The sequence below is a fragment of the Aegilops tauschii genome, chromosome 4 (genome assembly GCF_002575655.3).
Source record: "Aegilops tauschii subsp. strangulata cultivar AL8/78 chromosome 4, Aet v6.0, whole genome shotgun sequence".
Taxonomy (NCBI): Eukaryota; Viridiplantae; Streptophyta; class Magnoliopsida; order Poales; family Poaceae; genus Aegilops; species Aegilops tauschii.
The window spans coordinates 467,860,075-467,932,163 of record NC_053038.3 but is presented as its reverse complement, the minus strand read 5'-3'; the positions used below and the strand labels follow the sequence as shown (position 1 = coordinate 467,932,163).

At 51.1% G+C, this 72,089-nt stretch overlaps 1 protein-coding gene across 2 annotated transcripts; it reads right to left on the bottom strand.

The window, feature by feature from the left end:
* Positions 1–16,511: 16,511 nt before the first annotated feature.
* On the bottom strand, positions 16,512–19,078 carry LOC109762786 (F-box/kelch-repeat protein At1g74510). Of its 2 annotated transcripts, none has more exons than XM_020321658.4 (2): positions 18,549–19,078; positions 16,512–18,201 (listed from the first exon to the last, which is right to left on the bottom strand). In XM_020321658.4, exon 2 carries the CDS (start codon positions 18,102–18,104, stop codon positions 16,806–16,808), a length of 1,299 nt encoding a protein of 432 aa, XP_020177247.1. In that variant the 5' UTR covers positions 18,105–18,201; positions 18,549–19,078; the 3' UTR covers positions 16,512–16,805. The 2 variants fall into 2 exon arrangements, with proteins under 2 accessions (XP_020177247.1, XP_020177248.1); XM_020321659.4 differs by having other exon boundaries at positions 18,761–19,026.
* Positions 19,079–72,089: the final 53,011 nt, after the last annotated feature.

Genomic DNA, 72,089 nt, shown 5'->3' with positions numbered 1-72,089 from the left:
GGAGAAGTCTCTGGAATACGGCACTGCTTGACATAGAACAAATCATCTCTTATTACAAGAATAATAATACAGGGGTCTGATGTTACAAAGAAGCACATCAGCACGGCGACACTATGCTTGCGATACTACACTTGCTCTATGCTAGCAGCAGAACAACTCGTAGCAGCGGAATACTTCTAGAAGCGAAACAACGACGAAGGTGGTGAACTCCACTCCGCAGGGACTCTGGCTGGAACGCTTATCCTAGCTCACACACGCGAAAACCTCGACAAGCAATCAAGCAATCACGGCATCACCTGCAATATGGCATGACATGCCAGGTCAGTACATTGAATGTACTTGTAAGCTCACAACAACCAAAAGCATCAAGGCAAAAGAACAACATAGCAATAGCAGATTAATTAAATTAACAGCTACCATGATACGAAAGCAACCACTCAACATGATATGAAACTTCTAAGATACTGATAAACCAACATCTTAATCTCAATGAACCATCTCACGCTTGGCGATCCGGCCAAGTAATATACCATCTCGATCACCTCGTGATCACATCACAAATTGAATGATCATCCTCGAGATTATCCCAACATCATCATCTGCATCTTGCCAAACTGTTACAGCTCACAATATCAACATATAAATCACCTATAAGTCATTCTGTCATGTGAGTGTTGATCGAACGATGTGACCTAGTACGAACTTGTGCCCATGACCGAGGACGCGGCTATCGATAGATTAAACACACACACACACACACACACACACACACACACACACACTGTAGAGGTAGCGCACTTTACCCACACCACGGAATCCATCGCCTCGCACTCCCATTCGGGTGGACCAACGGCATTCCAACAAAATCGATCTACTGCCATGACGCTCTCTCGGCCACTCTGACCAACACCCCTTTTGGGTTCAGTCCTGGGTGGCCCCGTGCCTACCAAAGGCACCAACGGCCACCATCGTGGCAAAACAAAAATGGTCCCGAACGGGGACAAAAAGGGCCCTATCCAACTACGGGCAACAAGGCTTATGTCTGCCTACCTAATCAAGGTAACGCGCGCCCATAACCTTCCCTCGTTGGAGGCACCAGCGAGAGGCACGACAATAGCATCGCATTAGGGCCTCCCAAAAAAGGCAAATGTGATTGCACTGGAAAAGTCCATTTCGGTGGCACCTGACCAACTTAATGACGGAATTTATCCCCAAAATATAATAGTGATAAATGATACTCCGATCTCAACTATCAACCTGTAATCCAAGTCATAGCAATATCCAACAAATAATCTACAACATAACCTAGTTATATCAAACTACTCCGAGGATAGCATGACACTACTAGGATAATGAATCCAAGAACGATGCTACTACTACTCAAATATCCAGAACAAGCTATCTAGCTAAGATCCACATGCAAGCATCATCTAGTAAATCATACTCCAAACATAACATCAACTAGCATCATGATGAAAATAACACTAGCCACTAATAATCCAATGGCACCGTGATATCCAAAGTAATACTCCAAAGCATAATACCATCACGAAAATAATCATAATAGCCACTAAGAATCCAAAGGCAACATGTCATCCACATAAGTTGCAAAATGTTAGTCCTAGAAATCCAAACAATATCATGGCAATAACAAGATCAAAATAATACTCCAAGAAATGCCATGAACAAATCACAAGAGGCTAACAATATTTTAAACAAGTTCAAATAATTTAAACCATGTCACTGCATTGCAATCATGCAAATGGAGGGTGTGGCTTGCCTGGGGTGGAGGGATTCATCGGGAAGGAGTGCGAGAAGCTCGCGGAAAGAATTGCCGGAAACTGTTCTCTCTCGGAGGGGGCTGATTTAGTGCAACGGAAAAATGGTCATTTCCAGAATGTCAAAACATGGTGAAAATTATACCAACAGAACGGGCTCGACGAGACAAAGAAGTGGGCTTTGGAATCACCTCATTTGGAGTTATGGTTGAAAAGTCGTGATAGTTTTTCTGCCGTCGTCCTGAACCACTGGCACACGTCGGAGAGGACGGGGTCGGGCAGGGTTCGCGAGGTGGCGGACGGCGGCTCCGGCCGGAAGTGGGTGCGTGGTCAGAGGCCACCGGAGGAGGGGCAGAGTTGCTGGGGAGGACCGCCGGGGACTAGGTGGTGTTCTGGTGGTGGTAGGGTGGAGGGAGAGGGTCGGCATTGCCCAAATTTAGGAGAGGGTCGGCGACGGGCACGGCGGCCATGGGAGGGAGTGAGAGCTCCTCGAGCTCGAATAAGAGGATAGGGAGGGGTCTAGGAGTGAGGCAAGGGCGATGGGGTGCTCGGGAGGTCTCGGGGAGGTGTTTAAATAGGCGGGCGAAGAAGGCCGTGGCCGAGTGCCGCCGCTCGAGCTCGGCCAAAGCTCTGGCTAGCTCAGCAAGCACGGGCGGGCACGAGAAGACGGGTGAGCATGGAGTGTCAAATTGAGCTGAGATTTGGCAAGGCATTATGATTTGGACATATAGAGATTCTGTAAAGATTTCATACCAATTGGATTCACCAAAATGGTACTTCCTTCACAGCTATTCTCTCTGTCCAGAAACTTGCAAAAATTCTAGAGAAATATTGGCTTGGTGAATTGATCCCAAATTTGGTGGAGATAGGTTTTAGGGTCATGAGAATGCTCTCGTAAATTTTCAGCCAAAATGAAGCAATATAAAATGCACTTGCTTCACTGACTGAAAATATTGACAGAAGCAAAGATTTGGTCCTATGCTCACATAGATGATTGGATGGGGCTGAAATTTGGAGGAGTGTGCTAATATGGGCACAAGAAGGAGTGTGAAAAATTGCAACTCATTTGGAAACTCCTAGCTTGTACTTCCTTCACAATGCCTTCTGTCTGACAGGAAGTTTGAAAAATTGCTGAGGAAGATTGGCTAGGCAAATAAAGTTGAATTTTTGCATGAGGCAATGATTTGGATGAAATAGCATTCCCAAAAAATTTGGGAGCAATCAAGAAAGGATAGGTGGCACTTCCTTCACATAAAGCCACACTGGACAGAAACGAAGAATAATTATTGGGGAATTATTCTTGGGCTAGGACAGGAAAGTTTGGCCATATTTGATCAACATATGACCCAGAGAAATTATGAGAATTATTTGGGAATTTTGGGAGTGACAGAAATATAGGTTGCTTCACAACCTAGGGCAATTGAGGTTATTCCTTTAATGGAAAAAGGAATTTTCCCTAGAAAAGGATTTTAGGATTTGGGCTAGAATGGAAATGGCATGATCATGGGCAAGTTTTGAGGATGATGAGCCACTGGGGAGAGGAAATGAAGATGATTTCCCAGGTGACAAGGCCACAGAACCACTCCAAACAGAAAAAACAGAGCAAAAACCAAATAAATCAAAGGAAAAAGAAAAGGGCCAAAAACCAGGCTGTTACACTGGAACAGGGCCCCGATTGGTTTTGGTGACTACAGAGGCTTGCAGCGGCGGAACTCCCGATCTAGGTTATGTTCTGGAAGTTTGGGTATATATAAGAGGTGTTGGCGTCGGGAACAAGTCAGGGGGGTCCCGAGGCGGCCACGAGGTAGGGTGGCGCGCCCAGGGGGTAGGGCGCGCCCCCATCCTCGTGGGTGCCTCGGAACTCTTTTGGCCTATCTCCGATGCTCCGTGGGCTTCTTCTGGTCCAAAAATAATCTCCATGAAATTTCAGGTCAATTGGACTCCGTTTGGTTTTCCTTTTCTGCGATACTCAAAAACAAGGAAAAACAGAAACTGGCACTGGGCTCTAGGTTAATATGTTAGTCCCAAAAATCATATAAAATAGCATATAAATGCATATAAAACATCCTAGATGGATAATATAATAGCATGGAACAATCAAAAATTATAGATACGTTGGAGACGTATCACCTCCCGCCTTCGGGTCGCGATGGCGGAGCGGGTGATGGCCACGGTGGCCGGCAATGGGGTGGCGGCCACGACGGCCACCTCCTGCCTTCGGGCCACGGCGGCGGAGCGGGCGATGGCCCTGGCTTTGGACGGTGGTGTGGTGGCAACGGCAGCCGGCAACAGCTGCCGACGGGCACCGCAGAGGAGCGTGTGGTGGGTGTTCCGTGCACACCCAACAGGGACGCCACGCGCACTACACTACGCCAGGGACTGCGCCGCCGCCGCGGTGTAGCCTCCCAGCTGGAGCTGTCCTCTGATGACGGCGAACTGGCTGAGCGACGACGACGGACCGGTGCCATTAGCGATTGTGGGAGAAGCAGACGAGATAAGCTACAGGGAGGGAGGGGAAAATGCGACGCAGGACTCGCCGGCCGTGAGGGTTTTTATAGCAGGCCGATAGGCATTAGGATTTTGGGGGATTTCACCGAGTCAGGCGGGAAGCTTGCGCGGGAACCTGCGAGGTTGCGCGGGAACGGGCTTACCGACGATTCATTGGCGCCACCGTTTGGCCAAAAGAATGCCCCCGCGTGCTGCGCAAGCTTGTGATGTAAGCCGTCTGCGGCAGCGGGGTGACAAGACGTGCGAGAGGAGGACGAAAGGCCACGTACACACACGGTTAATAAAGAAATGTTTGCGATTTAATTACCTACTATACCCCCGTCCTGGTTTATAAGTATGATTTAACTAATAAAATACAAATGCATGTTACCAAAGATTATATAGTTGGATTCGTATTCGAACATAGTTTCCAATTATATAATTTTTATAACATGCATTAACATTTCGTGGATTAAATTTGAGGGCAAAGTATGGCACAGAATATAAAGGGGACTATAGACTAGACGGAGGTGGTACCACACGGCCGCTCCCTACGCAACGACGCAACTGTCGGTCGGCTTGTAGGCGACCATTTCATGCATGTTCAACTGCTCTATGTGTGTGGTTGTTTGCGGTTCAGGCGGCCGCGGCGCGCTCTGCTCGCGGCCCGCCGCGCGCGCTCTGCTCTCGCGTCCCTCCGGGTGCTCTGCCCTCGTCCCTCCACGCACGCTGCCGGTGTTTGGGGCCGGCGCACGATCACGCACGTTCGTGTGCATGCGGTTGCGTCGGGCGCGGCACGACGATGCAGTTACCCGCTGTAAAAACTGCCATGCGGACGCGCAGAGAATCCAGGCCGCCTGACCCCCATTTATTCCTGCGGCCATTTACCTTATATCTCTCGCGTCACACGACACAATAAGCACACCCACGACAACACATACAGAGAGGACATCCAGCGGTTCCAATGGTGCTCCCTGCGACCGACGACGACAACGGCGGGCAGTTCACCACGCATCACGTAGTGGACACCTACGTGAGGGGGAAGGCCCTCTCGGTGGTGTACATGAACGATCCGGTCTCGGTGGAGAGCTCCATCCAAACTATGGAGTAGTTCCTTGCCGAGGACAAGTACCGAGTGGTCGGCTTCGACCTCGAGTACACCATCGGTCGTGCCGGGCACGATCAGAAGGTTGTCGTCGCCCAGTTGTGCGTGCAACATGACGTCCTTGTCTACCACTAGCACCTTGCCACAAGGCCTTGCGAGCGTTTCTCTAGGTTTATCAACAGCTCCGACTATAGTTTTTCTACGGTGGACACCACCAATGATCTAAAAGCGCTCAAGGTTTCGGACTTGAAATGCCCAAATCTTATCAACATCCAGCACCACTACAAGGTCTGGGGCAGCGGCAAAAACAAACTGAACTCCCTGGTTGACCTTGCCTCGGCCATCATCGACCCCTACTACATGAAGATGAAGAATGAGAGCAATAAGGACAAGAACGCCTGGCACAGTGTGTGGCATGAGAGACTGGATGAACAACATGTCAAGTACGCGGCCATGGACGTGTACAAAAGCTACGAGATGTACAGGTGGATCGTTGACATGAGGAAGTGTCTTCTTCCTGCCCTAGACAAGGGATCGAGCCATAGAGCAGTGGAGGGAGCGTCACAAGAAGCAGATGACTAGACAATCGTTTCTCCTACTTTAGAATGCATGCAATTGTTTATTGAGGTGTGTGCAAATGATCTATATAGTCACTTATGTAATTGGATGTTTCTTTATATATATATATATATATATATATATATATATATATATATATATATATATATATATACATGTTATTCTACTATAGACAGAGAAAATCACACGGCTTATTAGCAGCAATCGTCTCTGTTATTATTGGTCTTTGCACACATTTCTGATTACGGACCTGTTTGCCGCATATGATACACATCTTGTTCAGTTGACCGTTTCCATTGTGTTGCGTAATCACACACAGTTCATCCTAGTGAACCGTATGCTGTATATCGCACACGCCTTCATCTGGCTGCCCATTTCTTTTGTTCCTCCTCATCACAAACAGTTAATTGAACTGAACTGTATGCCCTGCATCGCACATGCAACTAAAATCTGAACTGTGTTTGATGCATCCGTCATCGCAAACTTTTGCACCTTTCTTGACGGGTTTTTTAGACCATCGTTTGTGATTATGGCATCGCACACAGTTTCGTCGAAGGGTCTCTGATCGTAGTGTCGCGTTTGGACCATCCTGCAGTAGTGCATTGTAAAACATATGAAGAATTAACCACTCCCCCATTCCATGATTGGGGCAATTTCTCATTGCTTCTTTCATTCTATCCCACGCAAGCGCTAGTGGCTCACATTCCTCCCGCTTGAAACCTGTAATATGAGAACGTAATTGCATAATTTTTGCATGTGGGCAGAACCTAGATAAAAAATTGTTGCAACAAGCATCCTAAGAAGTAATACTACCTTTAGGCAAAGCTAAAATCCATTCTTTAGCCTTTCCTCTCAAAGAGAAAGGAAATGAGCATATTTTTAGAGCATCTGGATCATAATCCTTTATGCGTGTCATGTTGCACAATTCAGTAAAATTATGTAAATGCATACATGCATCTTCAAAAGCAGAGCCTCCATATTGGTCCTGTTGAACCATGGAAACTAAGTTCAGTTTGATCTCACATTCTGCAGCTGCAACATCAGGTTGTGCTATAGGTTCACACATTAAATTGTTGCTAAGAGTAGCAAAACTCACAAGATTACGAGCCATAGTAACTTTCTGGAATTTTTTAACTGACAAGACTTGCAACAAAATAAAACTAAAACTAAAACTGAAAAAGTGAAGACAAAAACTGAAAAATAACTTTAACAAAAACTCTAGATAAAAAGACTAGGAATACTGAACTCCTCCCCGGCAACGACGCCAGAAAAAGGGCTTGCTATCTCCTTTTTGTTGACCGGTATTGGAACTAAAAAGAGTATCCCGCACCTATTTCCCCAGAGGTGACCCTGGGTTATCGAACCCACGAGAGGAAGATTCCCTTGAAGCGATTGTCTCTAGCAAGCTTTTGCTAAAGTGTCGAATCCAGCTTTTGACCGGATCAACAAGCAAATAGTGATTCAAACACTTATAATACAAATAAGGTATGGGGATGAGTTTGTGCTTGGGAAGCCACCCATCAAGAGGTGCTTGCTTCGTTTGGGATGGCGGATGTGTACAAATAACATCCTGAGTGGCGTGAGTCCTGCATCAAGAATCAGTTGTCCTACCGAAGGCCCTATCCATCTCGCGGAGTTGCCCCGATAATTAAGATAATAATACTAGACAAAATCTTTGGGCGTTCAATGACTACACCTCATGTATCCCCAAGGATATGATCCACGTTACCCTACTAAACCTTAATGTCACCGGTGTTCGGTATAACACTTCATGGTCCCCTTGCTCCTAGCCTCACCAGTGCCCGATCTCCATGATCATGGGTACTTGCAGGGATGAAGATCGCAGAGAAGAGAAGAGAAACTTCATGATGCAATTTTATTTTACACATACAAGACGTTGTGTCAAAGGATTCCATTGATCCCTTCACCAAATACCAGGGGTTGCAAGGCTCATGCCTCACCCCATACCTTACCGGACTACTCACACATCGAGATCAGATCGCGAGAAGAAATCATTGAAGAACACATCTTGAGTTTGATTGATTGCAATATGCATTAAAGTAGATGCCTTGTGCGATGCACAATTACAAGTATGAACTAGATGAGAGAGGGCTATGGTGGTGGCGATGGCTATGGTGGTGAAAATGGTGGCAGCTAGGGTTTGTGGATAAAGATGAAGATGAATGGGTTGTGGTTGTGCTTAACGCTCCTCCTCTGCTTTGTCCCATTAATAAAGGTTGTTCAGGTGGATGGGCTGCCTCGGTTTCCATGCCAAACGACCGCTCATACGGACACTCGCGGTCGCACGGAACGCCATCTTTTGTTCTGGAGTCCCTTTGACGCCTCCTGATAATTTGTTTCTTCTCCATTTCCTTTCTCCCACATGATATCTTCCCTTATTAGCCCATTTCCTATGAAAAATATTAAAAAGAGGATTTGTGGAATCCTTTGCATTCATTAGTGATTAGTGGCAATATCGGAATGAATATCTCTCTTTTAGTGAAGTGTCTCAGTTTAAACAAGGTTGAAATGAGTGTAAAAATATCACTCATCAGCACCATCATTCTTGAGGTCGCTGCCTATCAAGAGACTTTGGCATTCATATTTTGGGATGCCTGATTCTTGCAACGACATCAATGTGCTTGATCGGTCACCTCTTTTTGCCAAGTTAACAAATGGAGAAGCTCCACCAGTGACCTTCGAAGCAAGTGGTTGCACCTACAACTATGGGTACTACCTAGCAGATGAGATCTATACGAAGTGGAGTACTTTTGTGAAGCCAATCCAAAGCTCCCAAAGTAACAAATGACTCTATTTTCACAAGCTTAAGCGGCGGATAGGAAATACTTTGAGAGGGAATTTGAGATTTTTCAATCCAATTTGCTATTATGAGAGGACCGTCTCGATCCTGGGATTAGAAAAAACTTTGATACATCATGACTGCTTGCATGATCATTGAGAATGAGCGTGGGCGGGATTTGGATTACACCTTCTATGCTCTCATGGATGTACGTGTTATGCTGATTAGAAAAGAGGAATGAATCAGACATTCCATGAGGGTACACCATGAAAGTAGAGATGCCGTTACTGACAACGAACTCCAGAAAGATTTGTGGAGTAGTACTGAAAATGGCATGATGAAAAAACCTACTAGTTTCATTCTTTGTTTGTTGTATTTTGCAAGAACTCTATTGTATTTGTGTTGCATTTGATGTTATGAATTTGATGAATTATGTAATAATTAGATATTGTCGACAGATTGAAGTTTATGTTTTAATTTGGGATGTTTTTTTATTTCCAATAATGCGGCTGTTCTGCGGCTATGGAGTGCGGCTAACTGCATAAAAATTTCAAAATTTCACACTGCGCGGATGTGAGAAAGTCAAATGTACTATACAATGTCACCAGTTAGAGCAACTCCAACGCACCGATTCATTTCGTCCGCGCATCCGTTTGGGTCAAAACGAACACAAAAGTCGGCCCAATGCGCCGACCCAAACACACGCTCATCCGCTTTTGTCCACTGGAGGCCCAAATTTGGGCCTCGTTTGCGTCGGCGCGGACACAAGGCAAACGCACGTGACGCCCGCATACTTCTCCCATGTCCTGTTAGTCGGTGGCACATAGGCCATTCTCTTCCTCCCATCGACAGCCAGCACACCCGGCCGTCCCACCCCGTCGCCGCCGCCGCCCAGTTCCGGTGCCCAGGCCAGCCGTCCGCATCCGCATACCTCCTCGCCCATAGCACGCCACCTTCCAACGTCGTTGCCACCACCTCCTCGCCGCACCGCCGCCGCAGCTTCCCTGGCGTCGCCGCCAACATCACCTCGCCCCCGCACCCCGGCCCTGCCTGAAGTGGACAAAAGCGCGGCGACCTCGCTCGTATGACGCCGCCACTCACATTCAGCTACAAAATGATTTGGTTGAGCACATGTGGGCTCACGTTGGCAACCAATAGATGTATCTTTTTAAAAATGTATTTGAGACGATTTAATTTTTTTTGGCTTGCAAACTATGATATATTTGTTTGGTTTGTGAAACTATATAAGACGTTTGTATTTTGTTTGAATTGTGTAAACTAGGGTCAAATTTCCATATGTTTAATAAAAACACGGTCGGCCGGCCGTGAGGACGAAAATGCGTCCTTGCGTTAGTTGCATGGCCGACCCAAACGCAAAAAGTGCGGACGACCGACCCAAACAGACGAAAAAGGATAAAAATATGTGTCCATTTGGGTTCGGCGCTGCTCTTACGCCAACTCCAACGCAGGCCCCCAAATGGTCCGACTGCGTCCGTTTGGGCCCAAATGGACATACGAGCCAGCCTAACGCACAACCCCATCCTCAAATCGCGTCTGTTTTTCGTCCGGCTCGACCCATTACTGGTGCATAGTTGAGCGAGCTTTGCGACCGCGAGGACAACGAACGCACGGGAATGCGGCGTCTCGGCATCCGCCTCGGGCCCGCGTGTTGGCCTTCCAACTACCTCCCACCGACCTTAGTCAATGTGCACGACTGGTCGGGCCCGCAAGTCAGCCACCCAGATGGCCCTCGGCAACGTCCTTTTTTATAGCGAAGCCATGGACTTCCACTGCCACTTCCACTTACCCGTCTTCGTCCACTTCCCACCATTGCCCCCCTCCATCAGAGACAACAAACCCCAGCCGTCGTCCACCTCGCTCCCCGCCGGCCATGGGGTTCTGGAAGTGGCACCCTGGCAAGAAGTGCAAACAGGACTGCGAGGCGGGGTCATCGTCCGCCTCGCCCGGAAGCACGGCTAGCCACTTCACCTCGCCGTCCTCCTTCTCCATCTCCCCGCCGGCGGCCGGGCCACGCTTCCGACCCTACGCCAAGGTCAAAGTGTGCCGCCGGTACTGGGAGACCGGCGCACCGCTGCCGCAGTCAGATGCGCACCTCCCCAGTGGGTGGCGTCTGAGCCCGGATCGGGTGCCCATTCCCCCCATCCCGGTGACTGGTCGTGCCCGCCTCCAGGAGATCGCCCTCTTTCGCGCCCGGATTCCGTGTGAGCTCCTCTTCGGCTGCAGGTATGCCGTCGACTCGCCCCTCTCAGACACATGCTTCCAGGACAGCACGACATGTGTTGGCAAACCTTTTTTGTCGGCCGTGGTCGTAGCCCGCCCCATGTGTCCCAGAGTGCGGCCCGTGCCACTCGTGCGCGCACACCGAGCCCGCCAAGAGTCCGCGGCCGCAAGCGGGTGCGCGGCCTGACGCCGACACCGTCTCCCACCCCGTTGCCGCCACCCCAGCAGCCTCCCGCCATGACGGCCGAGGGGGAGGAGCGGCTCTTGCAGGCCGTCATGGATGACTTCGAGCGGGAGTAAAGGTGCTAACAGGAGGAGTGGGAGGGTCTGAAGGAGATGCTCGAGCTGTCGGCCTTCGGCGACGTGTATGTGCCAGAGTTGGGCGTCAAGCAGGATGTCAAGGAGGAGCCCAGGTAGGAGCGTGTATGGGCTTCGTGGTCACCACCAGCCGCACCGCCGCCCCCTCCGCTTGCACAGCCCGCGCTCGGCCCATACTGGGGCATGCCGCCCCACTTCTGGACCACCCCACCGTACATCGACCTGATGAGCGACGATGACGATGGTGGCGCCTGAAGACGGCGGCTGCGACGGCAAAGGCTTCTACGGCGCGCGGGGCGGCCGCATTATCTTTCTTAAGTTTTTTTAATTTCATCTTAAGGGCCTGTTCTGATCTCCTCTGGCTTTTGAAAACTTCACATATCCAGCTTCTTCTCCTCGCTTCTAACTCCACCTAGCGATCGCAGGAGCGTCCGGGAGCATCGGCAACTTCTCCCAGCGCTGCAGCCCAGCTGGGAGCTTGCTGGGCCAGTTTGGGCCGGTTGGAGGCAGCCCAGCTTGGGCTATCGATCGAGAGAAGGAGCCCCGTACCGATTCGATCGAGGGAGTGAGGAGCGATCTGTTCCAGCGAGCGTACCGGTTTGATGTGAAGTAACTTGGCGGTGGCAGTTGGATGTAAAAAGGGCGAACTCCAGATTCCAAGTTTTGGTGGAGCTGGGCCGCCGTCACTCCTCGTTTTTGCACTGGCCTCGGCCTTAGCTTCCGGAAGCCAGCTTCTCACTGATATATCGTTCGGCTCGGCTCCCGCTTCAGGAATTTGTGGAGTGTGGAGTGGGAGGAGATCCGAACACGCCCTAAGTACCGTACATGGGTCGACGGCGGACTATTTAATTGTGTTTTTTTATGTTTTAAACTATTCTACAATGCTTTTTTCATTATTTTTTCATGCATTTTTGTTGGCATTTTTTATGACCCACGCAGACAAGTTGGAGCCGCGGCCAGGCGTTGGATGTCTCAACACGAGGCCAGCCGAAACCGGACATGGGCGTTCGTTCTTCCATCCCAAACGGACCAAATCCGGATCAAACGGATCCATATGTTTGGAGTGGAGCGTTGGAGTTGGCCTTAAGCGGCGAGTGGGATGAGTCCTTCATTTCCTCCCTTTGACAGAGAGGGTACTCCCCTTACAACATTGTCAGTACTTGCCCTGACAAGGCCACATGCACCGGCCTACTCGCCGTGCGGCCGCTGCAGAGTGCCGAAAGGCGACGGGACATGCAGACGCACCGCCGATCCGCCTGGCCGAGCGGAGACCGGGCGAGCTCGTCACCTGTGGATGATTGCGGCATGATGCCCCGCTGATTGTGCGGCGGCACCCGCGGATTCCCCGCCGGCAGGCCACCGTGACGCACGCGCGTGGCCTGATACTACTACCGCGAGGCGCAGCGAATCTCCGAGGCGAGGCGATCTACTACTGCGTGCGTACGTCGAGACAAAGCGAGAAGCCTGTGCCCTTGCCAACACGTGAACTGACGCGACAGAGCCTGAATCCACACGTTTTTTACAGGCCATGACAGGAGATCAGGAGGAGGTGAAACCGTGAAAGCAGGGGCTGGCGACAAAAGCGAACGGCCACCGGCGAAGGAATGGATGGATGGACGAGGGGTGGGTGAAAGTACTCCAGTAGGAGTACTATCTAGCGGCTAGCTTGGGCCTTGGGGCTTCACTGAATTTCCTCTGCTCTGCTGCGCTCACACACATGTGCAGATCGCTACTGCTACTCGCTCACTTTGGTCCTGTTGCTCTGCTGCTGCCTCGCTGCTGTTGCTGCCGGCCCGGCCTCCTGGGGAATTCAAGACGGAGCCCCAGCAAAGGACGATCAGACCTCGGCCTAGCTAGCCTGCCCTCTGTGCGTGGTAGCTGCAGCCTGTCCATCTGCCTGCCTGGATCTTTCTCGAGGTCTCAACTGTGCGAGAGACAGAGAGAAACAAACCAACAGACCTGGGCCTCTTTTCCAAAGAGAGAGGCCACGTAGACCTGGATAAAGGCCTAATTAGAGGCCTTGTCTGACATTCGAGAAGCCCAGTCGTTAATCAGCAGGCCCAAACCACCCGCAAAAAAAATCAGCAGGCCGAAACCGGGGCACACTTCACTTCCGGCCCAACAAGCAAACAGACGGGGAAAAAGAAGGGGGACGGGTCAAATGCAAGCTTTGCGTGCGTTTTACCAGAGCCGTAAAGCTTGACCCGGAGACGCCGTCAATGGTCTGACGGCACGAGGCGCAAACCCAAGAGCCCGTCGCCGGCGCCGCAGACGGCTACCGCCCGTCGCTCTCGTCGCCACATGGGAACGGCCAAGCCGCGACGGCGACGGGACGGCGAAGACCGGCCGGTAGGAAGATCTGATGTGCATTGTTCCGATCGGAGAAGGAAAGAGACGGAACGGAAAGGCTAGCATCTCCCCACTTGCGTGGACGCGTCACCACCATTCTTCACCTCACCGTTCACGCGGGATGATTCTCCTGCATGCACGAGAGAAAGGGAGGAAAATGACAGTACGTACGCTCGCTCTGGCGTGCCGATCACTCTTGGGACAAATAAACAGCGGAGGCCATTTGGTGAAAAAATTCGGGGCGCCTAACGCAGCGCATTAAATCGCCGGCGCGGGAATAAATAAAGTGGGAGATGAGGTGAGGTGAGGGGGGCATGGTTTCATATGCTCGATGGAGACGAGAGATGGGTAGATAGATAGATAGATGGACAGATAGATGTACATATTCTCCACCCAAAAATGTTCTCCAATCCCGTCCCGGACCGCGAATGACACCTGCGAGCGTGTAAACCGGACGAAATTGCGGTGATTATTCGGTGATGAGGGGGGAAGATAAAGGTTCCTCCATCCATCCAGATTCCAGAAGGACGCCAGCGGATAATTATTAACTCGCCTAATTTTCTGGTTGGTCGATCACACAAGGAGGAGAGCAACACAAGAACAAATCGGGCACATAGATGCATACACGAAAATTTGCAAGATGTGCAGGCAGGGGTCAATCAGAGGCGTAATGGGGGCGGCGGATTTGGAAGCTGTGCCTGGCACCCAGAGAGAGAGAGAGGGGGGGGGGGGGGGGGGGGGGGCGGCCAAACGGGGCGGGACAGGGGACTAAAGACAGTGGTTGGGCGCAGCAGAGGCAGATGAGATTATCTCTCTGGAGCGCTCGGGCGCATGTGCGTGCGTGCGTGCGTGCGAGCTGTCGATGGATCGGCCTCGCACGTAGACGCAGGTGCCGGTTGCAGCGGCGCGCACGACAGAACTGGATGCCCGGAATGGCACAACAGCGACGGCCACGGCTGAAATTATTGTAGACCCCGCCCCGCCCGCCGGAGGAGAAGAACGAAGGAAGGAAAGAAAAGGTGGTTCCGCCGCAACGCAACGCAACGCGAGCGGCCGCGCTGTAAAGGAGGCACGAGGCGTACGCTTCCACCCCCACGCTCGAGGGGAATCCATCCATCCATCCATCCTTCCTTCGATGGGTATGGTAGGCTGCTACGAGTAGTACTATCCTGGCTAGCCTACTAGCCGTCCAGGGTCAGAAGAAGGAAGCTTCACGCAACGCAACACAGCACGGCTGATGATGATTTCTTCCAGGTAGCAAAGCGTCCTCGTGCGTGCTCTGCCTGTGGCGGCTCTGGAGGAACGTTTCTCCCTGTGTTTTCCCCTTTTTCCAGGGACGGACGAAATGGTCAGCGAGTCTCGGCGGCAGAGTTGTGTCGGGCCGGGTCACCTGCCAAGTTGCCCCGGGAACAAAACGGTACGCGCAGTGTAGCATCGGGTCGCACTGCTGCTACCGGACCGGACCGGACCGAACGGAGCGAAAGGCTTCTCTGCACCGATCGGCACGTGTGGTTCTACCTCTACTACTTCTACTTCTCTGCCTTGCAAGGGTGTGTGTTCCTTTCACGGCCGGAAGCAAAGCACAGGAGCAAGTGCCTGCCAATTCACTCCTCAAAGCGAATGCAGCCCCACTCAAAAATCAGCTTGCTTTGTTTCAACGAAAATCTGGGATTGCAGTACAAACACAAACACGATGACGCGAACGAGACCCGTGGCGATTTTAAACGAAAGAAGCTCGCACGAGGACTATATTGCTACAACCAGAGTTTACTATCGTGCACAATGCTATTTGTCACTCGTGTAAGAAGATGAACAAAAGGTTGCCACACTATGCAAGATGACATGTAAAAAAGTGCAGCAGTGCTCTGATCGGCTCACAACCATTTTCTTGCTCCAAATGGCAAGAACTACAAGGTTTCTTTTTACCACATATATATGTCTGCAAGTCGACATCGACAGATTACACAGGCTCCTTTCATATAGCAAGCGCCGCCATCTGCACTCAGCGCGCCACCAATCAATTCGGCTCTCATTCCAGAAATCCAGGGGCAATGTAGGATGGATGCTGCCACACAGGAAGAAGCATGTATGCAAATCTAAATGCCCAAAACAGAAGAATGTGTGTGCCCTATGGATCACAAATACGGTTCAAACAAATGGTCGGTCAGACAGATAACTCACTCAAAAAGACTAATAAACACCAGTTGCAGATGGATCACTTCCTTTTAACCTTACTAATGATATATATGTTCCCTTATTGCAACATTGCTAATAGAGGATGACATCAATTTGCTGAAATAGCTATAACAGAACACGCAGAATCAATCAGCTAGAGAGCTTTTTGCCCTTTCGCTCTCAGGGATAATTCAATGATCCAGTAAAACCATGAGGAGGCTTACTTCTAGGCTAGCAACAACTAAAGGCAGAAGGGTCGACAACTCCCAGGAAACTTGTCACTAAATGGCCAGTAAAATGATCTAGTTTTGAAAACTCTGCTGCTTTGACACTCCATCAGAAACAGAACATCTCAAACTCGATTCAGTTGACTAACTAAAACATCAGTACATGGAAATATGAACTAAAACACCTGAGTCAAACAAACCCACAAGCAAACCATCACAACTAAAACTAGAACAATACCAGCATCTAATAGCACATACAAATTCACAACCAGCAAAACAACATATCATTACCAACTTACAAGCTGATAACACAATTCAGAAAAGCATATCATGAAGCAAGCTGGATGAATAAGAAACATAGCAGTGAATTGATAAACATGCTCTAGTTGCAGCCAAAGATAAATCAAGCATTGCTTAACAGGTTGTTCATCATCAACAGTGAAAGGCGAGCATTCTGGAAGTTGTTTCTAGATTATTAATATAACACTGTTTTTGCATAGTCTCGTATCTTTGAAATCACGAGCTGTTGATCCAAATTGCAAATGTAGAAATGGATTAGCAAGGAAAACAGAAGTATTAGAACTCAAGGGTTACATGAGTGCTGCCGCTCAGCAGATGTCCAGTTAACTGGGCAGAAGGCATAAATCCCTACGAAGAATCAGGGCTGGAGCAATTGAACAGGCTGCCTTTGTGCATACTATCATCCTTCATAAATATCCACTGCATCCAATCTTTATTCAGTGGACTCAGCAACCCATCACGGCGCAGTTATACACGAAGTTCCCGGATTGCCGTGTGGCAACCAAATTCCACACAGGCGGTTGCTCATCGGGAACCCAGGAATTAAGCTCAATGATGCCACCAATAGAAGTCCTTGGGCCTCCGATGACAATCAGCCGGTCACCACAGGCTCGGAAAGCAAGGCCCCAGCCATTCATCGACACAGACCGTTCAGGCAATTTCCCAAGAGCGATCCACTTATTATTCAGCTTGTCATACTTCTTCACATCCTTCTCACTGTAATCAGCTGCATAGAGCTGATTGTTGACAACTGCAATGAGTGGAGGAGCACCTGTCACTCCATTGAGGCCCTCAGACATGTTCTCAATGACCCTCCATGACCCCCGATTCAAGTCATATTCCTCACCACATGTCAGTACCTGGTTGTTGTTGGTAACACCACCAATCACATAGAACTTGCCATCCAAGAACACACCAGAACACATCTTCCTAGCTCTATTCATGCTGGGAAGGGGTGTCCAAGTGTGTGTCACAGAATCATACATCTCGGCAGAGCTCAGTATCTTTCCAGAAGCATCGGTGCCTCCAGCGACATACGCCTTTTCACCGACGCTTGTTGATCCAAACAAGCACCGGGGAGAGTTCATGGGATCAGCCCTTGTCCATGAATTGGTCAGGATGCTATATCTGAACACAATGTGTGCCATCCCAAACACAAGCAGCTCGGTGCCCACAGCCAGGGACTCCTTGTCAGAGCACATGAAGCATTCATCCGGTGGCATCTTGGGCACCTGGATCCAGCGCTCCCTGTAGGGGTCATAGGCGTCCCACTCCAGGACATTGCAGGAGAAGTAGACCCAATGCTCGGCGATGCCATTCTGCCGCCGCAGGCGGTAGATCTCCCCGTTGCGCACCAGGGAGTTGAAGTCCCTGTTGAGGGAGGCGACGGAGCCATAGTCCGACCTGGAGAGCCGGAGGAGGCAGTTGATGGAGAGGTCGCGGCCAATCTCGCCAATGAGATTGGCCCCAGAGCCTTGCTGCTCCCCTCCGCCGCTGCCGGAGGAGGCATGGCGGCTGGAGCCGTGGCTCTCGGTGATGTCCGGCGTGTGCGGCTGCGGGGAAGGCGACTTGCTGCGCTTCCCGCTGCTGCTGCCGCCGGCGTCTACCTCCTCCATGTCTTCCGCGCGGAAGTCTTCCGGCGCGGGCCGCTTGCTGCCGCTGAGGAGGAACGCCCAGTCGGAGTCCGGGTCGCAGTAGCTGGGCAGGGAGCGCGAGACGAGGCAGGATTTGCCCTCCAGCATCATGGCTTCTCCCCCTCCCGCTCGGCTTATTATCTTGTCGGATGAGACTGATCCGGAAAGGGAGAAATCTGGGCGTGCTCGCTGATCTCCTAGCCGCGATCTGCAATAATAATGGAATTAACAGGGGAGGGAGGAAAGTAAGCGCGGACGAAATCGGCGAGAAGAAACGGATCAGGAACAGGGGCATTTGAGATCTGAGAGGGGCGCGTGAAGAAAACAAGGCGTAAAAATCGAATCTTCCGGCGAGAACCCAACCGATCTGCCGCCCTCCCACCCCCAAATCGCTCCCCCGAGAACCAAACCAAATCTTTCCCCCGCCCTCCGCGGCGGCCCCGCCGGGCGACGCGAATCCAGGCGGAGAAGCAGGGGGCGGCTCCATCCAATCCAATCCAATCCAATCCAACAGAGAAAGGAAGAACATGCGCAGGAGGGGCAAGAAAGAATCACCTAACAGCAACAAATCGAACCCATGGCAAGATCACGCGCGGGCCCGCCCAAGGAAATCTGGACTGAGAGATCGCGGCCGGCGGCCCAATCAGCGCGCCCCCATCGCCGCGGCGCCCGAGAAATCCCCACCACCAACTCCTTCTGCCCCCTCCGTCCTACCAGATGCGCGAGCGAGCGAGCAAGCAAGCAAGCGAGCAAGGAAGGATTTATACCTGTAGAGAGAGATAGATAGATGGCTCTATCTACTGCTGCCACTTGGTTACAACTGCCCCTTCTAATGCTTCTGCCCCTGCTGCAGCCCTCTGCCGCTGCCCCTCGCCCCCCGCCTCTCTCTCCTCTCTTGTAGTCCTCCTCCCCTCCCCTCCCCTGCCCTGGTGTGTGCGCGCTGCCCTCCTCCCTCGCCCCCTCTCGTGCGTGCGTACTACTTGGGGAATTGGGATTCGCCTCTCGCTTTATTTCTTTCCCTTTTTATTCCCCCTTTTTTTTTCTCTCTCTCCCCCCACCCCTTTCCCGTCCGTCTGTTTTGGCTCGTCGGAATTGGAAACCGGGCAGGCCGCAGAAATAGAAAAATGCCCCAGCGGCCACCGGCCAGCTCACCTGAAGCTGAGGTGGACTCACTCTCTCTCCCCCCACTCCCTCTGCCTGTACGCCCGCACGTCTCCCGCGTATCTATCCATCCCTCGCTCGCTCGCCGCCCCCTGCCTGCCTCGTCTGATTGGCAGCGTTGGCGGTAGCAGTATAAAATTATCCCTTCTCCTCGTGAAACAATTTTCTTTCTTTCTTTGTTCCCGTCCTTGTCCCGGCCTGAGGGGCTATTTGCTCGTCGTTTGCACGGGCCGTTTGCGCCAGGCTCGCTCGGGGTCGCTTTGGTTATCTGCTATGACAAGTGTGCTTATTGTAATGGTATATGCGTTTGTCTTGTGATGCTGGGGTTATCTAGACTTCTTTTGAAACTGCTGCACAAACCATACATCAGCTCTTCTGATCCCCTCGAAGTAAAAAGAATGCGCCAGCTCTGGTGAGCCTGGAGGACCGTGTAGTATGGTGTGGGATGACAACTTTAGTTGTCAAGCATGGTAACTTTTTTTCGGATGACAAGTTTCAGTTCTTTTTCTTTAGCTTTGTTTTTTCTGTTCGGATGGCAATTTTAGTTGTAAAAACGTCAGGGCGGGGTTGCTTCGTGTCACACGTGTGGAACTTATCATTTGGGTAAATTTTAGGAGGCACCCAAACTAACTGCTCGAGCTCACACGTAAACCAAGTCGCTTTACCGCCGTTTTGGCATGACGGTTCTTATTTTGTAACAGGTCCAACATTTTCATGAGTGACATGTGAGCTAGAGTGCTCGACCTGGGTGGCATTTGAGTGAAATGTAGAAAATGTCATGCAATATTTTTAAAGAAAAAAACCAGGTGGTTAATTACTGCCAAAGAAACCGTTGAAAAATCAAAAGGGATGGCCTCGCTTATAAAGATAATTAAGAGCGAATCCGGTGAAAAGCCCTACATGCTTGTTAGCTCGTGCAAATATGGACCACAATGAATGTAATGAATGTGGGCATTTTCGAAAACGTTTCCTCAATGTCCTCTGTCATCGTCGCCCGAGATAAATGGGGAAGCTTCCGGATGGGTTTTTGACTGGCGTAAAGCACTTGAAGTCCATCATACCACGAGAGGAGCCTTTTTCCCCGTATTCCCATCATCGGATATGTCATGTAAAAATAATTAATGAGAAAAGACAAAGCTTTTGCGCATGTTTAAAATAAAAATTGTAAGTTAGGAGCACGTAGTGTTCTCGAGGGATTACCTTGTTGTCATAAAACGCATGAGCTGGTGCATGTGTGGTGTGGAATCTTATACCATGATGACTATTACACAAAACTACAAACAAACATATGTACAATTGATTTATGTACCTTGAACAAAAAGGGATCACTTGTACCAGAAAAAAAGAATAGGATTCACCCAAACTATAGCTTGAGCTCGTAAGCCAAAATGCTTTCCCTTTTTGACCCTACTGAGTGATTGGCAATGCTATTACCTTGTCTTGGCCTGAGAGGCTATTTGTCCGTCATTTTGCACAGCCGTATGTGCCAGCTCGAGGTCGGTTTAGCCAACTTGGTTATTTGCTATGACAAGTGTACTTATTATACTGGTATTCGTTTTGTCTTCTCATGTTGAGTTTGTGCTGTACTCCCTCCGGTCTAAATGCTCTTATATTTCTTAGAGGGAGTACGTATCTAGATTTTTTTTGAAAACTGCACAAAACTATACAACAACTCTTCTAATTACCTGAAAAATCATCAGCTCTTGTGAGCTAGGAGGATCTTGCGGTGTGGGAGCTTATATCACCGTGGATTTCTCAAAACTACAAGAAAATAAACTTAAGAGCAAACCTAATTGGTTTGTGTACCTTGTGGGGGAAATAGTTGCACAACATGTATAATAAATTTTAGGATGCATCCAAACTAACAACTCGAGCTCACACACAAGCCAAATTGCCCCTAATGAGACTCCCATTCTTTCTTCAACAGATGAGATTCAAATTGGATCCGAAAGATGACGCAACCAAACAAGCATGTGTTGGAAATATGCCCTAGAGGCAATAATTTTGTATTATTATATTTTCGTTATTCATAACTAAGAGTTTATGTTTCATGTTGCTAACTGCTATGATCCTGGAATATGCGATTCAGTGGAAAACTCATATGCACGTGTGGAATGATAAACGACAAAACAATAGGTTCCCGGTCCCGCCTCTAGGACTGGCTCAAGTGTTGTTGGTGATCAGGTTTCCGGATCTTGGGTTATTGTTAAGCGTAACGATAGTCCTGAAATAAACATTGAGGATATGACATTAGAAGAACGATCATATTGAATCGACTCAAACATGTATGTTATACTTTGTGATTACATCGTGTGAAATCATCTGTTATAACACGAAGTGTTAGCATGTGTTTTAGTTCCTCAGACCATGAGAGTGTATCGGTCACTTCCTACCAAACGGTGGGCTTTGGGGTTGCTCAAACGTCACCTGTAACAAGGTGATCATAACGACAACTTTCAGGCTCACCGGAAAGTTTGCCAAGTGACCGAACAGCTCGAGAGTGGGATTTGCTCCTCCGACGATGGAGAGATGTTCTTAGGGCCCTCTCGGTGTGACGGCATCCAGCATCGTCTGGCCAGACACAGGTGACTACGTCACGGGGATGCCGGAACAAGTTAACAAGAAATAAGAACAGAACCGGTGACGGGAGCAACGGTATAGTGGGCATGGTGATGACTCAGGAGGATACCAATGCACACCGGGTTTTGTAAAGTATCGCGAAGCAAAGGGAACATAACACGATAACCAAAGGTTCACTTGAATATCATTCATGTAATCATAGGGACCGATATGGATGTCCACGGTTCCGCTATCGGTCATTGAACAAAGGGGTTTCGTTCATGTCTATGATTTACTGAACCTACGGGGTCACAAGCTTAAGGTAATCATGATCTGTTGGGTGTTAGTAAGACGGGAGTGATGAGAATACAATTGTGAAATTGTTTTATTAATATCCGGAATAGTTCCGAGAGGTTCCGAAAGCATTTCGGGGTCACCGGAAGGGTTTCGGTGAGTATCAGGTAATACCGGGTATTATCGATTAATTATATATAGGTGAAAATGTTTTCAGAGATGTTAAATTATATATATAATGCTCTGAAAATATTCAGTTTATTTTATATTTAATTAAAATATCAACGGGCCTAAAAAGTCCAAGAGGTGGAAGGCAACTTGGGCCACAAGGCCCAAGTAGGAAGTGGCGCCCCCCTTGCCATATAAGGGGGGCCGAATCGGACTAGGGGAGGAGTCCTACACTCCTACTCCTCCCCCTTGGCCGGCGCCCCAAGGAGGGACTTTCCCTCCTTGGTGGCTTCCCTCTCCTCCCCTCCTAACCTATATATACTAGAGGATTTATCCCTATTGATATACAAGTTTTGGAGCCTCCTCTAGTTGATCTAGTTTTTTTTCTAGTTGGTCCTAGTTGACTAATTAGAGCTAGCCCTAGCCACCTCTAATCCTCATAATTAGAAGCCCACTGTGGTTCTAAACTCCTCCATCTAATTCTCCGACGACGATTAGCTCTGGACGGTGAAGCGTTGCCGGATCATGAAGACCGTACGCTTCACTAGTACGCGTCAGTCCTAAACAAACGGTTTTTAACCCCTTTCCACGACGGCATTTGGAACCGTCGCCAAGTGAGTGTGGGCGATAGGGGGGTCCTTCCCACACGACCCAGAAACCGTCGGGGATATGCCCTCCTGGCACACACGCTCGGCAAAATGAGGTCGTGTGCGACTGGCGAGCGCTCAAATACGAAAATACGTACAGTAGAGCTAAAAAATTACAATTATACGCGCGAAATTATTTCTGGTCACAAGTACATCCCACACAGCCAGTCCCCGCTAACCGTTTCCGTTCATATGTACATCCCACACAGCCGCTTCAAGGAAAACGTTTCCGTTCACAGGTACATCACACACAATTTTTCCCGTTAAATCGTTTGCGTTATTGAATGTATCACACACTGTCCGTAGAAAAAACTGTGTGGCAAAGGCTGTCCATCACACACAGTTTTTATGTGGTAAACGTTTGCGCAAGGTGGCCTAACACAAACAGTTTTCAAGAGAAACTCGTGTGTGATTGTTCATTGATCCAACATGGTTTATTCCTAGAAACTGTGTGCGTTGCCTGAGGTCATCGCCCACGGTATTTTTTCAATAACCGTTTGCAATATCAAAACCCAATTAGCAGGCTGATTTGCCATTAGCAGGCTAATTGTCCTATTATTAATAATCCATTTATTAATCTAATTGACATTCATATTAAGCACATAATATATTTCATTCATATTAAGGAAGCAGAATTTCATAATTGAAATACATCAGAGTACAACATGATATAGCTTCAGCACTCAGCTACCCCATTACACAACTGCACCAGCACCAAGTTCCACATGCAACATGTAGAACCTTTCGAAATTAGCATCATAGACGGTATATAGACAGATGCATCTCATCTGGAAAACTGCTGAAGCGGAAGGCGAATATTGAGCCTTCATTCATGTTGAAGGTCTTTGCAACTTTAGGCCAGTGCCTGTGGATGGTTGACCGTCCGTCCTTCGTCCTCTTCAGGAACACTTCAATATTGAACCGTGGGTGTTGTATGAAAACCTTCCTCGCCTCCTGACCATAGAGGTGGTTTGAGAGGTAATCATCAGTGAACTGCTTTTGAAAGGCCTGCAAACAAGGATGTGCATAAATATATTCTCTATATTGGAAATGGGGCAAAGGAATAAAAAAAGGCAAGGTATAATAGTTAGTACCATCTTGTAGTGAACTGATGTATTCTTCATTGTGCACACAAAGATCTTGTTGTTTTTTGTCGCTAATTTCTTTATCCTAACAATCTTTCTGAGTTTCTTGATTTGATTGATATTCATGGACAACTCATTTCCCATATGCAAAAAGGGTCGAACAGTGGGTCAAAACTGTCGGCGTCCTGGGAACGGTGGTCCCCAGACTTGCCTGCCTGCGGTCCACGGCGTGGCTCCACTAACGGCCCGGTACGACCCATCTTCACCAGAAAACACTCAAGACCCTCGCGAGGCGGACGACACAAGACCTCCTCAGGGGCAGCCTCACTAGGCTGGCTCGCGAGGAGCGGAGAGATCAAGGCGAGGGGCACCTCGTGAAGTTCCCGTGACGTGAGCCATGACGAGCAAGGTGATAACCCACAAGTATAGGGGATCAATTGTAGCCTCTTTCGATAAGTAAGAGTGTCGAACCCAATGAGGAGCTAAAGGTAGAACAAATATTCCCTCAAGTTCTATCGACCACCGATACAACTCTACGCACGCTTGACGTTCGCTTTACCTAGAACAAGTATAAAACTAGAAGTACTTTGTAGGTGTTGTTGGATAGGTTTGCAAGAATATAAAAAGCACATAAATAAAAAGTAGGGGCTGTTTAGATAAAGACACAACTAAATTAGTTTTAGTAGAGAACTTTTTGTCACGAGAAAGTTATTTGTCCTTAGGCAATCGATAACTAGACCGGTAATCATTATTGCAATTTTATTTCAGGGAGAGACGTAAGCTAACATACTTTCTATTCTTGGATCATATGCACTTATGATTGGAACTCTAGAAAGCATCCACAACTACTAAAGATCATTAAGGTCCCAACCATAACATTAAAGCATCAAGTCCTCTTTATCCCATACGCAAACAACCTACTTACTCGGGTATATGCTTCTGTCACTCACGCCACCCACCATAAGCAAATCATGAACATATTGCAAACCCTACAGCGGGGATCCCTCACGCTTGCGCAACACGGAGAGCACCATAGGACAGCACCAATAATAAAACATGCAACTCAAACCAATCACGATCATCAATTAACCCATAGGACAAAACGGATCTACTCAAACATCATAGGATAGCCATACATCATTGGGAAATAATATATAGCGTTGAGCACCATGTTTAAGTAGAGATTACAGCGGGTAAAAGAGGGGTTACACCGCTGCATAGAGGGGGGAAGAGTTGGTGATGACGGCGGTGAAGTTCTTGGTGAAGATTGCGGTGATGATGATGGCCCCGGCGGCGTTCCGGTGCCACCGGAAGAGAGGGGGAGAGGGGCCCCCTTCTTCTTCTTCTTCTTCTTCTTCCTTGACCTTCTCCCTAGATGGGAGAAGGGTTTCCCCTCTGGTCCTTGGTCTCCATGGCATGGGAGGGGCGAGAGCCCCTCCGAGATTGGATCTGTCTCTCTGTCTCTCTCTGTTTCTACGCTGCGGTATTCTGCCCTTTCACCGTTTCTTTTATAACCGGAGATCCATAACTCCGATTGGATTGAAACCTTCGCCCAGATTTTTCTCCGAATTAGCTTTCTTGCGGCCAAAGAAGAGTAGTAATCGCCTTACGGGGTGCCCACGAGGGTCAGGGGCGCGCCCAGGGGGGCAGGCGCGCCCCCCTGCCTCGTGGCCCCCTCGGGCACCGTCTCGCGTTGATTCTTCTTCCCATATTTCACAAATATTCCAAAAATATTCTCCGTCCGTTTTTATCCCGTTTGGACTCCGTTTGATTTGGGGTTTCTGCGAAACATAAAACATGCAACAAACAGGAACTGGCACTGGGCACTGGATCAATATGTTAGTCCCAAAAATAGTATAAAAAGTTTCCAAAAGTATATGAAAGTTGTATAATATTGGCATGAAACAATCAAAAATTATAGATACGACGGAGACGTATCAGCATCCGCAAGCTTAATTCCTGCTCGTCCTCGAGTAGGTAAATGATAAAAAAGATAATTTTTGATGTGGAATGCTACCTAGCATAATCTTGATCATGTAATCTAATCATGGCATGAATATTAAGACACGAGTGATTCAAAGCAATAGTCTATCTTTTGACATTAAGACAATAATACTTCAAGCATACTAATAAAGCAATCATGTCTTTTCAAAATAACATGGCCAAAGAAAGTTATCCCTACAAAATCATATGGTCTGGCTATGCTCCATCTTCACCACACAAAATATTCACATCATGCACAACCCCGATGACAAGCCAAGCAATTGTTTCATACTTTTGATGTTCTCAAACCTTTTCAACTTTCACGCAATACATGAGCATGAGCCATGGACATAGCACTAGGTGGAATAGAATATGATGGCGGAGGTTGTGTGGAGAAGACAAAAAGGAGAAAGTCTCACATTGACGCGGCTAATCAACGGGCTATGGAGATGCCCATCAATTGATGTCAATGCAAGGAGTAGGGATTGCCATGCAACAGATGCACTAAGAGCTAGAAGTGTATGAAAGCTCAAACTGAAACTAAGTGGGTGTGCATCCAACTTGCTTGCTCATGAAGACCTCGGGCATTTGAGGAAGCCCATCATCGGAATATACAAGCCAAGTTCTATAATGAAAATTCCCACTAGTATATGAAAGTGATAACTCAAGAGACTCTCTATATGAAGAACATGGTGCTACTCTGAAGCACAAGTGTGGTAAAAGGATAGTAACATTGCCCCTTCTCTCTTTCTCTCTCATTTTTTTCTTTTTTTTGGCCTTTCTCCTTTTTTCCTCTTTTTTTTATTTTTTCCGTCCGGAGTCTCATCCCGACTTGTGGGGGAATCATAGTCTCCATCATCCTTTCCTCACTGGGACAATGCTCTAATAATGATGATCATCACACTTTTATTTACTTACAACTCAATATTACAACTCGATACTAGAACAAAGATATGACTCTATATGAATGCCTCCGGCGGTGTAGCGGGATGTGCAATGATCTAGCGTAGCAATGACATCAAAAAACGGACAAGCCATAAAAACATCATGCTAGCTATCTTATGATCATGCAATGCAATATGACAATAAATTCTCAAGTCATGTATATGATGATGATGGAAGTTGCATGGCAATATATCTCGGAATGGCTATGGAAATGCCATGATAGGTAGGTATGGTGGCTGTTTTGAGGAAGATATAATGAGGCTTATGTGTGATAGAGCGTATCGTATCACGGGGTTTGGATGTACCGGCGAAGTTTGCATCAACTCTTGAGGTGAGAAAGGGCAATGCACGGTACCGAAGAGGCTAGCAATGATGGAAGGGTGAGAGTGCGTACAATCCATGGACTCACATTAGTCATAAAGAACTCATATACTTATTGCAAAAGTTTATTAGCCCTCAAAGCAGTACTACTACGCATGCCCCTAGGGGGGTAGATTGGTAGGAAAAGACCATCGCTCGTCCCCGACCGCCACTCATAAGGAAGACAATCAATAGATACCTCATGCTCCAACTTCGTTACATAACGGTTCACCATACGTGCATGCTACGGGAATCACAAACTTCAACACAAGTATTTCTACAATCCACAACTACCCACTAGCATGACTCTAATATCACCATCTTTATATCGCAAAACTATTGCAAGGAATCAAACACATCATATTCAGTGATCTATAAGTTTTATGTAGGATTTTATGACTAACCATGTGAATGACCAATTCATGTCATCTCTCTAAATAGATATAAGTGAAGCAAGAGAGTTTAATTCTTTCTACAAAAGATATGCCCACGCTCTAACAAATATAAGTGAAGGAAAAGAGCATTCTACAAATGGCGGTTTTCTATGTGAAGAGAAACAGGCAATCCAAACTTCAAATGATATAAGCGAAGCACATGAAGCATTCTATAAAGCCATACTCAAAAGATATAAGTGAAGTGCAAAGAGCATTCTATAAATCAAACAAGGACTATCTCATACCAGCATGGTGCATAAAATAAAAGTGAAAACTAAATGCAAAAGACGCTCCAAGATTTGCACATATCGCATGAATGAAACGAATCCGAAAACATACCGATACTTGTTGAAGAAATATGGATGCCTTCCGGGGCATCCCCAAGCTTAGACGCTTGAGTCTCCTTGAATATTTACTTGGGGTGCCTTGGGCATCCCCAAGCTTGAGCTCTTGCCTCTCTTCCTTCTTCTCACATCGAGACCTCCTCGATCTTCGAACACTTCATCCACACAAAACTTCAACAGAAAACTCGGTAAGATCCGTTAGTATAATAAAGCAAATCACTACTCTAAGTACTGTTGAAAACCAATTAATATTTTGTTTTTTCATTTTAGCTACTGTAATATAACTTTTCCATGGCTTAATCCACTGATATAAATTGATAGTTTCATCAAAACAAGCAAACTATGCATCAAAAACAGAATCTGTCTAAAACAGAACAGTCTGTAATAATCTGAACATTCACCATACCTCTGGTACTTCAAAAATTCTGCCACAATTAGGAAACATAAAAAATTTGTATATAAAGACAGTGCAAAAAGTTTCAGAACCGTTTAATGTTCCAGTAAAAAATGTAAAATCGCGCACTACAGCCAAAGTTTCTGTCCTGCACCGCACAAACCAACAAGCATTGTAAACATCCTAAAGGCAAACCTTGGCACATTATTTTTATAATACAATGGAATTGTACAAGGGGATAATTATTTTTTTTGAAAAGTTTCTGTAATCAAGATTCACAAAGTTTCCATGAGCATGAACAAAGTTCAAGGAGCTCCCCCAATTCAACAATGCTTGTCTCTCTCACTTTCACTTTCCTTTTTGAAAAGTTTTGAGTTCCCCTCTTTATTTATTTTTGTTTTTAAACTTTATAAAAGCACTCAACAGAAATAAATGACTCTCTAAAACTTCCGGGTTGTCTCCCTGGCAGTGCTTTCTTTAAAGCCATTAAGCTAGGCATATAGTGCTCAAGCAATGGATCCACCCGGATCCCAAGGTATATCAAAACCAATTTTAATTAACAATGATTTAGCATTTAGTAGTGAGCACAAAGCAACATATATCAAGCAATGACGAAATCTAACTCTCTTCCTATGCATCGGCATGTCATAAAAGAACAATTCATGCACACAAAGTAAAGGCCAATGCATAGTATAAACCGTTTCTTGCAATTTTATCGTGTTGGAAACATAAAGAGGAGGAGATGTAGTTCCTCTCTCATAATAATTGCAAGTAGGAGCAGCAAGCACATGCATATTATATTCATCAAAATCATCATGTGCAACGGTAAAAGGCAACCCATCAATATAATCCTTAATAAGTGCAAACTTCTCCGATATAGTGTAGTTTGGAGAATTCAAAAAGATAATAGGACTATCATGTGTGGGTGCAATAGCAGCAGTTTCGTGTTTAACATAAGGAACTATAGCAAGTTCATATCCATAAGCATAATTCATATTGGCATCTTGGCCACAAGCATAGCAAGCATCATCAAAAAGGGATATTTCAAAAGAATCAACGGGATCATAACAATCATCATAGCATTCATCCTTCGGTATGCACGAAGGGAAAATAAACAATGTATGAGTTGAAGAGTTACTCTCATTAGAAGGTGGGCACGGGTGAGCAATCCGCTCTTCCTCCTTTTGTTCTTCGCTCTCCTCCTCATCTTTTTCATCCAATGAGCTCACAGTTTCATCAATTCCTTCTTCCATAGACTCCTGCAAAATATTAGTCTCTTCTTGGACAGCGGACGAGTCCTCAATATATGGTTTAATATAAGGATTAGAAGCATAATTATCATAGCAATATTTAAGTATGGCCAAATTTTCAGATTTGTAGAGAATAGCATCACACTCTTCAATAAAAGAAGCAATTTCACAAGTACCCCTAAAAGCAACAAATTCTTCAATTTGTTGAACATCATAGTAATTATAAACACCCTTAGTATACGAAGATACGATTCCATTATCACTAAACTCACATTGGTAAGGAAGGTGTTTCTTGGGGTTTTTAGAACAACAAGTATAATCATATATTTCACATAGATTCCAAGCATAGCACTGCAAACGATGAATTTGATCCAATAAAAGTTTCCCCTTTTCAGATATGCGGTGTCGCACATAACAAGCATGCTCATCTAAAGATTTTCCTCAACTAAGCTAGTTGGGGTTTCAGCACGAGCACATAGGGATCGAAGATGATCCAAGTAAAAAGCTTCAGGAGTGTGATAGATTTTGAGTGGTTCTTCAACCATTGGTTCAGTAGGTACAAGTAATTTTTTTTGGTATTTTGCGTTTCCTACCCATAACTAAAGATAGAAAACAAGAGCACAAAATAAAAACTACTTAGTTATAAAGCAAACAAGCACACACGAGAATATTCACCCCACGCTATTACTCCCCGGCAACGGCGCCATAAAAAGGTCTTGATAACCCACAAGTATAGGGGATCAATTGTAGCCTCTTTCGATAAGTAAGAGTGTCGAACCCAATGATGAGCTAAAGGTAGAACAAATATTCCCTCAAGTTCTATCGACCACCGATACAACTCTACGCATGCTTGACGTTCGCTTTACCTAGAACAAGTATAAAACTAGAAGTACTTTGTAGGTGTTGTTGGATAGGTTTGCAAGAATATAAACAGCACGTAAATAAAAAGTAGGGGCTGTTTAGATAAAGACACAACTAAATTAGTTTTAGTAGAGAGCTTTTTGTCACAAGAAAGTTATTTGTCCTTAGGCAATCGATAACTAGACCGGTAATCATTATTGCAATTTTATTTGAGGGAGAGGCGTAAGCTAACATACTTTCTCTTCTTGGATCATATGCACTTATGATTGGAACTCTAGCAAGCATCCGCAACTACTAAAGATCATTAAGGTAAAACCCAACCATAGCATTAAAGCATCAAGTCCTCTTTATCCCATATGCAAACAACCTACTTACTCGGGTATATGCTTCTGTCACTCACGCCACACACCATAAGCAAATCATGAACATATTGCAAACCCTACATCGGGGATCCCTCACACTTGCGCGACACGGAGAGCACCATAGGACAGTACCAATAATAAAACATGCAACTCAAACCAATCACGATCATCAATTAACCCATAGGACAAAACGAATCTACTCAAACATCATAGGATAGCCATACATCATTGGGAAATAATATATAGCGTTGAGCACCATGTTTAAGTAGAGATTACAGTGGGTAAAAGAGGGGTTACACCGCTGCATAGAGGGGGGGAAGAGTTGGTGATGACGGTGGTGAAGTTGTTGGTGAAGATTGCGGTGATGATGATGGCCCTAGCGGCGTTCCGGCGCCACCGGAAGAGCGGGGGAGATGGCCCCCCTTCTTCTTCTTCTTCCTTGACCTTCTCCCTAGATGGGAGAAGGGTTTCCCCTCTGGTCCTTGGTCTCCATGGCATGGGAGGGGCGAGAGCCCCTCCGAGATTGGATCTGTCTCTCTGTCTCACTCTGTTTCTGCGCTACGGTATTATGCCCTTTCACCGTTTCTTTTATAACCGGAGATCCGTAACTCCGATTGGATTGAAACCTTCGCCCAGATTTTTCTCCGAATTAGCTTTCTTGCGGCCAAAGAAGAGCAGTAACCACCTTACGGGGTGCCCACGAGGGTCAGGGGCGCGCCCAGGGGGCAGGCGCCCCCCTGCCTCTGGCCCCCTCGGGCACCGTCTCGCGTTGATTCTTCTTCCCATATTTCACAAATATTCCAAAAATATTCTCCGTCCGTTTTTATCCCGTTTGGACTCTGTTTGATATGGGGTTCTGCGAAACATAAAACATGCAACAAACAGGAACTGGCACTGGGCACTGGATCAATATGTTAGTGCCAAAAATAGTATAAAAAGTTGCCAAAAGTATATGAAAATTGTATAATATTGGCATGAACAATCAAAAATTATAGATACGACGGATACCTATCACAAGGCCAGGCGGGGCGCCAGGCGGGCGCCAGCAGGCGCAGAGTACTGGTTTCCTCTTTAGTGCTAAAGGAGCAGGCGCAGGGGAGGAGTCCCGAGGCATTAGGCAAAGGTTTCCATATCAGTGCAACGAGACCAAGACTAGCAGGACGGCAGGACGGAGGTCATCGCGGAGCCCACGACGTCGTCACCACCAGAGCCTTTGGCAGGCGAAGACCACCTTTTGTCAGGATAGCTTGTACTAGCTGTCCCCCTTCAAATTGGTCGTTGTGGGATCCCTTCCCGCCTAAACATTTGGGAAGAGGACCTGGGCCTCCATAAATAGGACTAGCCACCACCATAGGAGGAAACTGATCTTGGATCGGATCCATTCCGTCCTCACACGCACCAGCTCACCGAGCTCAAGAACACCTCTCCTCGGGAGGCTATTCTTCCCTTGTACTTGTTCATCCTCAGCCTACGAGGCAATCCACCACACCACACTGGGTTCGTGCCTTGTCTTGATATTTGCGCCTGCTACCTTCCCCCTTCCGAGCACCTCGCGAGTGGGGGCCGGGCGTGGCGTGCACGCGCCGCGCGCTACCCCGCCATGACTGGCGCTCGCTCCTCTCGGGCGAACTAGCAAACTCTTCGGGAGCCGCAAAACCTCGCGATCCCGCAAAGGACTCCCCTCGGAAGAAATGCACATCCGCAGCTGCCAGATCAATTTGAAGCCCGACTGGACTAAGGTAAGTTACGGCGGCAAGCCCGCAAGGGGCTCGTAAGCTCACAAAAGCGCATTTCAAGCCTAGCCTAAGAAGTAAAATGGTAGTCTGTTTACATGAGGGGCTCCCCCTCCCCAAAATTCTCTTACATCATGAGGGGCCATGCCCAATCTTTTGCATGCAGGTTCAAAATAAAGGAGCGCGGGCTTAGTCGGACATGTCGCTCGCCGTGTCTTCCGAATCACTCCCGGGCATGCTACTGGCGCTATCTTCACTGTCATCAACCGTGCCGCCCTCATCCGCCGCGACCACCACCGCGTCATCATCAGAAGCAAAGGCCCGGACCAGAGCATCCTGCTACCTCTTGAGCATGTGTTGGTTTCCCCTTGAAGAGGAAAGGGTGATGCAGCAAAGTAGCGTAAGTATTTCCCTCAGTTTTTGAGAACCAAGGTATTAATCCAGTAGGAGACTACACGCAAATCGCCTAGTACCTGCACAAACAATCAAGAACCTTGCAACCAATGCGATAAAGGGGTTCTCAATCCCTTCACGGCCACTTGCAAAAGTGAGATCTGATAAAGATAATAAGATAAATATTTTTGGTATTTTTGTTGTATAGATTGAAAAGTGAAGATTACAAAATAAATAGTAAACTAAAATTATAGATCGGAAACTTATATAATGTAAAGTAGACCCGGGGGCCATAGGTTTCACTAGTGGCTTCTCTCAAGATAGCATATATTACGGTGGGTGAACAAATTACTACTGAGCAATTGATAGAAAAGCGCATAGTTATGAGAATATCTAGGCATGATCATGAACATAGGCATCGCATCCGTGTCAAGTAGACCGAAACAATTCTGCATCTACTACTATTACTCCACACATCGACCGCTATCCAGCATGCATCTAGAGTATTAAGTTCATAAGAACGGAGTAACACATTAGGCAAGATGACATGATGTAGAGGGATAAACTCAAGCAATATGATATAAACCCCATCTTTTTATCCTCGATGGCAACAATACAATATGTGTCGGTTCCCTTTCTGTCACTGGGATCGAGCACCGCAAGATTGAACCCAAAACTAAGCACTTCTCCCATTGCAAGAAAGATCAATCTAGTAGGCCAAACTAAACCGATAATTCGAAGAGACTTGAAAAGATATCAAATCATGCACATAAGAATTCGGAGAAGAATCAAATATTGTTCATAGATAATCTTGATCATAAACCCACAATTCATCGGATCTCGGCAAACACACCGCAAAAAGTATTATATCGAATAGATCTCCAAAAACATCGAGGAGAACTTTGTATTGAGAACCAAAGAGAGAGAAGAAGCCATCTAGCTAATAACTATGGACCCGAAGGTCTGTGGTAAACTACTCACACATCATCGGAGAGGCTATGGTGTTGATGTAGAAGCCCTCCATGATCGAATCCCCCTCCGGCAGATTGCCGGAAAAGGCCCCAAGATGTGATCTCACGGGTACAGAAGGTTGCGGCGGTGGAAAAGTGGTTTCGTGGCTCCCCTGGATGTTTTCAGGGTATAAGAGTATATATAGGCGAAAGAAGTAGGTCGGTGGAGCTACGAGGGGCCCATGAGGGTGGGGGCGCGCTTACCCCCCTGGGCGCGCCCTCCTGTCTCGTGGCTGCCTCATTGCATCTCTGACTTCCACTCCAAGTCTCCTAGATTGCATTTGTTCCAAGAAAGATCCTCGCGAAGGTTTCGTTACGTTTGGATTCCGTTTGATATTCCTTTTCTGCGAAACACTGAAATAGGCAAAAAAACAGCAATTTGCACTGGGCCTTCGGTTAATAGGTTAGTCCCAAAAATAATATAAAAGAATATATTAAAGCCCATTAAACATCCAAAACAGATAATATAATAGCATGGAACAATAAAAAATTATAGATACGTTGGAGACGTATCACATCGACATTGTCGTCCACCCAGCGCGCTAGGTTGTCCCGGATGATCTCGGGCACTGGAGCAATGGTGGCATCAAAGTCAAAGTTAGGATTGATGTTCTGGAGATGGCTGAAAATGCGGGAAAACACGCGCCCGAGGAGGCCTCGGCTCTTCTCCTCGACAAGCTCGCGAGCCCTCTCAGCCCAGTTCTCCAGGCGTGTCACGACATTAGTGAAGAAGCGAGGTGGCTGGCATAGTCTTCCGCGTGGGGATGAGGGGCGTGTTCATCACAAATAGCGCCCAGCGCCTGGTTGGCCCTCGTTCCGAGGTCCCGGAGCATGGGGGTGTGCTCGCGCTGCAACGTCTGTCGGCGGATCGCATCCTCCCTGCTCTGCTGCTTGAGGGACTCAACAGCGGTAACCCGTTGATGAAGCGGGAGCAGCTCAGCACGGGTGGAGGCCAACTCGGCCTGCACGGAGATCTAGCTGCCTTCTTGCGCTGCTCCGCCTCAGCCAACCTTGACCTGAGGGCGGTGGTCCTGCCCTCAGCTCCGGCTTCCATGAGCTTCAGCTTCAGGTCGTACCTATTGGCAAGATCAGCGCAAGCCTCGGCCACCCCGCGGTCAACGTCCTCCTGGGCCCAGGCCTCGCGCACGCTGGCAGCATCCTCCACTTGGGCAAGATGGCGCTCCCTCGTCTCCAACCACTCAAGCTCAAGGCTGCGCTTCGTGGCCTCCAGAATCAGCGCTTCCTCGCACCTCAAGATCTCCTCCTCGTCGAACGGCACCCCCTTCATCGACGCCAAGGCAGCTCTGCGCGCCTCCACTTGCTGCTCCAGGGAGGCATTCAGGGCCTGGAGCTCCTGCCCGCGCTTCTCGGCGACCTCGTGGCGGTGGTCTGCCTCCCTGGCCTCCTCCAAGGCTCGGGCGCTGGCCTCGTGCGAGGTTGCCAGGGATGCCTCGGCCTTTGCGTTGGCGTGCTCACGCTAGAGGCGCTCGAGGTTAATGGCCACCTTCAGTTGGTACCATTCGTCCACTAGCCGGAGGCCCTCGGTTTCAAGACGAACGTCAACGTCCACGAGTTCTTCCCCAAGCCGGCTCAGCGCACCCATCGCCTCCCGGAAGAGCTCGTGACGGACGGCACCCCGCTTGCGCGCAAGCTCGAGCGCGCGACCGGGTCCATCCTCCACGACAGGGGTTGTCGAAGGAGCCCGAAGTGGCTTGCTTCCTCCCAGCAGAGGGCTGGAGGCCGGCGCCTTCCAGTCGCCCTGCGGGCCTCGACAGAGGCCCGGAGGGGCGGAGGCCCATTGCTCGAAGAAGAGGCCAGGATCGAGGTTATCCAGCCACCGTCAATAACCAGGGGAGGAGCCCTTGGCACACCTTCCGCACCCCAGTCCGGACCGCGAAGGAAGGGCGGCAAGAACGCGGGATCAAGACGCCAGGTCGGCACGCCCATTTCTCTCGCCGACCTTGCACCGAGCACATCGGGCTGTCGTGAGGCGCTCAGAGTCAACGGAGGACTCGAGACAGGAGGAGGTTGCCTCTCGGGGGATTTCGTCACCTTGGCAGAAGGGGCCCTGAGAAACCATGGTCAGGAGGGAAAACAACACTCAAGAAATTACAAAGATAAGGTACTCACTCATCTAGAGCAATGTACTTTCTCTGCTTCAATGGCCGGAAGGTATCACCGCTGCAGCTTGGAGACCCCTTCCTCTTGCGGAGCGCATCGAAGTTCGGTCGGAGCCAGCCGAAGCCTTGGACGTGGTCACCAGCACTAGGCACAGCTGGTGAGGCTCCTGAGGAGGCGACCTCGGGAATGCTGGGCTGCGGGGAGCTCTCAGGCTCCGCTTCATGGCGGCCCGCCGGGGCCTCGGGGGCTTCAGCCTCAGGAGCAGCGGATTGCATCGTCCCCCCAACCATTTCCCCGGGATGGTGGTCTCGAGCCCCAGGAGATGGCGCCTCAGGAGCCTCGAGCGGCGCCCGCCCCACAACAGCCGCGTCTCCAGCACTCGACAGTGCTCGCCCCCCTGCGCCCACTTCTGGGGCGAGCTCCGCGCTGGCGGCAAGCAAGGGAACCACGAAGACAGGGCTCTCGCGAGGCCCTTCAAGACCAGCTGGAGATAGTCCCCACTCATCGAAAGGGGGCATCTGCCTCGTGAACTTCACCTTGTTCGAGCAGCAATACAAGAGAGAACCCTCCTCCGGCATGTTGGCTCGCCCGTCAGGATCTCGAGCACAGTTTGTTGTGCCTCAAGAGGAAGCCCGGACTCGTGAAGCCTCATGCGGTCCTTGCTGCCAGACAAGGTCCACATTGGTCGAGAATGGCGCTGGAGTGGAGCAACACGACGCCGGACGAACTCCTTCACCACCATGGGCGCAGTCACACCAAAATCCTTCAGCCTCTTCAACCGGCGCCAGACATGGGTAAGGCGCGGATCAGCGAGCCTCTCATGGCCCCAGCCGAAGCTGGGAACGGCGGGCGCTCACGGAAGCGAGAGCAGGGGGCTGAGCACGCTGACGTCCATGAACACCCACCGCTTCCAGAACCCGCTCGCAGACGGCGGGAGCTCGAAGTCAATCCTCGAGCCAGCCGTCGCAGCCACGGCCTGGAAGCTCAAGCATCCCGAGAACTGCCGAGGGTCGGTCAGGTGCAGGGAGAAGAAATGGCGAAGTAGGGCCACGGAAGGAGCAATGCCCACCATGGCCTCGCAGACGAAGGCGAAGACAGCAAGAAGGACGATGGATTGGGGATCTAGGTGCAGCATGTGGATCTGGTAATGGGAAAGCACAGCGTTGAAGAAAGTGGAGAAAGGGGGAATCAGGCCTGCCCATAGGGCGTCAAGGAGGATGTGGACCTCAGTGACTGTCCTACCAACAGAGGCGTGGGATGCAGGCCAGGCCACCGTCTTCCCCCATTCGTTGAAGTCGGCGGTGAGCGTTGGGCGAACCTTGTCCATGGCTTCCTGGTTGAGCACCACCGACAGCTCGACGGCTGGCTCAAGGGCTGGAGGTGGTTCGGCTGAGGACTGGGACTTCTTCTTCCCCTTCTTCGTTTGACTCGGCGCCATGGAGACGGAGAGGACAGAGCTCAGGTCGGATTGGAAGAGGGGGCTGTTGTTTCAGGAAGGCGGAAGAGTTGGGGGAGTGCGTCGCCAGCGATGAAGGGGTAACTGTGTAGCTTGCGGTGGCCGCCTAGCCAGGCGGATATCAAGGCTGCGTGGGGAAGCGGGGATGCCCACGTCCTGTCAATCGCCACACGTCAATCAAGGGCACAGGCGGTTGGTGAGGGAGTCCTGGATTAAGGGGTCCTCGGGCGTCCGGCCTATGTGACGTGGGCTTGACTAATGGGCCATGAAGATACAAGACAGAATACTCTCTCCCGTGTCCGGATGGGACTCTCCTTGGCGTGGATGGCAAGCTTGGCGTTCGGATATCAAGATTCCTTTCTCTGTAACCGACTTTCTACAACCCTAGTCCCCCTCCGGTGTCTATATAAACCGGAGGGTTTAGTCCGTAGAGGCAATCATAATCATACAGGCTAGACTTCTAGGGTTTAGCCATTACGATCTCGTGGTAGATCAACTCTTGTAATACTCATATTCATCAAGATCAAGCAAGCAGGAAGTAGGGTATTACCTCCATAGAGAGGGCCTGAACCTGGGTAAACATCGTGTCCCCTATCTCCTGTTACCATCGACCTTAGACGCACAGTTCGGGACCCCCTACCCGGGATCCGCCGGTTTTGACACTGACATTGGTGCTTTCATTGAGAGTTCCTCTGTGTCGTCACTAGAAGGTTCGATGGCCCCGTCAATCATCTACGATAATGCTACCCTAAGGGAGGCTTTCCTCCCCGGCTAGATCTTTGTGTTCGGCGGCTTCGCACTGTGGGCCAACTCACTTGGCCATCTAGAGCAGATCGACAGCTACGCCCTAGGTCACCAGATTAGTTTTGGAAACCTGGACTATGTCGCTGACGTCCGAGGAGACTTGATCTTCCAAGGATTCGCGACCCCAACCTCCGCTCTGGCCTTAGATCCGGAGCGCGTCGCCAGGCCCGAAGACGGGCTTCCTGAGCCCGCCGGACTATCTGCGGCCACTAAACCCAGTACGGGAGAGTTGGATGAAGTAGCGTTGCTGGTAACCATCACGAAGCCAGACCCTTCTCCGAACACTGGCTCGAAACCCTCGGAGTCAACACCGTGTGAGTTCGGCCGAGGAGTCTCCCTCCCGCCGTACTTCGCGGACTCTCTCCTCTCTGGCCGAACCTCACCTCTAAGCGAGGCTCTGGACTTAATGCGATCCCTTGTCATTACAAAGGAGCAACTTCCGAACTACGCCCAGCCCGGACTAGGGGCTGAGAGCAGGGAATTTTATGTCCCACCCACCACCCACTTCATAGCCACTGTCAAGGACTTAACCGACATGCTCGATTACGGCTCCGAAGACATCGACGGTATGGACGACGATGTCGGAGAAGAGCTGGCCCAAAACCCGCTGTTTACCGGACGTTGGACGGCCACCTCTTCGTATGACGTGTACATGGTGGATACACCCAAAGAGAATAACGACGGTGACAAAAAAGATCCAGTCGAGGATAAACCTCCTGGGATACAGCCAAAGCACCGACGTCAGCGGCGCCGCTCTAAATCACGTCGTAGAAAAGATAGCAATACCGGCACAAGAGACAACAACACTCCGGATGGCGCCGAAGACAGAGAAGACCCCGACGAGCCAATTGCCGAACAGGACGATCGGGAAGATGGGCAGGTCAGCCCTGATGAACAGGCCGTAAACGAAGACTCGGAGGACAGTAATTATCTCCCACTCTCTGAGGATGAGGTGAGCCTCGGTGACGAAGACTTTAACATGCCTGAGGAACCTCTCGAGCAGGAGCGCTTTAAGCGCCGGCTAATCGCCACTTCAAGGAGCCTAAAAAAGAAGCAGCAGCAGCTTCAAGCTGATCAAGATCTTCTCAATGACAGGTGGACTAATGTCCTGGCAGCCGAGGAATACGGCCTTGAGCGCCCAACCAAAAGTACTCAAAGCGCAAATTGTTACCTCAATTCGATGATGAGGCGCTGGAGCCCGTACCATCAGCGTGTAATGCGGCTGACCGACCACCACGTGGCCGGGACAAAGCGGCAACCCAAGACGAACACCAGCCCATACCACCCCGCCGTAAAGGCAGGGACATAACAGCTCGGGGTTATACATATGACCCACGGCAGGACCTAGACAATAGAGCAGGTCAGACCAGATCGATCTACGGATCGCGGGGGTGTGCCCCGAAGCGCGACGACGGCCATCTAGCCGGACGTGACAAACATAACCACGCCCGGGCCGAAAACTATAGATGGACTCCATCCGAGCTACGTCGCGACTTGGCCCGATACAGAGGCGCCGCACACCCCCTTTGCTCCACTGATGAAGTAATGGAACACGAATTCCCAGAAGGGTTTAAACCCGTGAACATCGAATCATATGATGGGACAACAGACCCCGCGGTATGGATTGAGGATTTTCTTCTCCATATTCATATGGCCCGCGGTGATGATCTTCATGCCATCAAATACCTCCCGCTAAAACTCAAGGGACCAGCTCGGCACTGGTTGAACAGTCTGCCCGAAAACTCCATTGGCAGCTGGGAGGACTTGGAAGACGCCTTCCTTGACAACTTCCATGGTACATATGTCCGACCTCCGGACGCCGACGAGTTAAGTCACATAGTTCAATAGCCTGGAGAGTCAGCCAGGAAATTCTTGACTAGGTTCTTAACTAAAAAGAACCAGATTGTCGACTTTCCGGATGCCGAAGCCCTAGCGGCCTTTAAATATAGCATCTGCGATGAATGGCTCGCCCGACACCTCGGCCAAGACAAGCCGAAGTCCATGGCAGCCCTCACGGCGCTTATGACCCGCTTTTGCGCGGGCGAAGATAGCTGGCTAGCCTGTAGCAATAACAATGCAAGCGAACCTGGCACTTCTGAAGCCAGAAATAGCAACGAAAAGCCCCGACGCAACAGACACAAGCATCGAAGCAACGGTGACAATACCGATGACACGACAGTCAACGCCGGACTCAGTGGCTCCAAGTCCGGCCAGCAGAAGAAGCCATTTAAAAGGAACAACCCGGGCTCATCCGGCTTGGACCGCATACTCGATTGTCTATGCCAGATACACGACACCCCCGATAAACCAGCCAATCACACCAACAGAAGTTGTTGGGTTTTTAAACAGGCCGGCAAGTTAAATGCTGAGAACAATGAGAAGGGGTCGCAAAGCAAGGACGATGACGAGGAGCCCTGTCCACCGAACACAGGGGGACAGAAGAAGTCTCCCCCTCAGGTCAAAATGGTGAATATGATATATGCTACCCATATCCCCAAGAGGGAGCGCAAGCGCGCGCTCAGGGACGTCTATGCGATAGAGCCAGTCGCCCCAAAATTCAACCCATGGTCGTCCTGCCCGATCACCTTCGATCGCAGGGACCATCCGACCAGTATCCATCATGGCGGTTCAGCCACACTGTTCCTGGACCCAATAATTGATGGATTCCACCTCACGCGAGTCCTCATGGACGGTGGCAGCAGCCTCAACCTGCTCTATCAGGATACAGTGCACAAAATGGGCATCGATCCATCAAGGATCAAGCCCACCAAAACTACCTTTAAAGGAGTTATACCAGGTGTAGAGGCCCGTTGCACGGGCTCAATCACATTGGAGGTCGTCTTCGGATCCCCGGACAACTTCCGAAGCGAAGAGTTGATGTTCGATATCGTCCCCTTCCGCAGTGGCTATCACGCACTGCTCGGACGAACCGCATTCGCTCGATTTAATGCGGTGCCACACTATGCTTATCTCAAGCTCAAGATGCCCAGACCACGCGGTGTCATAACAGTCAATGGAAACACGGAGCGCTCCCTCCGTAGCGAGGAGCACACCGCGGCCCTGGCAGCGGAAGTACAGAGCGGCCTTTTAAGGCAGAATTTTAATTCAGCGGCCAATCTCCTGGACACTGTCAAACGAGTCCGGACTACTCCGCAGCGTGACAGTCCGGCTCGTCAGGAGTTAGACTAGCAATTCGACCTCCGTCTCAGTCCTGGCCAAGTGGCGGCATACATACCGCGTGTACATAACTACGCACTCAAAATACCATGGGCAGAGACGGAGGCATAACCAGACTGTGGTCCATAATAAGGCTCGACCTTCCCTGGACACACATACTTCCACTTTTCTTTTTATCCTTTTCAGTTTTCTTTTCCACAGGCCCCTCGCGGCGGCCTGCTCACCGGTCCTTTCGAAGGACGGATACACCAAGGCGGCAAGTAGCACAGATGTGTGGGGGAATCTCTAGATGTTTTTCTCGACGATCATTCTACCTGTTTTCAGGACCCACACGCAAGCTCCCCCCTTGATCTTGGCATGTTAAATAGCCCGGTTGCTTATGGCACTATTTGTACAAATACGCTTTGACGTATTAATCAAATTATAATGAAAACAATTTGCGGTCCAACTTATGTGGCACTAGCTTACTACTTCATTTTATTTCGCTATTCTTATCGATTGCACCCGTACACTCTGGTACGCTTTAATTCGCCAGGGGCTTCATTGCGCTCCATACTATGGCAACAAAGTCCGAACACTTTTACAGTACAGGTCGGCACCCCGAATTTAGCATTATATGCATTGGCTCCGAATCATGTTTTTGGTCAATAGTTGAGTTGCCCGGCTCCTGTGCTTACTACCTTATGTTCCGCTCTATCGGCTAGGGTAGTAAAGGGAGAACTACTGCGATTGTGTTTCTGGTTTATCCGAGCAAACACCTCAGTAGAGAAAGCCGAAAACTGACTGTCATGATGTGGCGAGAGCTAGTCAGCTATTCGGAGGTTCAAAATCTTTTGCGATTTTTTCCGCCTTGTGCGACGAATCAGCCTTCACCTAATCAGGTGTCTACAGCACCCTAGTCCGGATTAAATACTAGCTAGGGGCTGCGCCTACATTTCTATTTGTCAAACTCCTATGGCTAAGTGAGTGTAAGGGCATTTTTATCCCTTAGTTGGTTTTGGTGATTGATGACAATGCTTTTGCGGACTAATCATGTGCATTGAATATTTCAGATATATTGACTAGGCACAAGATGATTTGGTTCCCCTCGAAGGCTATGGAAGACGGCCTTTCTCTTCGTTTCTTTTCGGTGGTATTGAGTTGTAGGGAAGCCGTACTATTAAGAGGGGGTCCGCGTTGGAAAGGTTGGGTGGATTCATCACGTACACATCTTCCTTTGCACCTCCTTTCCTCTAGCCTTTGGAGTATCCTATGTTTTCCTTGTCTATGCAAATATTGCTCTTTCTTGCTGAACTAGGGCGTGCGGTAGTACTGCTCCTTAGAGCAGTAGTACCGCAGGACCTTGCGGTAGTACCGCCCGCTGGTGCGGTAGTACCGCAAGGGCCCATGGTAGTACCGCTTCTAGTAAGCGGTAGTACCGTGGTATCTGACTTAGTTCCGCAAGTACGCGGCAGTAAGGGGCGGATGTAATTTTTTACATCCGCGCCTCGCGCGGTAGTACTGCTGCTGGCTTACGGTACTACCGCGTCGGGTTTTTGCATCAACTCCAACTCTGCGGAAGTAGCCACGGATGTAATTTTTTATATCCGTGCCTTCCCATCTCTGGACAGCCCCTGCCTTGCGGTAGTACCACAAGGGGGAGCGGTAGTACCGCACCAGCAGTACTACCGCCCTCTGCTTTAGTGCATTTTAGGCTGTTCTGGTCTCTGCTGCATGGGCGGTAGTACCGCGGGACCCTGCGGTAGTACCGCGTGCCCCTGCGGTAGTACCGCGCCTCAGGTATGGTAGTACCGCGTTGCGCAGGCTGAGTTGGTGGATAACGGTTGGATTTGTTCTTCCACTATATAAGGGGTGTCTTCCTCCTCTAGTTGACCAACTCTTCTACCTCCAGGCTCCATTGTTGCTCCAAGCTCCATTTTCGCCCGATCTCCTTCCCTAGCCAATCAAACTTGTTGACTCTCTAGGGATTGGTTGAGAAGGCCCCGATCTACACTTCCACCAAGAGAAATTTGAATCCCCCCACTAATCCCTTGCGGATCTTGTTACTCTTGGGTGTTTGAGCACCCTAGATGGTTGAGGTCACCGCGGAGCCATAGTCCATTGTGGTGAAGCTTCGTGGTATCGTTGGGAGCCTCCAATTAAGTTGTGGAGATTGCCCCAACCTTGTTTGTAAAGGTTCGGTCGCCGCCTCCAAGGGCACCAATAGTGGAATCACAGCATCTCGTATTGTGTGAGGGCGTGAGGAGAATACGGTGGCCCTAGTGGCTTCTTGGGGAGCATTGTGCCTCCACACCGCTCCAACGGAGACGTACTTCCTCTCAAAGGGAAGGAACTTCGGTAACACATCCTCGTCTTCACCGGCTCCACTCTTGGTTATCTCGTGCCTTTACTTGTGCAAGCTTATTTGTGCTTTATCTCTTGCTTGCGTGTGTGCTTATTGTTGTTGCATCATATAGGTTGCTCACCTAGTTGCATATCTAGACAACCTACTTTGATGCAAAGTTTAAATTGGTAAAGAAAAGCTAAAAATTGTTAGTTTCCCATTCACCCCCTCTAGTCAACTATATCGATCCTTTCAATTGGTATCAGAGCCTCGTCTCTTTATTAAGGACTTTACCGTCCAAAGAGTATGGTTGACGTCGTAGACGATGTGGAGGAGCACTCCGGTGTGAATCCGGTCTCGTCTACGGGAGATGGGGGAACCGCGGTCTCTCGTGAGGAATTCAATGTGGCGTTGGACACATTCAAAACCTCCATGATGACCGAGGTCGAAAGCATGTTTAATAAATTCTTAGAAGGGCTTAAACTTTCCACCGCACCGTTGAAAGTGGGTGATCCCGCTAACAAGGTGATGGATGCTACCTCCGACAAGGGGGAAGCTACTAGCGAGAAAGCTCCTTCTTCTAGTGGTAAAAATGGCACCGGCATCTTTGCCCATGTGGAACCTCCACTTGCCTATGGTGGACCGCTTCCTTCCACTCATTTGAATCATGCCGGACCGGACCCTAAGATTGAGAAGAATGTAGAATTTGATTCTTGGGTCTATCGTTTTAAGCGTCATTTAAATCATGTGAACACTAACCTTTGGAGAATCATTGAAGAAGGTTTCTATCCGCATGACCGAAGGAACCTCACTCCTAGAGAAGCCTTGGATGATCAATTCAATGAGAATGCTCTCTTCATCATCCAAGAAGCAATCCCACCCGAAGATCTTCCTCATCTCCGGCCCTACACCGTGGCCAAAGATGCTTGGCACCAAGTGGTTTCCCTCTATCGGGGAAGCGCAAGCATTCAACGCTCCAACTATGAAGTGGTGCAAGATGAACCGATGAGTTTGCAATGAAAGAAGATGAAGAACCTCGTGAGCTTTATCGGAGTGTAACTAAACTCGCGGTCTCTCTCCGAGATCATGGAAGTAAGGACACAGATGACAATTGGATCAAGCGCAAATTCCTCAAGGCAATGATGCCCTACCACAAAGCCATGTCCTCTGTCATTCTTCAAAGGCCGGACTTCCACATCTTGTCTGCAAGTGAAGTGTTGGATGAGTTCGTTGCTATGAGCATCTTGGACAAGACCGCCGACAATGCGGTTCTTCGCTCTCAAAGAGTAAAGAAGCCCAACCTTGCTCTAAAGGCCAAGGTTAGTATGGAGGAAGAGGATGAAGAGGAAGAAGAGGAGAGCAACCTCGAAGATAGTATGCCTATCATGAACACATGGAGCTTGCTTCAAGGCAATTTTGGAGCAAGAAGAACTCAAGGCCCAACTTCAACAAGAACAATTCAAGTGGCGCAAAGGGCAAGCAACGAGTGAGGACTTGCTTCAATTGTGGCAATGTGAGCCACTTTGTTGCGGAGTGCCCTTATGAGAAGAGGGAAGACAATGATGGCAAGCTCATCCGAAAGGACAAGGCCAAGTTGTTCCCCAACAAGAGCAACTTCACCAAGAAGACTCCTCCCAAGGCATTGGTGGTACAAGAAGAGTACAATGAGGATGATGACGATGAGGAATATGGTGAGTCGGTTGCCATGGCCTCCGTTGCCATTGTGACGACTCCACGGGTGTCTCTCTTTGACTCACCCAATGAGAACATCACCGCCAAGTGCCTCATGGCTAAAGCCACCAACAAGGTGTTTGCTTCCGGTGGGGGATCATGGTTGCTCGATAGTGGAGCTACAAATCATATGACCGGAAGCAAGGACTTGGTGGTGGACGTGCACAAGATTCCATCTATGCCCACCAATGTCGAGTGGGGTGATGCCTCGTCTTCTAAGGTATTGGGACTCGGCAAAGTTGTCATTTCTCATGATCTCACGATCGAGAAGGTCATGCTTGTTGAGTCCCTTGCATACAATTTACTTTCCGTTCGTCAACTTGCAATCATGGTCTTTGCCACTTTCTTTGATATTGATACCGTGGCCCTCTTGTGGAGCAAGACTCTTAAAGTAGCCTTTGTTGGGCATGTCGAGAACGGTCTCTATGTGATTAACTTTTCGGAGCGACCCACTAAGACCGCGACATGCCTAATGGCTAAAGTTGACGTGGGATGGCTTTGGCATCGCCATTTAGCCCATGTCAATATGAGATCTTTGCAAAGTCTTCGCAAGGGGGACCATGTCCGTGGATTAACGAATGTTAGTTTTGCTAAAGATCGTGCTTGCAGTGCTTGTATCGAAGGAAAGCTACATGAGAAGGCTCACCCTCCCACGACTATCATTTACTCGAAGAGGCCTTTGGAGCTCCTTCACTTGGATCTCTTTGGGCCTCCATCCTTTGATAGTATTGGGGGTAGGAAGTATTGCTTGGTGATTGTGGATGACTATTCAAGGTACACTTGGGTGTATTTCTTCAAGAGGAAGAGCGAGACCCAACAAACCGTCATTGACTTTGCAAATGAAGCCCAACGTCAACACAATGCAAAGATCTTGATAATAAGAAGTGACAACGGCACCGAGTTCAAGAACTACACCTTGGATGAGTTTCTTAGTGATGAGGGGATCAAGCATCAATATTCCGCACCTTACACCCCTCAACAAAACGGTGTTGCGGAGAGGAAGAACCGGACGTTGATGGATGCGGCAAGGACCATGATGGCGGAGTTCAAGTCTCCATACAACTTTTGGGCCGAAGCCATCAACACCGCGTGTCATGCATCCAATCGGCTCTACCTCCGCAAGGACTTGAACAAGACTCCATATGAGATACTCACCGGTAACAAGCCCAACCTCAAGTATTTTCGGGTGTTCGGGTGTAAGTGTTTCATTCTCAAGAAAGGTGTTCGGTTGTCAAAATTTGAGGCTAGAGCTTATGAGGGCATATTTGTTGGTTATGCTACAAACTCTAATGCTTACTGTGTCCTCAATAAATCCACGGGACTTATTGAGGAGACGTGTAACGTGGAGTTTGATGAGAATAACGGCTCCCAAGTGGAGCAAAGTGGCACTTGTGATGTAGGTGATGAAATTCCTCCTCAAGCCATAAGAAGAATGGGTGTTGGTCTTATCCTACCCATTGAGGAACCCCTTGTGGCCGAAGGAGAAGGACAATGCTCCACTCAAGTGGAGCCATCACCAACCCAAGGCCCACACGCTTCCGAAGAACAAAGTGAAAGCCCTCAACCTCATGAACAAGACCAAGGGCAAGATCATGCTCAAGACGGTGCTGACACACCAAGTGATGCCCAAGGTCAAGTTCTCTCCTCCGAGCAAGTTCAAGATCAAGAACAAGCTCAAGACGGCGCTCAAGATGATCAAGTGACCGCTCCTCAACTCACCAAAGAGGAGGAATTGGAGCGTCATGCCGCCATGATTGCATCCAAGCTCTCCACCAAGGGTCATCTCATGAAGAATGTGCTTGGAAGCATTCAAAAGGGGGTAAGCACTCGTAGACAATTGGCAAACTATTGTGAACATCACGCGTTTGTCTCTTGTGTTGAACCCCAAAAGGTATATGAAGCACTCGAAGATCCGGATTGGCTTAATGCCATGCATGAAGAACTCAACAATTTCGAGTACAACAAGGTGTGGAGATTAGTGCCAAGGCCAACGGGGAACCACAATGTCATTGAAACCAAGTGGATATTCAAGAACAAGCAAGATGCTCATGGGACCATCATCCGCAACAAGGCACGATTGGTGGCACAAGGCTACTCCCAAGTCGAGGGTATCGACTATGGTGAAACCTTTGCTCCCGTTGCTCGCCTTGAATCTATTCGTTTGTTGATTGCTTATGCTTCTCATCACAACTTTAAGTTGCAACAAATGGATGTGAAGAGTGCTTTTCTTAATGGTCCTATTAATGAGTTGGTTTATGTCAAACAATCCCCCGGGTTCGAGGATCCCTACTTTCCTGATCATGTGTATCAACTCGATAAGGCACTCTATGGCCTTAAACAAGCCCCACGGCGTGGTATGACCACCTTACCGAGTTGTTACAAGATCGTGGGTTTGAAGTTGGGCTAATCGACCCCACTCTTTTTACTAAGAAGGTCAAAGGGGAGTTGTTTGTGTGCCAACTATATGTTGATGACATTATCTTTGGTCCCCTAACAAAGCTTTCAATGAGGAATTTGCCGCACTCATGACCTCAAAGTTCAAGATGTCTTCCATGGGAGAGTTGAAGTTCTTTCTCGGTTTCAATGTAAAGCAAAGAAGAGAAGGAAACTTCATCAACCAAGCCAAATACACTCAAGACATGCTCAAGAGATTCAAGCTAAGTGATGTCAAGCCGGCGTCCACTCCAATGCCCACCAAGTGCCAACTTGACATCGATCCCAATGGTAAAGCGGTGGATCAAAAGGTATATCGCTTCATGATTGGTTCCTTGCTTTACCTTTGTACATCTAGACCAGATATCATGTTGAGTGTGGGAATTTGTGCACGGTTTCAAGCCGCACCTAAGGAAAGCCACTTTGTGGTGGTCAAGCGAATCTTTCGATATTTGGCTCATACCCCAAACTTTGGCTTATGGTACCCAAGAGGACCAAACTTCAAGCTTGTAGGGTATTCGGACTCTGATTGGGCGGGAGACAAAGTGGATAGGAAGTCCACTTCCGGAGGGTGCCAATTCCTTGGTTGCTCTTTGGTAAGTTGGTCTTCTAAAAAGCAAAGTTGTGTGTCTCTCTCGTCCACCGAAGCGGAGTATGTGGCGGCCGGCAGTTGTTGTGCACAACTCTTATGGATGAGGCAAACTTTAAAGGATTATGGTGTCATTTGTGACAAAGTGCCTCTTTGGTGTGATAATGAAAGTGCCTACATATCGTGGGGTTACAATGGTACAAGTTAACTCTGGTGATACGGCCCTTTTCTGGAAAGACATGTGGAATAGCTCCATCGCACCACGTCCTTCCCTCGAGCATTCTCCTTTGCTGCCAATGAAGATATTTCAATTCAACAGTTTCTAGCAACAACGGATCTGACTGCAACCTTTCGCCTACCGCTATCCATGCAAGTCCACGACGAGCTCCGACAAATTCAGCGGGAGGTCTCTCATTTCAATCTAGACGGCTCAAAAGATCAATGGATTTGCACTTGGGGAGCCCAAACATTCAAAACCTCTGCCTATTACACCTTTGTCTTTCGGAATGTACAGACCCATGAGGGGTTCAAATGGCTTTGGAAGGCCAAATCCATCCCAAAACTCAAAGTGTTTGGCTGGTTTTTGCTTTCTGACAGACTCAATACCCGCAACATGCTGAACAGACGACACTACAATATTGGCAACAATCTAGACTGTCTTCTTTGCAACCAACATGTTGAGGAGACGGTGGAACACCTGTTCTTTCGTTGCACTTTTAGTCGAACATGCTGGCACCTCTTGGGGATCCATTGGCCACCGCAGGGCAATAGGCTGGATATGATTTCACACCTAAAAATGAGACATAGGCGCAAGATGATCATGAATATCTTCCTGGTGGCTGCATGGAGCCTATGGAAGGAACGAAACAACAACTACTTTTGACATGTGACCCCCACAGTCGCCTCCTGGAGGACACGCTTCAAAAAGGATTTCTCTGATATTAGCCATAGAATACCACGGCATAAGAACCATTTAGTAGCCATAGTGCTTGCTGCTCTCCTCTAGCCATCCCAACCCTTTGTAACCCCCTCATGTAACCCCCCTTCCCCCCTCCCTTGTAAATACCATGTAACACCACCCATTTATATATATGCAGTAGGAAACTCTCCTACTGTCTAAATTTTCAAAAAAAAAATGAAAGTGCCATCAAGATTTCTCTCAACCCCGTGCAACACTTCAAGACGAAGCATATTGAGATTCGGTATCACTTCATCCGAGATCACATTAGGCGAGGGGAGATCGAGCTCAACTACGTCAACACCCATGATAACCTTGCAGATATTTTCACGAAGCCTTTGGATGAAGCAAGATTTCGCGAGTTAAGGCATGAGCTAAATATCATTGATTCGAGCAATGTTGCTTGAACCCTTGCACACCCCACCACACTCAACTTGTTGTCTAATCTAGGTGTAGGCATGGACATAGGGGGAGTGTTGTTGTCTCAATGAACTCTCCCTCCCCCCATTATGCATAAAGTGATCAACTCTTTCACATTAGCCACTCTTGATGGTACTTGTGCTTAGAAGACGAGTTTTGGTCATGGGCCCAAGGATAATTCTTCGCGGTGCCATACCAATTGACTCAAACATAGGTGGCTCCGGCCACCGCCCTCTCCTTAGAGAGTTTGTGTCTCATTTTTGGTCTGTGTTGTCTCTTGCCTCTCTTCCTTCGTGCCGAGCTTGTGATTATGGTGTCCAGTGTGTTAGCTCTTTGGTGTGGTCTCTCGCTTGAAGGTTCCGTGCTTCGGTGTTCTCTCTTTTGGTTGAAACTGTCTTTTCTTGAGCTCACGGTACTACCGCGGCCTGCCACGGTACTACCGCAAAGGAGGGGGGCGGTACTTCCGCACCCAGCGCGGCAGTAATTTTTTACTGCCGCCTGGGGGAGCGGTACTACGGCCTCGGTGCGGTACTTCCGCCCGGGCGGTACTACCGCAATGACGTGCGGTACTACCGCGTGAGGAGCGCACGGTACTTCTGCACCCAGCGCGGCAGTAATTTTTTACTGCCGCCTGGGGGAGCGGTACTAAAGTCATGGTGCGGTACTTCCGCCCATGGCGGTAGTACCGCGATGACGTGCAGTACTACCGTGCGGTCGAGGGCGCGTGGGGGGTTAAACACGGGCAGGGGGAGTTCTAACTCCCCCATACCCATTCGTCTCTCTCCCCACTTTGTCTCTCTCTCTCTCTCTCTCTCGCTCAAGAACGGCACCGGAGGTCCTCGCCGGATCTCCATCTCTGGCCGCTCTCCTCGGATTCTGACCGGTGGGATCGTTCCCCACCACTCCCTCTTGCCATGGAACAAGGTTTCTCCCCAATCCCTCCCTTTTTCTTGTTCATCTTGTTGCTTTTAGGTTTTGGGGAGATGCAAGTTGTTCCTGAGATTTTAGGCCAAATCTATGCAAGAGTAGGACGTAGGAGAGTAGTTTTGTGTAGTGATGGTACTTTCTATAGTTGTCCCGTGATGGATTTGATCGACCGTAGTACCGCGTGTTGACACGGTTGTGCTCAGATCTCCGTGGCCGTTTCAGATCTGCAACCGTGCGGTACTACCGCTCTTTAGGTGCGGTACTACCGCAGGTCCGGTACTACCGCCCTGCTGGTGCGGTACTACCGCGTCTACGGTACTACCGCTCCTTGGAGCTGTACTACCGCACGTGGCGCAACACACGATACTACCGTTGTCTCAAATCCCTCTTGTGGCACTTCTCACGTGCCATGGCTACTTGTTTCACCTGCTTTGTTCTGGTCTTTGCATTGATCCTTCTCGTGTTTCGTGCGTGTTTGTTTTGTGGTGTGTGTTTTAGGTGGTGGCTCAGGTGCTCCGGCTCGCCGCTCCAATCCAAGCCGTGACACGGGATCCAAGCGTATGCACAACACAGAGGCAGCAGAGGGCTCCAATGCCCCCCAACGCAGAACCAAGACCACCGCCACCAAAGAGAAGGAACCCGCCAAGGGTATGGATGAGATACCGCTTGCTGAGTTCATCTCTCGGAGGAAGATCAATCCATATGGAAACCCTCGTGCCAACTTTCGAGGGAATGAGCTATTCTGGACCAAGCAGCAGAATCTCATTTATCTGGATGTCATCAAGGCCAAGCAAAGCACCTATGTGGAGGTGAAGTGGATCAACATGCATCACATGCGAAAAGAGGCGCACCGGGAATACTTTGGTGAGGCTTTAGACCTAGTGGAGCAATTTGGCATTGAGCATATAATCTCATTCCACAAAGACTATGATCCTGAGATCCTTGCTCAGTTCTTTGCCTGAGTGCATTTTCATCCCAATGAGGAAAGGACCATGACTTGGATGACCAATGGTCAGCAGCTGACTGCTACTTGGAAGGAATTCATGACTTTACTTGGGGTTCCGGATGAGGGGCTCGCCACACCCCAAGGTGTTCGCCCTCATGCCAATCCCGAGTCTGCCAACAAGAACAAGCTTATGCCCTTCTATGTGGAGAAGAAGCTCTCCAATGGCAAGTCATCTTGGGTACTCAACTCCTTTCTTGACATCATGGACCAGATCTTCCGCAACACTCTCTTCCCACGCATTGGGGACAAGGACAAGGTGCATGCCTATCTTGTGGATATGATGCTCCTGTGTGAAGATGCTCGCAACTCTCAGACGCTACCACTTGATGTCTCACATATCATGTGGCATGAGCTTCGGTTTGCGGTCTACAACCGCAAGGTCCCCATCTATGGACCTTATCTGTTTCAGTTGATCTCGGCTACTTGGGAGCGGGTCTACCCTCAGGATGAGTTTGAGGCCCCTGGTTGGATCCAGCATGAGCCCATCAACCTCTGTATCAAGCCTCAGTGGGCCAACACTACCTCACGTGCTGGTACTGCGGATGCCATGGACGTGGATGCAAATGGAGATGAGGAGGAGGTAGCAGACGAGGACAACTCTGTGGGTTACATCCCTCCCACCTCTGAGCCTTCTTGGGCTAAGCGACTGAAGAACAAGATGAAGGTTTTGTTCTGTATGCAGGCAAAGGGGCAGTACCAGACCCATGTGGCTTCCAAGGAGACTCGCCGCTGCGACAAGCGGATTTTCAGGACCTTTGGCGAGAACATATCTAGCGGGTCAGAGGTGCACATCACCCCATAGGCAGAATGGATGCACAAGCAGGGTTATCGGTGGACCGAGTCCGAGGAGGAGTCCGTCCCAGCTGCAGAGTCTGACGGGGAGCGTGCAAGTGACTACTCTGCTTGAGCCACCACTATTGCTGTAGGTGTCCTCTCTGCCTTTTTGGCGTCTCGATGCCAAAGGGGGAGAGAGTGTAGAATTTGCGAGTTGTGTCGTATTTGGGTCAGTTGAACTTCGTTTATTTCGTTTGCTTTGGTTTGCTTTGGTTTGTGCTCGTGAGACCTTCTATCATATGGTGTAAGACATATGCACTCTATCGTACCGTAGTGAGCTTATTCTATCTTGTGCTTATTACATTATCCTCCTGTCTATCTTGCTTAGCTTTAGCCTTATTGCAAGATTTGCCATGTCTATAAAGTATAGGGGGAGTGTTGATCCTAGTATGTGTGCCGTGCAGTCCAAAGCACTCATCGAGATAGCACACATCTAGGGGGAGCCCGTCTATATTTTAGAGACTTGGGGTTTGCCCTTGCTCTTTGCGTTATACCCTCGTGCAAATCCCGTGTTGTCATCAGTCCACCAAAAAGGGGGAGATTGTAAGGGCATTTTTATCCCTTAGTTGGATTTGGTGATTGATGACAATGCTTTTGCGGACTAATCATGTGCATCGAATATTTCAGATATATTGACTAGGCACAAGATGATTTGGTTCCCCTCGAAGGCTATGGAAGACGACGTTTCTCTTCATTTCTTTTCGGTGGTATTGAGTCGTAGGGAAGCCGTACTATTAAGAGGGGGTCCGCGTTGGAAAGGTTGGGTGGATTCATCACTTACACATCTTCCTTTGCACCTCCTTTCCTCTAGCCTTTGGAGTATCCTATGTTTTCCTTGTCTATGCAAATATTGCTCTTGCTTGCTGAACTAGGGTGTGCGGTAGTACTGATCCTTAGAGTGGTAGTACCGCAGGACCTTGCGGTAGTACCGCCCGCTGGTGAAGTAGTACCGCAAGGGCCCATGGTAGTACCGCTTCTAGTAAGCGGTAGTACCGTGGTATCTGACTTAGTTCCGCAAGTACGCGGCAGTAAGGGGCGGACGTAATTTTTTACATCCGTGCCTCGTGCGGTAGTACCGCTGCTGGCTTACGGTACTACCGCGTCGGGTTTTTGCATCGACTCCAACTCTGCGGAAGTAGCCACGGATGTAATTTTTTATATCCGTGCCTTCCCATCTCTGGACAGCCCCTGCCTTGCGGTAGTACCGCAAGGGGGAGCGGTAGTACCGCGCCAGCAGTACTACCGCCCTCTGCTTTAGTGCATTTTAGGCTGTTCTGGTCTCTGCTGCATGGGCGGTAGTACCGCGGGGCCCTGCGGTAGTACCGCGCCTCAGGTACGGTAGTACCGCGTTGCGCAGGCTGAGTTGGTGGATAACAGTTGGATTTTTTCTTCCACTATATAAGGGGTGTCTTCCTCCTCTAGTTGACCAACTCTTCTACCTCCAAGCTCCATTGTTGCTCCAAGCTCCCTTTTCGCCCGATCTCCTTCCCTAGCCAATCAAACTTGTTGATTCTCTAGGGATTGGTTGAGAAGGCCCCGATCTACACTTCCACCAAGAGAAATTTGAATCCCCCCACTAATCCCTTGCGGATCTTGTTACTCTTGGGTGTTTGAGCACCCTAGACGATTGAGGTCACCGCGGAGCCATAGTCCATTGTGGTGAAGCTTCGTGGTACCGTTGGGAGCCTCCAATTAAGTTGTGGAGATTGCCCCAACCTTGTTTGTAAAGGTTCGATCGCCGCCTCCAAGGGCACCAATAGTGGAATCACGGCATCTCGCATTGTGTGAGGGCGTGAGGAGAATACAGTGGCCCTAGTGGCTTCTTGGGGAGCATTGTGCCTCCACACCGCTCCAACGGAGACGTACTTCCTCTCAAAGGGAAGGAACTTCGGTAACACATCCTCGTCTTCACCAGCTCCACTCTTGGTTATCTCGTGCCTTTACTTGTGCAAGCTTATTTGTGCTTTATCTCTTGCTTGCGTGTGTGCTTATTGTTGTTGCATCATATAGGTTGCTCACCTAGTTGCATATCTAGACAACCTACTTTGATGCAAAGTTTAAATTGGTAAAGAAAAGCTAAAAATTATTAGTTGCCTATCCACCCCCCCTCTAGTCAACTATATCGATCCTTTCAGTGAGGGTGATAAATCCACATAATCCGATAGCCTGGTTCGTTGCGCTAAACACCTCCTTCAAGGACCAAACTTTTGGATCAAGAGTGTTTAGATTCCATCCCGAACACCCCCGTACTACCTACGTGGGGCTGAAGCCGACGACTGGCCAACTCTCAGATTTAACAAAACGGCTGCACAGGAGGTAAAAATTTAAAAATAACAAACATTATATTACATATCAGCTTTGTTCCATAATACATGACAGGATAACATGAATATATTCATTCAAAAATAATGTCCTTAGCACATTGCTCCACTACAATGCGGGATCCTTCCAGGACATCATCAAAATACTGCTCGGGCGTGCCGTGCTCCATGCCAGCGGGCTGTCCCTCGGTCGCGAGCTTGCCGGCGTTCATCTTCGCCCACTGCGCCTTGACACGGGCGAAGGCCATCCCCGCACCTTCAATGTAGACCGACCGCTTGATGACGTCGAGCCGAGGGTAGGCATGGACCAGCCGCTTCATGATGACCCACAAGTGTAGGGGATCTATCGTAGTCCTTTCGATAAGTAAGAGTGTTGAACCCAACGAGGAGCAGATGGAAATGACAAGAAAGTTTCAGTAAGGTATTCTCTGCAAGAACTGAAATTATCAGTAACAGATAGTTTTGTGATAAGGTAATTTGTAACGGGTAACAAGTAATGAAAGTAAATAAAGTGCAGCAAGATGGCCCAATCCTTTTTGTAGCAAAGGACAAGCCTGGACAAACTCTTATATGAAGGAAAACGCTCCCGAGGACACATGGGAATTATCGTCAAGCTAGTTTTCATCACGCTCATATGATTCGCGTTCGTTACTTTGATAATTTGATATGTGGTGGACCGGTGCTTGGGTACTACCCTTCCTTGGACTAGCATCCCACTTATGATTAACCCCTATTGCAAGCATGCGCAACTACAAAAGAAGTATTAAGGTAATCCTAACCATAGCATGAAACATATGGATCCAAATTAGCCCCTTACGAAGCAACGCATAAACTAGGGTTTAAGCTTCTGTCACTCTAGCAACCCATCATCTACTTATTACTTCCCAATGCCTTCCCCTAGGCCCAAATAATGGTGAAGTGTCATGTAGTCGATGTTCACATAACACCACTAGAGGAAAGACAACATACATCTCATCAAAATATCGAATGAATACCAAATTCACATGACTACTTATAGCAAGACTTTTCCCATGTCCTCAGGAACAAAAGTAACTACTCACAAATCATATTCATGTTCATAATCAGAGGGGTATTAATATGCATAAAGGATCTGAACATATGATCATCCACCAAATAAACCAACTAGCATCAACTACAAGGAGTAATCAACACTACTAGCAAGCCACAGGTACCAATCTGATGTTTTGGGACAAAGATTGGATACAAGAGATGAACTAGGGTTTGAGAGGAGATGGTGCTGGTGAAGATGTTGATGGAGATTGACCCCCTCCCGATGAGAGGATCGATGGTGATGATTTCCCCCTCCCGGAGGGATGTTTCCCCAGCAGAACAGCTCCGCCGGAGCCCTAGATTGGTTCCGCCTCGTGGCGGCGGTGTTTCGTCCCTAAAGCTTCCTCCTGATTTTTTTCCAGGGTGAAAGACTTCATATAGCAGAAGATGGGCACCGGAGGCCTGCCAGGGGGCCCACGAGATAGGGGGCGCGCCCAGGGGGTAGGGCGCGCCCCCACCCTCGTGGCCAGGGTGTGGGCCCCCTCTGGTTAATTCTATCGCCAGTATTTTTTATTAATTCCAAAACGTGCCTCCGTGAAGTTTCAGGACTTTTGGAGTTGTGCAGAATAGGTCTCTAATATTTGCTCCTTTTCTAGCCCAGAATTCCAGCTGCCGGCATTCTCCCTCTTCATGTAAACCTTGTAAAATAAGAGAGAATAGGCATAAGTATTGTGACATAATGTGTAATAACAGCCCATAATGCAATAAATATCGATATAAAAGCATGATGCAAAATGGACGTATCAACTCCCCCAAGCTTAGACCTCGCTTGTCCTCAAGGGTAATGTCAACAATAATAGTTCATGATGACTTACATCCAATTGGATATATATATATCAGGATCTTTCCAACACAATGTGCTTGCCAAAGGATAATATGTAAAAAGGAAAGGTGAAGATCACCATGACTCTTGTATAAGGTATAAGACAAGAAAAAGATAGGCCCTTCGCAGAGGGAAGCAGACGTTGTCATGCGCTTTTATGGTTGGATGCACAAAATCTTAATGCGAAAGAACGTCACTTTATATTGCCACTTGTGATATGGACCTTTATTATGCAGTCCGTCGCTTTTATTTCTTCCACATCACAAGATCGTATAAAGCTTATTTTCTCCACACTAATAAATCATACATATTTTAAAGAGCAATTTTTATTGCATGCAACAATGACAACTTACTTGAAGGATCTTACTCAATCCATAGGTAGGTATGGTGGACTATCATGGCAAAACTGGGTTTAAGGGTATTTGGAAGCACAAGTAGTATCTCTACTTGGTGCAAAGAATTTGGCTAGCATGAGGGGGAAAGGCAAGCTCAACATGTTGGATGATCCATGACAATATACTTTATTTCGGATATAAGAAAATGTCGGAGTAAATGGCCATGGGTAGCCTAACCGACTGCCCCTGGCTCTTCCAAAAAATTATCAGGCCTTTGGGCCTTCAAGCACTCCAAGCATTGGACCGCCTTCCCTGGCCGGCTACCTCTGAAGCCGACTCACGGAAGGCGACCCAGCCTCAGCAACCTCTCCCCAGGATAACCACGGGGTGGCCGACTCCAGGAAGCCGGCCATAGAGGACGCCGACTTCCCGGAAGCCGGCCACGAAGAAAGCCGACTCCAAGAAGCCGGCCAAGACCTCAACCACCAAAGCTACGCCCACATAACGGTGACAAGACGGGGTGTGGCCACAGTGCGGCCCACTACCCCCGAAGCCCGAGGCAGGCATGGCCACAGGACGCCGTACGGGACGGCCATCTCCCGTCCGGTTCGGCACTGTAGCCATGCTGGCCTCAACGTCACCCACGGCAGACGCTAGTACGGCCCACGGGTGGCGGGCCCCTTTAGCCAGAGAGAGGCGCGAAGGCGGCCCGGCCTCCCCCAGTCGGCCGAGGGCGTAGCCGGCCCCCAGAAGCCGGCTACCCCCTCCCTCGAAGCATGTGCCACATTAAGGAGACAAGACGAGGTAAGGCTACAGTGAGCACCCTCGAGGCGGCACACTGTAGCCACGCTTACCTCGGCGAAGCCCTCGTCATCAGGGGCGAGGCTACAGTAAGCAGCCGCCGACAAGACCCTAGGCGGTGGGGCCGGCCTGTCGACCAAGAGGCCGGCAGCCGGCGGGACCCACCAGTCGGCGGGCCCCAACAGCCGGCGGAGAAGCCGGCGAGCGTAGACTCTGACGGTTGGGACCAGTGCCCAGCCGGATTACAATTGTACCCCTGGGGGGTAGGCCTATATAAACCCCCCGGGGCACCCATGCAAAGGGTGGGCTTCTTAGCATTACACACGCACACCATAGAGAGAGAGAGAGAAGCAAGAGCTAGCCTTGTTCTTCTTCTCCCTTGAACCCAACAGCTCTAGGAGCGATTGTAGCTACTCTTCCTGATCTAGTGATCATGCGGGGACCCCGCAGAGCAGGACTAGGGGTGTTATCTCCTCGGAGAGCCCCGAACCTGGGTAAGATCTGCCGGCGTGCATGTCATCGCCTCATCCCGTTTCCAGGAACCGGCGACGTCTTACTGGCACCCACTATGATAAGCTACCCGTTGGCATATGTCGCACCTACCACCCGACATTTGGCGCCCACCGTGGGGCCAGGTGCACCGTCGTCCGGAGACCTGTTCTGGACGGGAACCCTCTTCCTCCCCCGCGAGCGCAGCCAGCCTGCTGCGCCCGATGGCGTTTGCCTCGACGCGCTGCAAGGCGTCGACGACGCCTGCGCAGCGAGCTGCCTCGCCGATTTTCTCGGCGAGACTCGCATCTCCGACGAGCCTGCGTCCGACGCAGGCACGGACTACCCCGAGAGCCGCCTCGTCAGCCTCCTCGACCAGCTTCACGTCTCTAGCGAGCCTGCTGCAGATGTGGAGTCGGTTGGCTCCACCGACCCGATGCTCGTCGACTCCGACACAGCATCGCTCGATGCCTACCCCTCCGACGTGGTGGTCTTCGACGACCCTCTCCCTCGAGCTGACAGTGGCAGCAGCGCTGTCACCGAAGTGTTGGTCATCAGCCACGTCGCCAACTCGGGCGAGAACGCCCACGACGCCCTGCAAGCGGCGATGCACGACCTCTCTGTCCCCATCCCGGCCGACACCGACGCCGAGACCTTGGAGGCACGCCGCCTCACCCTCATCGCGGAAGGCCAGAAGATAGCCTCCATGAGACGCCTCACCGAGGCCCACCAGCGCGAAGTCGACCGCGCCGCCTTCGGTACGCCGCCGCCTAGCGGCCCGAGCCGAGCCGGCTTCGTCCAGAAGCGCGGCGCGGCTATCGCAAGCATGCTGGGGGCAGATCGCCCCGTCTACGCCACCCCGCTCGAGAATCTGCGAGCCGCTCAGGCGGCTGCAGAAGAGCTCAATGGGCTGGGAGCCGATGAGCTCCCTTACATGACAAGACGGATCCAGCAGCTGATCGACGCGGCTGCGGAACGGCACGAAGCCGGCGCTCGTGCTGATAGTCATCCCCCGCGCCGGGAGCACGCCACGACGTCCCGCTCGCCGACTGCGAGCGGCGCCCGCCAGAAGAAAGACAAGGAGCTGGCTGCCAGCCGCAGCCGGACTCGCATCACCATCGAGCGCGACGTGGAAGGCCGCCCTCGAGCGGTGGAAGGCCAAGGAGATTTGCCTCCTCCCCCGCCTCGAAGAGAAAGACGTCGCACTCCGCCGCCTATCACGCACCCGACTCTTGGCGACCGACTAGGCCGCCGAGAAGGAGTCGGCGAGAACAACGCCCGCCACCGGATCGACCGCCTTGCTCGGTCCCTGGCTCTAGAAGAAGAAGATGATGTCGGCCCGCCATGCTTCGGCCCCCGCATCCGCGACGAGCCCTTCCCCAAAGGGTTCTCACTCCCCAGAGACACGCCCAAGTACAACGGCTCAGTGAAGCCGGAAGATTGGCTCATCGACTACTGCACGGCTGTCAGCATAGCCAACGGCAATTGACGCGTCGCCATGAAGTACGTCCCCCTCATGCTGCAAGGCACGGTGCGCACATGGCTCAACAGCCTCAAGCCCTACAGCATCAACAGTTGGCTGGATTTCACGGAAGTCTTCGTCCGCAACTTCACCAGCACCTACAAGCGGCCTCCCAAGCCTCGCCAGCTCTCCCTCTGCGTCCAAGGCCCCAACGAGTCGACCCGCGACTACCTCACGCGGTGGGCCGAGCTCCGCAACTCCTGTGAGGGGGTGCACGAGGTTCAGGCCATCGAGTACTTTACCGCCGGGTGCCGAGAGGGCACCCTCCTCAAGCACCGACTCCTCTGCGACGAGCCGGCTACCCACGACGAGTTGCTGGTCATCGCGGACAAGTACGCCACGGCCGACTCCTCGATGAAGACCGAGCTTCGAGTAGACGCCTCGGGGAAGGTGATTGCTCCGGCTCCCAAGACGCCGGCTGGCGACCCCAATCGGCGCCCCTACCAGAATGATCACAAGCGCAAGGCCCCCATGCCGAGTTGCACCAGTCGGCAGGTGGCCACAGTTGAAGACGAGCAGCCCGAAGAACGGCCCGCTCCCAAGAAGAAGGGTGGCAGGCCGGCTTGGCAGCCGGCTTTCTCCTACGAGCAGACTCTCGACGCCCCCTGCAAGTTCCACAGCGGCGCGAAGCCGTCCAACGACACGACCCGAAAATGCCACTGGCTCACACGCATCTCCAAGGGCGAAGGGTTGTTGCCGCCTCCGCCTCCCGGCCCGCCGCCTCCAGCCCCTCAGCAGCCAGCGGCTTGGCCGGCAGTCGGAGCCATCCAAGACGAATTCCCTGAAGAGCATGCCGCCTACGTCGTCTTCACCAGTCAAGCTGACGACAAGCGTAGTCGGCGCCGTCAGCATCAAGAAGTCAGTGCAGTTGCCTCTAGCGCCCCCGAGTTCATGCACTGGTCAGAGAAGCCAATCAGCTGGAGCCAGGCCGACCACCCAGAGGTGATGCCATCCCCTGGCTCCTATGCAATGGTCTTGGATGTCGCCCTCGCGACGGAGAGGCGAGCTGCCCGATTCTCCCGCGTCCTGATAGATGGCGGAAGCAGTATCAATATACTGTACGCGATACCATGGAGAAGCTGAACATCAAGGCGAAGCAGCTTATGCCAAGCCGAACCGTGTTCCATGGTATCGTCCCCGGCTTGTCTTGCTCCCCAATCGGCAAGATTAAAATGGATGTTCTCTTCGGAGACAAAGATCATTTTCGCCGAGAAGCGATCTGGTTCGAGGTAGTGGATTTGGAGAGCCCCTATCATGCTCTGCTTGGCTGACCTGCTCTGGCCAAGTTCATGGTTGTGCCCCACTACGCCTACCTGAAGATGAAGATGCCGAGCTCGAAGGGGATCAGCACGGTAGCCGGCGATTACAAGAAGTCCATCGAGTGTGCCATGGCTAGTAGCCGGCTGGCCGAGTCCCTCGTAGTGGCAGAAGAGAAGAGGATGCTGGAGCGGGTTGTGGCCATGGCCGGCAAGCAGCCGACCCTGTCCCCCAACCCCAAAGATTGTGATGCGCAGGGCTCTTTCCAGCCTGCCAAAGAGACGAAGAAGATACCTCTGGACCCGGAGAACCCGGAGAGGTTCGCTGTCATTGGGGCGAACTTGGACAGTAAATAGGAAGGCGAGCTCGTCGACTTCCTCCATGAGAATCGAGACATTTTTGCATGGTCCCCAAAGGACATGCCGGGTGTCCCGAAGGATTTCGCCGAGCACAAATTACATGTCCGCGCCGACGCGAAGCCGGTCAAGCAACCCCTCCGCCGACTGTCAGAAGAGAAGCGAAGAATCGTGGGAGAAGAGATAGCCCGGCTCCTTGCCGCCGGCTTTATCATGGAAGTGTTTTTTCCAGAGTGGCTTGCCAACCCAGTTCTGGTTCTAAAGAAGAATAACAAGTGGCGTATGTGTATAGACTACACCAGCCTGAACAAGGCCTGCCCAAAGGATCCGTTTGCTCTGCCATGGATTGACCAAGTGATAGACTCCACAGCCGGATGCGAGCTGTTGAGTTTTTTTGACGCCTACTCAGGGTACCATCAGATCAAGTTGGACCCAGCAGACCGCCTGAAGACTGCCTTCATCACACCATTTGGAGCTTTCTGCTACCTGACTATGACGTTCGGCTTGAGGAATGCCGGCGCCACTTTTCAGCGTTGCATGCAGAAATGCCTCTTGAAACAACTCGGTAGAAATGCCCACGTCTATGTAGACGACATTGTGGTGAAGACAGAGAAGCGCGGTACCCTGCTGGAAGATGTCAAAGAAACATTCGCCAACTTGCGCCGATTCCAAATCAAGCTCAACCCCGAGAAGTGCGTGTTTGGAGTACCAGCCGGCCAGCTGCTAGGCTTCCTGGTCTCCGAACGCGGCATCGAGTGCAACCCCGTCAAGATCAAGGCCATCGAGAGGATGGAGATTCCCACCAAACTGCGAGATGTGCAGAAGTTCACCGGCTGCTTGGCCTCCCTGAATCGTTTTATCAGCCGACTAGGAGAGAAGGCTCTCCCCTTGTACCGACTCATGAAGAAGTCCACTCACTTCGAGTGGAATGACCAAGCCAACCAAGCCTTCCATGAGTTGAAGAAGATGCTGACCACTCCGCCTGTCCTGGCGGCACCGACTGAGAAGGAGCCCATGCTCCTCTACATTGCCGCGACCAGCCGAGTAGTCAGTACTGTTGTTGTGGTCCAGCGCCCGGAAGAAGGCCAAGCCCAGTTAGTCCAGAGGCCGGTGTACTACCTAAGCGAAGTGCTATCCAGCTCAAAGCAGAACTACCCGCACTACCAGAAGATGTGCTATGGGGTATACTTCTCCGCCAAGAAACTCAAGCCCTACTTCCAAGAGCACCCCATCACGGTCGTGTGCACAGCCCCGCTCGCCGAGATCATAGGCAGCCGGGATGCATCCGGCCGGGTGGCTAAATGGGCCATTGCACTGGCGCCGTACACGATCTTCTACCAACCCCGCACCGCCATCAAGTCCCAAGCGTTGGCCGACTTCCTCGTCGACTGGGCCGAGACCCAGTACCTACCGCCGGCTCCCGACTCTACCCATTAGCGGATGCACTTTGACGGGTCCAAGATGCGCACCGGCTTGGGAGCCGGCATCGTCCTCACCTCTCCCAAAGGCGACAAGCTCAAGTACACGCTGCAGATCCACTTCGCCGCCTCCAACAACGTGGCTGAGTACGAGTCGCTCATACATGGGCTCCGGCTAGCCAAAGAGCTCGGCATACGCCGGATCCTGTGTTACGGCGACTCAGACTTGGTGGTCCAGCAGTCGTCTGGCGACTGGGACACCAAGGACGCGAACATGGCGAGCTATCGATTCCTCGTCCAGCAGATCAGCGGATACTTCAAAGGGTGCGAGTTCCTTCACGTGCTAAGGGCCGACAACGACCAAGCTGATGCCCTAGCACGGATCGGCTCCACCCGACAAGCCATACCGACTGGCGTCTCCCTCCAGCTCCTCCTCAAGCCGTCCATCAAGCCGTCTCCAGAGTTGGACTCTATCTTCGTACCGCCTGCGCCAGATGCAGCCGGATCCGACTGGAGGAACCCCGCAGGCGGCACGGGGACTTCGACAACTGGCCCGGGGACTGCCATAGTCGCACCCGGCCCGGGGACTTCAGAACCCAGCCGGGGGACTGCAGCAGTCGGCCCGGGGACTGCAACGACACAAGAAGCGGTGGCCGACTCCAATTCCGTGCCACCCAACCCACCCACCCGAGTCATGGTGGCTACACTAACAGAAGAAGAAGTCACAGCTCCATCATGGGCCCAGCCCATCCTCAAGTTCCTAGTCAGCAGAGAGCTGCCGGCTGATGAGATCTCAGCAAGACTAGTGCAACGACGAGCTGGAGCATATGCAATCATCAATAGAGAGCTTGTGAAGCGCAGCGTCTGGAGTCTTCCAGCGCTGCGTCGATCCAGAAAAAGGAGTGGCAATCCTCAAGGATATTCACCAAGGCGAATGCGGCCACCACGCAGCCTCAAGATCACTTGTGGCCAAGGCTTTCCGCCATGGTTTCTTTTGGCCGACTGCCTTGGAAGATGCTAAAGAGATAGTCAAGAGCTGCAGAGGATGCCAAGTTTTTAGTTCCAAGCAACACCTGCCGGCTTCCGCACTCAAGACCATTCCCCTCACCTGGCCTTTCGCTGTCTGGGGACTGGACATGGTGGGCCCTTTCAAGACAGCCCGCGGCGGCTTGACACATCTACTGGTCGTCGTGGACAAGTTCACCAAGTGGATCGAAGCAAAGCCAATCAAGAAGTTGAACGGGCCGACTGCCGTAACATTCATCACTAACATCACTACTCGGTACGGCGTGCCGCACAGCATCATCACCGACAACGGCACGAACTTTGCCAAAGGAGCACTGGCACGTTTCTGCACGACGCAGGGCATCCGACTGGACTTAGCGTCCGTTGCCCACCCGCAGTCAAACGGCCAGGTCGAGCGAGCAAATGGACTCATCCTCTCCGGCATCAAACCTCGACTGGTTGTACCACTGGAGCGTTCAGCCGGCTGCTGGCTCGAGGAGCTGCCGACTGTCCTCTGGAGTCTGCGCACTACACCCAACAAGTCAACCGGCTTTACTCCGTTCTTCCTTGTATATGGTGCCGAGGCTGTCATCCCAACAGATATCGAGTTCGACTCGCCTCGGATCACCATGTACACGGAGGCGGAGGCCAAGGAAGCAAGAGAAGACGGCGTCGACCTACTGGAAGAAGGCCGGCTGTTAACACTCAGCCGGTCCGCCATCTACCAGCAAGGGCTGCGCCGCTACCACAACCGCAAGGTCAAGCCAAGATCCTTCCAAGAGGGCGACCTTGTGCTCCGGCTGATCTAGCGAATAGCCGGCCAGCACAAGCTCTCGGCCCCTTGGGGAGGCCCCTTCGTCATCAGCAAGGCACTAGGCAACGACTCCTACTACCTGATCGACGCGCAAAAACCAAGAGCACGCAAGAGAGACGACTCCGGCAAGGAGTCGGAGCGACCATGGAAAGCGAACCTCCTGAGAAGATTTTACAGTTGAAAGCAGTATGTATCATGCTACCCTTTTGTATTAAGTACGAACCAACAGGCCCCCCGAACAGTACTCGGGGACTGCCTTTATTTTTCTATGAATGACGAGTGTCATATCCATGAATGTATCATTACATTTAAATTCTCGTCTGGAACCGGGTTCGACTAGTCGACCCGGGGACTGGCCGCCTTGAGCTATATTAAAAGTTCCACCTGAAGTCAGATAAGTAGTGTGCCGGCTCCCGAATCCTCTCTTGTTGAAAGTCGCAGCTCAAAGAACCGACTGTCCGACTAGCAAGAGACAAGGCAGAAAGGATGCCCACACGAAAAACGGCTAAGGACTAACGAACTTATATAGTGAAAAGACGGCCTCCAACCACGCTTGTCGGCTATCAGAACAGTCGGCTGGCCGGCTTCCTAAACACTTAGCTCTAGTCCAGCAAAGCTAGAGTACTTGCCCCCCTCAATTGGCCAAGCACTCCTCCAGCTACAGATTGCAGAGCAACTGTTTGACTGGGGAGGCGGCAACCAAGGGAGGGCGGCAAAGGAAACATCAGAAGGATGAAAAGCAAAGTATAAGGAAAAGCCAAATGCATACATAAGTTATATATACATATAAAAGCCCCCAACAGGCCGGCAATCGACAATAGTTCGAATACACCCCCAGTGGGTGGAATTGTGCGGACTTAACAGAATATTGTTCCAAAAGTGACAAGACAGGAAAACAAAAGATGACAGACTAGACTAGGGCGCGGTGCGGGAGCCAGGCTGGTCGGTGGAGACGGCGTCGCCGGATGAAGGAGTGGCCGCCTAGCGGGTCTCGGCTTGGTCACCACCAGTGGCAGGCGACGCACTCGCGCGTGACGTGGTGCTGGAGGCGCGGTCAGGCTGAGGCTGGTCGGCTGCTCCACCAGCCGGCTCGGCGTCTTCACCCTCCTCCTCCTCCTCTTCGCCCTCGTCGCTGGAGTCGATCTCCTCCGCCGAGTCTTCACCGTCTGCCGGGTTCGGCCCGAACCACTCCTCCGGCTGGGCGACACCGTTGTCATCTACCTCAGGGGCGAAGACGCTGGTGTCGGTGTAGTCGGCGATCGCCGAAGCCCGCCGGACGATAGCCGGTCACGCCGGCTCCAGCTCCGTGTCGGCTTGCTGCCGCCAGGTAGCCAGCTGATCCAGGCTCAGGCCGGGGTACCAGGCCTTGACGAACTCCAGCGCCCGCCTGGCGCCGGACCGAGCCGCTGAGGCCTTCCAGGCTTCGAAGCGGCCGACTGCCACCTCCAGCCAGTCGGCAGTTCGACTGGGGGTGCAAGGAACCACTTGGCCGGGCCAGAGGGCGGCCAATACTTGCGCCCCGGCGCGCTGCAGCCGGCGAAGCAGTCGGTGAGCCGGCTGGAGACGGGCCTGGATCGCCAAGAGCTGCTCCTCCAGCGAACGGCCAGCGGTTGGCGAAATCTCAAAGCCAGCCTGCCTTCGTGCTTGGCGGCGGGCCTCGGTGATCTGGTTGGCGGCGGTAGAGTAGCCAGGGAAGTACTCTGGGCAAGAAAGAAAGAGAAAGAAGAGAAAACACCAAGTCAGAAAACGAGCCAAAAGCGGCAGACGGCAAGAAAGGACGAAGAAGTAGGCGGCTTACCGTCAACCAGATCTTTGATCTGACCATAGCCAGTGATCAGAGTTTGCCTTGCTTCAGCCCAACCAGCCGCCTCCGTCTCGTACTCGGCCTGGAGGGCGGCTTCGCGGTCCTGCACCGCCTTTAGAGCCGCCTTGTGGCCCTCCTCCTGGTCGGCCAACTTCTTGGCCAGGCGGTCGCGTTCCTGCACCAAGGCGGCGAGCTCGGCATCCTTGGCACGAAGGGCAGTCTGAGACTCTCCTAGATGTGCCCTCAGACCGGCGTTGGCCGCTACAGAGACGGCAGGAAAAGAAAACACAATAAGAGGAAGTCGTCAAGGAAGATCCGACCCGACTGCTCAGCAGTCGGCCCGAATCTCGGGGACTACACCTAGTGGGTGCGCTGACGCGCCCCCACGTGAGATAAAGAACAAAGCACTTACCCCGGCTCTCAGTAAGGTCGGCGGTCTTCTGGATCAGCTCCCGAGCCTGGGAGTTGAAGGCGGCCGCACGAAGATTGTGGTAGTCCTGCAAGATAGACAGAAGATCGAAGTAAGAACAAGAATAGCAAAGCCAAATCCACTAAGAAGTTCCAAGCCGCCTGCTCAGCAGCCGACTCGGAACTCGGGGACTACACCCAGTGGGTGCGCTGACGCGCCCCCACGGAAGAAATCAAGATGAAGAAGAAGCAAGATAAAAAGACTAACCCGGATGGCCGCCCGCGTCGCAAGGAACTCGTCGGTATACTGCCTCAGCGCCGTAGCCTGGGCCTGGAACCGGGTCCAGACGTCCTGCGCGGCCACGTTCATCACGGCCGTTCCTCCGCCCGGCGTCCACCCCGAGGTAGCGCTGGCCACCTCCACATCCTGGGCCGACGAGCTGGAGCCCGCGGCCGGCTGCGGCTCCGATGCGGCCTTCTGTGGCTCTGACGCAGCCTTCCCCGCGCGCCGGCTCGGCGGCATCCGGACCGCCAGCTCAGTCCTCGCGGCCGGCTCGCCCCCCGCCGACTGCGCAGGCGGCAGATCAGGCCGGCCGCCTTGAGCCGCCCCAGTCGGCGGGGTCGGCACCAGCGCCCTCTCCAGGATGACGACGTCGTCATCCCTTTCCAACCCTGGATGGTCGCCGCCGACTCCTTCTGGCGAGGGCTCCGGGGCCCCAGGCGCTGCGACGCGCAGTGGGGTGACCAACAAGGCCCCCTCCGCCGTTGCCGCAGCTGCAGCCTCCGCTTGGGCCTTGGCTGCAGCGTCGGCGCGCGCCTTCGCCGCTTCCTCCTCCTGCGCCGCCTGGGCGGCGGCCGCCTTCCATACCTCGGCCTCCCGCGCCTCCCGCTCCTCCCGCGCCTCCCGCGCGTTCCGTTCTGTCGCCTCCTGAAGGTCGGCACGGGGGTCCACGCGGTGAGTGGTGCTCCCAGACCCCCTCGGCGACTCGACGACGGAGGCGGCAGCCGCCCGCTCAAGCGACAATGGAGCTCTGGTTGTTTGGAGAAAAAGACAAGGATTCAGGAACCACCAGAGAAAAGAAAGAAAAAAGAGTACACAAAAGAGTTCGAACTTACGCCGACACCGTCTGTGGTTGCTTCACCGTCTTGCGGAAGCGAGCCGCCTTCGCGGCCGCCTCCTCCCGCCTGGTCGCCGCCGCCCCGCCCCTGGGCTTCTTCGTCCGACTGCCGAACAAACCCTGGGCGGCGCGACGCTTTTGGCCGCCGCCCCGAGCAGGCGGTGCAGCGGAGGAACCCGCGCCGCGGCCAGATGCCGGCCGACGACGCGGGACGACTTCGGCCTCGTCGTCGTTCGGCCAGTCGTCGAAGGTGACTCCATGCCCGGAGCCGCTTGCTTCGCCGCTGGCTTGGCCACCACCCGGCTCGGTGTTGTCGTCCATAGTGGCCGCCCCCAAGTCGGGGTCCTCTAGGTCGTGCTGCGTCCGGTCGGGGACGAATCGGCGCTCCGCGTCCGACCCGCCGGCAGGCCGAAGAAGAGGGCTCTGTCGAAGACAAGCCGACTAGTCAGAGTCAGCCAAAGGAACTCGGCAACAAAGCTGAGAGAAAAAGAAGAGACAAGGTGAACATACCGTGGGCGGCGCATTGGCTCGGCTATATGGCTCGTTGCCGAACTGCCACTCTTCGGAGAGTTTGCAGTTCGCGAGGTAGTTCACCATATAGGCCACCTCCTCATGCGGCATGTCCTTGGTACACATCCGGCTTGGATCGAGCTGGCCGCTCATCTAACAGATCAGATGAGGGTGGCTCTGGAGCGGGAGTACTCGGCGCGTGACGAAGGCGGCCAGCAGGTCGGGCCCCGACAAGCCCTCCGACTGGGTCATCGCTCGCACACGGGCGACGGCTGCGGATCTAGCCGGCGTCAGCGTCACGGCCCGGTAGGACCACTGGGGCCGCCTGCTCGCCGGTGGGCCGGCTATGTAAGCCGGCAGGTTGACGTAGTCGCCCTGCGGGGCGATGTTCCTGACGTAGAAGTACGACTTTTGCCATAACTTCACCGATTGGATCAACGTGATGACGGGGAAGGGGTTGTCGGCGGCCACCCTCCGCATCGCGATGAAGGCGCCAGTCTGAGCCGGCACGCCCTGCGAGCGCGTGCCTAGCTTGGACTGGAATAACTCCCCCCAGAGCTCGAGGGTGGGGAGGACGCCGAGGTAGCCTTCGCACAGGGTGACGAAGGCAGACAGCAGCACCACCGTGTTCGGGGTGAGGTGGTGCGGCTGGAGCTGGTAGAACTCGAGCCAAGAGCGGAAGAAGGCGCTCACGGGCAGACCGATTCCGCGCAAGAAATGCGAGCGGAAGACCACCCGCTCGCCTCCCGCGGCTTCGGCGTATTCTCCTTCGCCGGCGCGAGACGGACCTCCACCTTGTCCGCGCTGGGCAGCCGCCGCGTCTTGCGGAGGAATTCGACATGATCCTCGTGGACGTTGGAGCCGTCCCAATCCCCACTGTACTGCTCCGTGGCGGGCGGCATGGTGAAAACGAGCGCGGCGGGGGAGGAACAAGTGGTGCAAGAGCGCGGCGGCGAGGCGCTGTTGCAAGAAAGGGCAGGAAGAAGAAGATGGTGGAAAGAGGAGGAGCGTGCGAGAGCCTGCCGCTCTCCCCCCTCCCCCTACTTATAGCTTCGCCAGGTGAAGCCGGGGAGGCCGGACGTGGGGTGAGACGTGGGATTAACTGCACCCACTCCCCCACGCCTCGCAATTATTACGCCCTAAAGGCGTGCCGAAACTGCCGCAAGGAGACGTGCGGGCGGTTTCGGGCTGCAGAGAATCCGCGCCTGGGCCCAGACGTGGACGTGGCGGGCCCCCACCCTGCGGCGACGTCCCATCGCGCGCGTGGGCTGGCAGGCTTTTTGGCCGAGAAAGGCCACGTGGTTCGCAGGCGGCAAGTGGCCGGCCCGCGGCCCGGTGCATGCGCTGGCGAGCTCCCGCCCTCCGACTCCGGAATTTTTGGCCAAGACGGCGCGCCTAACCAAAGCCGGCTCCCAGTTGCCGACTTGTCAAGATAGGAAGCTGATCGAGCTTCTCAACTCCTACCCAACCTCGAAGCCCAATCAGTTTCGGGGACTACTGTCGGAGTAAATGGCCACGGGTAGCCTAATCGACTGCCCCTGGCTCTTCCAAAAAATTATCAGGCCTTTGGGCCTTCAAGCACTCCAAGCATTGGACCGCCTTCCCTGGCCGGCTACCTCTGAAGCCGACTCACGGAAGGCGACCCAGCCTCAGCAACCTCTCCCCAGGATAACCACGGGGTGGCCGACTCCAGGAAGCCGGCCATAGAGGACGCCGACTTCCCGGAAGCCGGCCACGAAGAAAGCCGACTCCAAGAAGCCGGCCAAGACCTCAACCACCAAAGCTACGCCCACATAACGGTGACAAGACGGGGTGTGGCCACAGTGCGGCCCACTACCCCCGAAGCCCGAGGCAGGCATGGCCACAGGACGCCGTACGGGACGGCCATCTCCCGTCCGGTTCGGCACTGTAGCCATGCTGGCCTCAACGTCACCCACGGCAGACGCTAGTACGGCCCACGGGTGGCGGGCCCCTTTAGCCAGAGAGAGGCGCGAAGGCGGCCCGGCCTCCCCCAGTCGGCCGAGGGCGTAGCCGGCCCCCAGAAGCCGGCTACCCCCTCCCTCGAAGCATGTGCCACATTAAGGAGACAAGACGAGGTAAGGCTACAGTGAGCACCCTCGAGGCGGCACACTGTAGCCACGCTTACCTCGGTGAAGCCCTCGTCATCAGGGGCGAGGCTACAGTAAGCAGCCGCCGACAAGACCCTAGGCGGTGGGGCCGGCCTGTTGACCAAGAGGCCGGCAGCCGGCGGGACCCACCAGTCGGCGGGCCCCAACAGCCGGCGGAGAAGCCGGCGAGCGTAGACTCTGACGGTTGGGACCAGTGCCCAGCCGGATTACAATTGTACCCCTGGGGGGTAGGCCTATATAAACCCCTCGGGGCACCCATGCAAAGGGTGGGCTTCTTAGCATTACACACGCACACCATAGAGAGAGAGAGAAGCAAGAGCTAGCCTTGTTCTTCTTCTCCCTTGAACCCAACAGCTCTAGGAGCGATTGTAGCTACTCTTCCTGATCTAGTGATCATGCGGGGACCCCACAGAGCAGGACTAGGGGTATTATCTCCTCGGAGAGCCGCGAACCTGGGTAAGATCCGCCGGCGTGCATGTCTTTGCCTCATCCCGTTTCCAGGCACCGGCGACGTCTTACTGGCACCCACTATGGTAAGGCACCCGTTGGCATATGTCGCACCAACCACCCAACAGAAAACATAACCCATTACGTTGTCTTCCTTGTCCAACATCAACTCTTTAGCATGTCATATTTTAATGAGTGCTCACAATCATAAAAGATGTCCAAGATAGTATATTTATATGTGAAAACCTCTCTTTCTTTATTACTTCCTATTAATTGCAACGATGAACAAAACTATGTTTGTCAACTCTCAACAACTTTTATTCATCATACTCTTTATATGTGAAGTCATTACTCTCCATAAGATCAATATGATCTCTTTATTCCTTTTTATTCTTTATTTTTCTTTTATTCCCTCACGATCATAGCAAGATAACCAAGCCCTTGACTCAAAACTAATATTTATTATATATAGCTCACGGACTCGATTACATAGAAGGATCATAAAGAAAAACTCAAAACTAAATCATACTAAAATTTTATTCTACTAGATAAAAATATTACTAAAATGATCGAACTAAGAAAAACGGTAAAGATAGGAGTGTGATGGTGGTATGATACCGGGGCACCTCCCCCAAGCTTGGCAGTTGCCAAGGGGAGTGCCCATACCCATGTGTTTATATCTCTTTCCTCGGGGGTAGTGATGGTG

Coding starts and splice junctions, on each gene's coding strand:
- LOC109762786 (XM_020321658.4), bottom strand. CDS start 18,104: ATGATGCTGGAGGGCAAATCCTGCCTCGTCTCGCGCTCCCTGCCCAGC.